General features: G+C 41.2%; 1 protein-coding gene and 1 pseudogene across 1 annotated transcript; both read left to right on the top strand.

The window, feature by feature from the left end:
* The first annotated feature begins 25,830 nt into the window (after positions 1-25,830).
* LOC101444592 (olfactory receptor 13A1-like) lies at positions 25,831-26,763 on the top strand. The gene has a single exon (XM_004479168.2). The coding sequence runs from the start codon at positions 25,831-25,833 to the stop codon at positions 26,761-26,763; it is 933 nt and encodes a 310-aa protein (XP_004479225.1).
* Positions 26,764-56,138: 29,375 nt separating this feature from the next.
* On the top strand, positions 56,139-59,084 carry LOC101445038 (zinc finger CCCH domain-containing protein 18 pseudogene; annotated as a pseudogene).
* The last annotated feature ends 13,005 nt before the right edge of the window (positions 59,085-72,089 follow it).

The raw sequence follows: 72,089 nt of genomic DNA, 5'->3' as shown, positions 1-72,089 counted from the left end.
TATGGCTAACACAAATAATTCCTTGATAGTAATAACACTGAATGTCAATGGATTAAACTCACCTATCAAAAGATTCACACTGGGACATTGGATAAGGAAATATGACCCATCCATATGCTGTCTACAAGAGACACATCTTAGACCCAGAGACGCATGGGGATTGAAAGTGAAAGGCTGGAAAACAATCATACAAGCTAACAATAACCAAAAAAAGGCAGGAGTAGCTATATTAATATCAGACAAAATAGACTTTAAATGTGAAACAATTGTGAGAGACAAAGAAGGATACTACATTTTAGTCCAAGGGAAAATCTGTCAAGAAGATCGAACAATCATAAATATCTATGCCCCTAACAAGGGTGCCTCTAAATACGTCAGGCAAACGCTGGAAAAACTAAGTGAAAGAATAGATACATCTACAATTATAGTGGGGGATTTTAATACACCACTATCAACTCTGGACAGAACATCTCAAAAGAGAATCACCAAAGAAATAAAACATCTGAATAGTATATTAGAGGAGCTCGATCTAATAGACATATATAGATCGCTACACCCAAACACAGCAGGATATACATTTTTCTCAAGCGCACATGGATCATTCTCCAAGATAGATCATATGCTAGGCCACAAAGAAAGGCTGAACGAATTCAGAAAGATTGAAATCATACAAAACATTATCTCTGACCACAGTGGAGTCAAGCTGGAGATTTGCAAGGGAAAGAAGCCCAGATTTCACACCACGATTTGGAAATTAAACAACACACTCTTAGAAAAACAGTGGGTCAAAGAGGAAATCTCAAAAGAAATCAATGACTACCTTGAAACAAATGATAATGATAACACAACATACCAAAATTTATGGGATGCAGCAAAAGCAGTACTGAGAGGGAAGTTTATAGCCATAAATTCATATATCAAAAAAGAAGAAAGAGCAAAAATTGAAGAACTAAATGCACATTTGAAGGAATTAGAAAAACAACAACAAAGTAACCCAACAGGAAGAAGAAGGAAGGAAATAACAAAGATAAGAGCAGAACTAAATGAAATAGAAAATAAGAAAGCACTTGAACAGATAAACAAGACCAAGAGCTGGTTTTTTGAGAAGATTAACAAAATTGACAAACCTTTAGCAACACTAACAAAGAAAAAAAGAGAGAAGATGCAAATACACAAAATAAGAAATGAGAAAGGTGATATCACCACTGACCCCACAGAAATAAAGACTATCATAAGAGGATATTTTGAAAAACTATATTCCAACAAAAATGACAATCTAGAGGAAATGGACAAATTCCTAGAAACACATAAACAGCCCATATTGACAAAAGAAGAAATTGATGATCTTAACAAACCAATCACAAGCAGAGAGATAGAATCAGTTATTAAAAATCTCCCAACTAAGAAGAGCCCAGGGCCAGATGGCTTCACAGGTGAATTCTACAAAACATTCCGGAAAGAACTGACACCAATCCTGCTGAAACTATTCCAAACCATCAAAACAGAAAGAACATTACCCAACTCCTTCTATGATGCCAACATTACCCTAGTACCAAAGCCAAACAAAGACATCACAAGAAAGGAAAATTACAGACCAATTTCTCTAATGAACCTAGACGCAAAAATACTTAACAAAATACTTGCTAATCGTATTCAACAACACATTAAATGAATTATACACCACGACCAAGTGGGATTCATCCCAGGTATGCAAGGATGGTTCAACATAAGAAAATCAATCAACGTAATACACCATATAAACAGATTGAAGGAAAAAAATCACCTGATTATATCTATTGATGCAGAAAAAGCATTTGACAAAATACAGCACCCTTTCTTGATAAAAACACTCCAAATGATTGGAATACAAGGAAATTTTTTGAACATGATAAAGAGTATATATGAAAAACCTATAGCCAATATTGTTTACAATGGAGAAATCCTAGACTCCTTCCCTCTAAACTCAGGAACAAGACAAGGATGCCCACTGTCGCCGCTCCTATTTAACATTGTCTTAGAAGTACTTGCTCGAGCACTGAGGCAAGAACCAGAAATAAAAGGCATTCAAATTGGAAAGGAAGAAGTCAAAATTTCATTATTTGCAGATGACATGATCCTATACATAGAAAACCCTGAGAGATCTACAACGAAGATTCTAGAACTCATAAATGAGTTTAGTAAAGTTGCAGGTTATAAGATCAATGCGCAAAAATCAGTAGCATTTCTGTACACCAATAATGAGCAAGATCAGGAGGAAATCAAGAAACAAATACCATTCACAATAGTAAATAAAAAAATCAAATACTTAGGAATAAATTTAACTAAAGAGGTAAAGAACTTATACACTGAGAACTATACAAGATTGTTCAAGGAAATCAAAGAAGACCTAAATAAATGGAAGACTATTCCTTGTTCATGGATAGGAAGACTGAACATTATTAAGATGTCTATCCTACCAAAATTGATCTACACATTCAATGCAATCCCAATAAAAATCAATGCAGCCTTCTTTAAGGAACTAGAAAAACTAACTATGAAATTTATTTGGAAAGGAAGGAGACCCCGAATAGCCAAAGACATACTGAAAAAGAAAAACGAAATTGGAGGAATCACACTATCTGACTTCAAAACATACTATAAAGCTACGGTGGTGAAAACAGCATGGTATTGGCATAAGGAGAGACATATAGACCAATGGAATCGAATTGAAAGCTCTGATATAGAACCTCACATATACAACCACATAATATTTGATAAAGCCACCAAACCCTCTCAACTGGGAGAGAGTGGCCTATTCAACAAATGGTGTCTGGAGAACTGGATAGCCATATGTAGAAGAATGAAAGAGGATTACCATCTCTCACCTTATACAAAGATCAACTCAAGATGGATCAAAGACCTAAATATAAGAGCCAAGACCATAAAAACCTTAGAAAGCAGTGTAGGGAAACATCTACAGGACCTTGTAATAGGTAATGGACTTATGAATATCTCACCAAAAGCACGAGCAGCAAAAGAACTAATAGATAAATGGGACTTCCTCAAAATTAAAGCCTTCTGCACCTCAAAGGAGTTTGTCAAGAAAGTAAAAAGGGAGCCCACACAGTGGGAGAAAATATTTGGCAATCATATATCTGATAAGAAACTTATAACTTGCATATATAAAGAACTCCTATATCTTGAAAATAAAAAGATAAACAACCCATTTAAAAAATGGGAAAAAGACTTAAACAGACACTTCTCCGAAGAAGAAATACAAATGGCAAAAAAGCACATGAAAAAATGTTCCAAATCTCTAGCTATCAGGGAAATGCAAATCAAAACCACAATGAGATACCATCTTACACCCATAAGATTGGCAGCTATGAAAAAAACAGAAGAATACAAGTGCTGGAGAGGATGTGAAGGAAGGGGAACACTCATCCACTGCTGGTGGGAATGCAGAAGGATCCAACCATTCTGGAGAACAGTATGGCGGTTTCTCAAAAAACTAACCATAGATTTGCCATATGACCCAGCAATTCCACTGCTGGGAATATACCCAGCAGAACTGAAAACAAGAACACAAACCAATATATGTACACCAATGTTCATAGCAGCATTGTTCACTATTGCCAAAAGTTGGAATCAACCCAAATGCCCATCAACAGATGAGTGGATCAATAAAATGTGGTATATACACACAATGGAATACTACTCGGCTGTAAGAACAAACACACTACAAACACATGTGTTAACATGGATGAATCTTGAGAACCTTATGTTGAGTGAAGCAACCCAGACATTGAAGGACAAATACTACATGACCTCAATGATATGAAATAAACAAGCTGCCCTAGATAGGAAGAGACTGAACGATAGGCTTGCAGGAAATCGGAGGGTGGAGGAAGGATATGAGCCGATGTCTGCAGGGGTGGAATTTAAGACGAGATGGTGGTAATTATGAACACATAGAAGAGATAAAAGGGGGGCAAGGGGTTGCCTTTGGTTGGGGCTTTGTGGGTTTGAGGGTGGCTGGGGAGGGACGGATGGGTAACGTTGCCCAAAAGTGGGGGGAGGGAGGGGTAGCATACGAACCAGGAGAGGGTCAGGTGTTGGTGGAGAGTAAAATGCCGAGAAAATCATATCAAAATATAATAAAGAGGGTTACCTGTTTAGAATGCTCGGAGGGGAGGGTCTGATGCAGGACGGGCTCCTGGGGAATGTCTAAATGCTCATTCTGCCAGAGTGGGTGACATCATGGGGTAGAAACCCAAGTAGTGAGAGTGGGGGTGGACCCACATCCTGGGGAGGACTAATGCCATCCAATAGAGGGAACTGTATCCCTCGAGAGAAAGGGTGGCTCCCAGGGCATTGGGGCAGTTGAGCAAGTTAGGCCCTGAACACTATTCCATCTATCTCTGGAAGTGGCTCCTCAGGAAACGGAGGTTGGCTATCACTGAGGGCACCAAGGTGGAAGGGAAAATGGACGTTAAATGTGTGGAACCAAAGTAAATGGGGGGAAGAGAGGAGTTTCTTGAGAGTACACAAAGATGGATATAAAACATGTAATATTACACCATAACATATAGGAGATGACAGACTGATAATGTAAACCATAATGTAAAACATAGGATAACTAAAAATGTAAAGAACTGTGTATCCTAAAGTATGCACCATAATGTAAGCACAGATGTCACCTTGTTAGAAAGCTAATGTCTCAGACTCTGTACATCACTTTAAGTAAATAGGATATGAATAGGGCGTAAGAGTATCACTGTGGAAGGGAAAAGGTTTTCTGGTGGATGTGTGGGAGTGCTGTATATTATATATATACATTGCTGTGGTCTAGGACTCCTGTGAAGAAAAGCTGAATAATTAGGGGGGGGGGGGGAAAAAAAGAAAAAAATAGGATGTGGAATTTTTTCAAGTCAACATTCTTTATCTAAGTTCTTTATCTAACTTTATCCAAGTTCTTTATCTATCCTTTAAACTCATCGCTATATGCCATTCCCTAGTAAGGGACCATGACATTATATTGGGCTTCAAATTTCGGGGAGTTCTGGATCACAGAGTGTTTCAACAATGGCAATGGAGGGATACTGGTATGGGATACCAATGACAGGTGATATATGACTGACAGGGAGCTGTACAGAACATATGTCCAGGGTGCATGGTAATGTTTGGATATACTCATAGTGGCAACAATTAAAAACCACAGTAGGGGGGGTACTGGGTTCCTGGCCAGTGGTGTTCTGTCGTGGTCCCTAGGGGAGCAGCAACAGTCTCCCAGGTACAGTGGTGGGGACCGGGAGGGAGTGAGGGTTCAACAGTGAGCCCCAGATGCTAATGACTATGCTTGTGAGCTGATAAACCCAAAATAAGAACAAGGCCTAGAACAACTTTGTGCCTGGGAATTTCCTTCTGTCAGCCTTCATGTTACTCAAATGTGGCCAGTCTCGAAGCCAAACTCAGCATGTAAATGCAATGCCTTCCCCCCAGCGCGGGACATGACACCCGGGGATGAGCCTCCCTGGCAACGAGGGACCACTATCAACTACCAACTGATGATGCAACTGGAAAATGACCTTATACGGAAGGTTCAATGCGGATCAGCAGAATATCCATGTCTACATAAAATACCATGACTTTAAAATGCTGTTTGACCTAAAGTAAGGGGGAAATGGAAAGGAGAAATGAGTTTATATGGCTACGAGTTTCTAAAAAAGAGTCTGGAGGCTGGCAGAAGGTTTGCCCTCATGCACAACTGAGCAGAGTCAGAGAGACAGATAAAGCAGATACAACCCCCAGATATTGGTTCCTTTGAGGGCTAAAGAGACCCATGGGAGTTATGGTCATGGCCGATGGGGTTAACTACCAGGGCAGATGGCCCCTCTTTGGAAATGGTGTTTATGTGTGATGAATCTGGACTCAGATGGGATCTCCCTTCATAAGACTTTCATGCTAATGTGCTGGAGGTGCAGTTAATGTTGGGGTTTAAGATATATTTAGGGGATTTGAATCTCTGGACTGACAATGTGATAGCCAGGCCCTGAGCCTCAACAGACTCCAGCACCTACAATCTGATTTATTGGACTCACCACACTCAGCTAAGATGGAGTTGAAGAAGGACAACCACCACACCATGGAGCCTAGAGTGCTTACAACTGAAAGTGGGAGGATTGCTTCCAGCATCCATGTGGAATCTGAGCCTCCTCTTGACATAGAGGTGCAATGGACACAACCAATCCAGTGTCCACATAGAAGAGGTGGCATTGGATTGGGAAAAGTGGACATAATGGACAAAGGGTATGGGGAAAGGCAGGAAGAGATGAGAGGTGGAGGCGTCTTCGGGACATGGAGCTGCCCTGGATGGTGCTTCAGAGGTAATCACCGGACATTGTAAATCCTCACAGGGCCCACTTGATGGAATAGAGGAGAGTATGGGCCATGATGTGAACCAATGTATATGAGGTGCAGAGGTGCCCAAAGATGTACTTACCAAATCCAATGGATGTGTCATGATGATGGGAACGAGTGTTGTTGGGGGGGGGAGAGGGGGGGTGGGGGGGTGGGGTTGAATGGGACCTCACATATATATTTTTAATGTAATATTATTACAAAGTCAATAAAAAATAAAAAAATTAAAAAAAAAAAGAAAACTGGATGAGCACAAAGAAGAATTTGAAAGCATACATAGAAAAATAGCAGGTCTTATGGGAATGAAAGACACAATAAATGAAATTTTAAAAAAAACATTGGAATCATATAATAGCAAATTTGAGGAGGCAGAAGAAAGGGTTGGCGATCTTGAAGAAATGACCTCTGAAAGAGAACATACAAAAGAACAGATGAAGAAAGGAATGGAAAAAATTGAACAAGGTCTCAGGGAACTAAATGACAGCAAAAGGCATGAAAACATATGTGTCATGTGTGTCCCAGAAGGAGAAGAGAAGGGAAAAGGGACAGAAAGGATATTTTAAAAAATAATGGTAGAAAAATTTCCAACCTTATTGAAGGACATAGATATCCATGCCCAAAAAGCACAAAGTACTCCCATTTGAAAAAATTCAAATAGACCAACTCTGAGACACATACTCATCAGAATGTCAAATGCCAAAGATGAAGAGAGAATTCTGAGAAGAACAAGAGAAAAGGAAATCATAACATTTAAGGGATACCCAATAAGATTAAGTGCTGATTTCATAGCAGAAATCATGGAGGCAAGAAGACAGTGGTTTGATAAATTTAAGATACTTACAAGAGACAAACTTCCAGTGAAGAATGTCATATCCAACAAGACTGTCTTTCAAAAATGAGGGTGAGATTAGAGTATTCACAGATGAACAGAAACTGAATTTCTAAGCAAGAGACCAGATAATCAGGAAATAGTAAGGGGTGTGCTAGAGTCTAAAAAGAAAAGACAGGAGAGAGAGGCCTGGAAGAGAGTCTAGAAATGAAGATTTATCAATAAAAGTAACTAAAAATGCCAAAAGAGTTGTGAAAATAAAATATGACAGGTAAAATTCAAATAGGAATAAACTTAACCAACAATGTAAGGCATTTGTATTCAGAAAAACTGCAACTCAATGTTAAAGAAATAAAAAACATCCTAAATAACTGGAAGAACATTCCATGTTTAAGGATTGGAAAACTAAATATCATTAAGATATCACTGCTACTCAAATTGATATACATTTCAATGAAGTCCCATTAAAAAAAAAACTGGAAACATGATCATCAAATTTATTTGGAAGAATAAGGGGTCCTCAATAACCAGAAACATCATAAAAAGGAAAAGTGAACTCTTTTCTCCAGACTTTAAATCATATTACCTAGCTATAGTGATAAAAACAGCATGGTACTGGCATACAGACACATAGACTAATGGAACCAAATTTATGGTTCAGAAAGTGACCCTCACATGTATGGTCAAGTGAATTTTTACTAGCCTGTCAAACCCACACAGCTCAGGCAGCATTCAACAAATGGTGCTGAAAGAACTGGACATTCATAGCCAAAAGAAGGAAAAAAGACCCCTCATACCTTATCCAAAAATTAACTCAAAATGGATTTAAAAAATGAAAAATAAAAGAACCATAAAGCTCCTAGAAGAAATTGTAGGAAAATATCTTCAAGACCTGGTGGTAGGTGGTAGATTCTTAAAGGAGATAAGAGGAGGACTGAGTGGACTACTGATGTTTAATGTATGTAGAAGTTTTAATTAACTTTACTGTAAAAGTGTGGAAATGTATAGAGTGAGTGGTAACACATAGTGAGTTACAGCTAGTTTATAAATGATGAAAATGTGGCTGAAAATGGTAGTTCTAGGGATGAAAATGCCAATTGACAGAAATGCTAGAGAATAATCTAGGAACTGAATAGCACAGTAAACTAAGGGGTGGGTGAGAATTGTGATGGTACAAATGTTCTTTGTGAGCTAGAATAAATGTACATCACTATTGCAGGGTGTTGGGAATGTGGAGAAGCACGGGAAAAATACAAATGGAGTGACCTACAGACTGTGGTTAGTAGTAATAATATAATATTATTGCATCTATGTGAAAGACGTAGTGTGTTCATAATGAGGAAGTTTGGAAAATGTGAGTCAAATGTACCACTATGAACTTGGTAAAAACCAGATATTATCTGTAGCAAATATTCCACCACAGTGTGGTATGTTGATGGAGGGGTGTTGTTTGGGAATTCTGCACATGCGGATGATTGTTTTATGAGTTTATAACTTCTGTCATAAAAAATTTATTTTAAAAATAATAATAGGGTGGGTTGGGGAAAAAACGCACCAAATGGAAGATAAGGACTATGATTGTAGCAATATTTTGACAGTGTTCTTTCATAGTTTATAACAAATGTCTGATGACAATGCAAGGTGTTGGTGGAGGGTTGATGTATGGGACCCTTGTATGAGGTTATGCATTTTTGCTTTGTAAGTTCACAACTTTTACCGTACACTTAATTGTTTATGTATGTTCATATATAAATGATATAAAGATAATAATATTAGGGTTAGTTGGGGAAAATACTTTGTTTAGTAGTAATATTTTGACAATGCTCTTAATCATTAGTTAAAAGGTTTAAAAACAATGCAAATTATTGGTGGTAGGGAGTTATGAGAGTCCTGTAGGATGTTATATATATTTGTTTTGTAAGTTCACAACTATTATTACACACTTATTGTTTATGTATGTTTATGTAAGAGTGATATACTTCAATAAATTAATTTTTAAAAAAATCATGCCAGGGCCTCATTAACAGGGCACAGATTTTCTCCCAAGGGTGAAGTGAATAGAGCCCTAAAAGCAGTTTTTGCCCATCCAATTTCCAGACAACCTAACAAAAGAAGTAAGATGTATGCTCCTCACTAAGTCAGCTGTAGTAAGTCAGGGGTTTTACCCCCACTTAATATCATGGAAATGGGGATGGGAATCCTTTCCTGGCAGCTGGGATATTTACTAATTCACAGTTTGTTGTTTCAGATTCTTCTCTATGTTCCAAACCCTCCTGGAGGTTATGAAGCATTGTCCTGGTCTGCTGTCACCCAAAGCAGCTCCCTAGATTATTTCTTGTCTCTTTCTCTATTGTTTTTGTGGATATCTGCACCTTGTTGGCCTAATCTGACACCATCTTTCCACACTATTCCTTCTTTGTTAGTTTTACTGGGGATCCTTGAATGTGGCAAGTAAATTCTTGCTACCTTCAAACCTTCTCTTTATATTTCAATTTTGACAATTTCACTGTAATGTTTCTTGGCATAGATTTTTTAGAATCTATTTTGCCTGGAGTTTTTGGAACTTCTGGACATGCACATTCATGTACTTCACCAGATTTGGGAATTTTATCTGTTTTTTAAAATTGAAATGCTTTATTGGCCCCTTTTGCTCCATCTTGTCCTTTTGGGACCAAATGATGTCCATGTTAGTACATGTCATAGTGTGCCGCAGATTCCTCAGGCTTTGTTTATAGTTTTTCATGTTTTCTTTCTTCTCACACTAATTTCAATTACCTTGTCTTCCAGATGGTTGATTCTTTCTTCTGCTTGTTCAAATCTGCTTTTGAGTCCATCTAATGAATGTTTCACTTCAATAATGTACTTTGCAACACCCAAACTTCTGTGTGGTTCTTTTTTTGTAATGTATTTTTATTTTATCCAAAGAATGTTTTCCTAATTTCCTTTAGTTCATTTTATATGGATTCCTTTAGCTCATTGAACATATTTGGGATAGTTGATTCAAAGTCTTTAATAGTTCCAAATTGTGCATTCCCTCAAGCATGCATGGCCTAGCAAATTCATTTTTCTGGAGAGAGGTTGGAAAAATGTAAGCCCTCCTGGTGGTACTATCCAATGATCTTAGGTAAGTGATCAAAAACAGTGAAAGTTGATTAGATCAGATCTCCCCAGAGTTTAGAGGAGTATGTCTTTGTTTCCTCCCTGGCACTGGCAAACTGTATCAGGAATCTGGAATATAGTCTCCACTGCTGCCTATCACCTGGCTGGTGGATGGCTGTCTGTGCAATGGATAAAATTCATCAGTATTTTTTGCAACTTACTAGCTTCTCCATCCAGTTCATCACTGGATGCTTCCTTATGTTTCAATAGAACCCAGAATTACAAAATAGTTGATACAGATGGTTCCTTCCAGTTCAATAATCATTTAGTAGATTGACTGATCAATGGAGCTTCCTTCTCCAGCATCATCCCTCAGTTGTCTCTCTATCAGGAAGCAGACTTGGCCCAATGGATAGGGCATCCACCTACTACATGGGGAGTCCATGGTTCAAACCCCAGGCCTCCTTGACCTGTGTGGAGCTGGCTCATGCACAGTACTGATGTGTGCAAGGAGGGCTGTGTCACACAGGGCTGTCTCCTGCATAGGGGAGTCCCACACACAAGGAGTGCACCCCATAAGGAGAGCCACGAAGTGTGAAAGAAAGTGCAGCCTGCCCAAGAATGGCACTGCACACACAGAGAGCTGACACAACAAGATGACTCAACAAAAAAGAAACCCAGATTCCCGGTGCCACTGATAAGGATAGAAGCGGTCGCAGAAGAACACACAGTGAATGGACACAGAGAGCAGACAAGTCGGGGGGAGTGGAGAGAAATAAATTTTTAAAAATTGTCTCTCTATCAATTTTTGGCAGTGGGTTATAGATACCTTCACTGATTATTTTCAATTGTCTATATCTCCCTTTATATTATTGGGTTTCATAGGAGTGGAACCCCATGGTTACAGTTGTGGTTCTATAGTCAGAACCTTGTATGAGTACTGACAGTAACACTTCCCAGTGGGTGAGGATTTGGGCAAATGTATGGCTTCCCTTCCCCTAAATTTCTTAATCAATTAAACAAAGATAAGTGAAATGAAATGTGTGCAGTCCTGGCTTATTGCTGGATCATAGAAAATAGCTGAGAAAGATGGTTGTGATTAGGTCCTATTTTGGAAATTTGAGGCTTCCATCTGACTGGAATGAAAGTGTCTGCCTTCACCACTATCCATTTAGGGTCAGCAGACTGCTTGGCACATCACAGGGACAGCACAAGTGTTTGTTCAATGAAGACAGCTTCTTAGGCTCTGATTAAAGTAACTTAAAAAATGTCAAGCAAATTGGAAATGAACACATTAGCTGTTTTATGCCCATTTGAATCCTTATTTCTCCTTAGAGTACCAAAACAGAGGTGAAATAAAAAGCATCAAACCTGTTCAATACTTTCTGGATTTCAGATGTACTGTCTTCCACATCACTAATTCTTTCCTCTGCCTCTTCAAATCTGCTGTTATTTGCTGACAGTGTATGTTTGCTTTCTTGGGTTTTGCCATTCATCACCATCATACCCATTATCTTTTTGTGTATGTTTACAATTTCTTCTGTATGTTATCCAAATGTTTTCTTAATATCCTTAATCTCATCCTTCACTTCATTAAATTGGTCCATGATATTTGTTTGGAGAGCTTTGATTAGTTGTTTGATGTTCTGCTTCACTTCCTGTTTTTTAGTTTGTTCACTGGGTTGGGCCATGTCTTCCTGATTATTGGGATGGTTTGTAATTTTTTGTTGCTGTCTGGTCATCATTTTATCTTGATGGGTTTGTTCAGTTGATTATTTTTGCTGTCTAATCTCAGGGTTTATGTAGGTGCATTTTTTTGTGTGCGTTAAGTCTTCTTTATGACATTTTATTCTACTTATTCTATTTCCTTTTTGTTGTCTAAGTTTCCTTGAAGGAAAATATTAAGACCAGTGAAAGCAAAAGAGGTAAGAAAAGAAAAACTATAATAGTAGTATTGACAGTAAATGTTAACAGAAGAACCATGTGAGACCTAAGGAAATGAATATTAAACTCATGTAAGCTGTGTAGACTTCTAGCAATAAAAAAGTGGAATACCAATAATGAAATGGTAAATAGAATATGAAGAATAATATAGTATGAATTAAAAGGTCAGTGTGATCAGGAGAGAGGGAAAGAGAAAAGAAAGGACAATAGCATAAAGAGTGAATAAAAGATAGAAAACAGAATAGAGGTGTTAAAAATAAAAAGTCAGAAAAATTAGGGGCAAAAAAAGAGAGGTGGAATGTAAGAGAAACAACAGAAGATAGAAGATAGAACGATGTAAAGGAAAGGGGATATCCTTGGTAGCCAAAATCAGTACACACAGAAAAGAGAAAATCAAGGATGAGGAAGCACAGCAAACAAAAACTCTGCCTGCAACACCTAATAGAAAAAAAGAAAAATAAAGGTGGCTGTGGGGAATAAAGAGGAAAGAAAGACAAGAAAATGAACAAACAAAGACCATACAAGGCCTCAAGCAAGGAGTCCTCTTTGCAACTGAATAAACTGCTTAGCAGTCTGTCTTCCCCTTTCCTCCCTTCCTCACTTCCCTCTCTCCCAGGGCAGCAGGAAAGCCATGTAAGAGATCCTGACTGAGATTCAAATGGGACCCTAGTGAACCAACTCACCACAGAAAATAATGACTCTTAGTCTTTTTGAGAGCTAGCATCACATCTTGCCAGGAACTCTAAATACACTATTGGACTCCTACCAAGCACATCCTACTGTCCCCTGCCCTTAGGTGTGTTGCATAGGATTAGTTAATTTCCCGACGCCACCTTCTCCCAGACCAAGTTTCCCTATTGCAGGGCACTTATGTAAATCAGGCTCTCTCAGCAAATTCACCTCTCCTCTCTTCCTAACCTGTCCCCATGCCAGCTGGCGTGCTCCTCCAAGTTCAAAAAAAGGGAGGAACAGACAATTGAACCTGCACCCCTTGAGTCTCTCTGCACCCCTCACCAGAACACTCCCACTCTTGGAGTTTGTCAGAGACAAGCAGGCTAAGGGAATGCTGGGGTTTGGGGAATGCTGGGTTCAGGGAACACAGGCTCAGAGAATATGGGTTATGGGGAATGTGGGGTTTGGGGATCACAGGGTTTGGGGAATGTGGGTTCAGGGATCATGGGTTTGGGGTACAAGGGGCTCAGGAATCACCATGTGACTGGCAGAGTTCAGGGAATGCTGTGGCTAACAGCCCTAGGGGAAAGGTTTAGCCTTCCCACAGCTTTTAGCTCAAGTGCCAAAAACCCACAGTTTCACATTGAGCAAGCACTCTTTTGTCACACTCTCTCCAGACTGATATCCAGAAACCTCCTGCTTTGTGGGTTTCCAAAACAGCTCACTTGGGAAGGATTCTGTCACCACTCAGCCAGCTTTTTACATGAGAGATGATGAGGGTGCACTCACACAGACACCATCTTGCCCCGCCTTGTAATAGGAAATGGCTTCATGAACTCAACACCCAAAGCATGAGCAGCAAAAGAACAAATAGATAAATGGGACTTTCTCAAAATTAAATAATTTTGAACCTAAAAGGAGTTTGCCAAGAAAGTGAAAAGACAGCCTACCCAATGGGAGAAAATATTTGGCAACCATATATCTGACAGGAGACTAATATCCTGCACATATAAAGAAAACCTCTATCTTGAAAATAAATAGAAAAGCAACACATTTTAAAAATGGACAAGAGATTAGAGCAGATGCTTTTTCAAAGAAGAAATACAAATGTCTAAAAAGCACATGAAAAGATGCTCAAAATCACCAGCTATTAGGGAAATGCAAATCAAAAATACAACGAGGTACCACCTTACTCTCATTAGACTGGTGACTATTATAAAAACAGAAGACTACAAGTGTTGGAGAGGATATTGGGGAATGGGAACCCTCATCAACTGCTGGTGGGAATGCAGAAGGATCCAGCAATTCTGGAGGATAGTTTGGTGGTTCCTCAAAAACTAGCTATAGATTTGTCATATGACCCAGCAATTCCACTGGTGAGTATATACCCAGAAGAACTGAAAAAAAAAAAAAAAAAAAAGGACACAAATTGATATATGCACAAAAATGTTCATAGTGGCATTATTTCACTATTGCCAAAATTTGGAATTAACCCAAATGCCCATCAACAGATGAATGGATAAACAAAATGTGGTATATACATACAATGGAATACTACTCAGGTGTAAGAAGGAATATAATACTAACACATGGGGTAACACAGATGAATCTTGAGGACCTTATGTTGAATGAAGCAAGCCAGACATTAAAGGACTAATACTACATGACCTCTCTGATATGAAATAAGCAAATCAGGTTGTCTCAGAGAGCTAGAGACTGGATGACAGGCTTACAGGAAATTGGGGAGGGGGAGAGGGTTGTGAGCTGACGTCTACATGAGAAAAATCTATGATAAAGTGGAGATAAGTAGTTGTGTAAGGAAGGGATGACACTGGCAAAGGGATACTATTGGATGGGGATTTGCAGGCTTGAGAGGGGCTAGGGCTGGGAGGATGGACCAGATGGCCCAAGGGATTGCGGGAATGTTGGGGTAGCAGATGACATAGGAGATTGTTGGGTATGTGGTTGAAACTATAATGTTGAGAAAACTTTAGAACATATAATAAGGAAGGGTTATTTGTTTAAGGTGTTTGGTGGGGGCACAGGGACAGGCTTCTAGGGAATGTGTGAATGCTCTTCTTGTCATAGTGTGTTATATCATTGGGTTGATACTCATACAATGAGTGGAAAGGTGTACCCCCATCCTGGGGTGTCCTGATGATCTCAAACACAGGGAAAGGTGTCTCTTGAGAGCATTGGTAATTCCCAATGGGGGAGGACAGTCTAGTGACTCAAGCCCTCAGCATTGTTGCAAGTATCTGTGAATCTGGTCCTTCAAGCAATGAAGCTTGGTTGTCACTGTGGGTCCTGAGGGGAGAGGGAGAGAGGAATAGAATAGATAGTAGGGGTAACTTAGAGGCAATGGAAGTGTTCCAGAAGATCATACAATAATGGATATTGGACTTGTTAAATTTCACCAAAAATTTATAAAAGTATATAGTCTAAAATGTAGAACATAATGTAAACCATAATGCAACTAAAAATTTAGAAAAGTGTACAGTGTAAAGTATGAACCATGTTCATGGCAGATGGAGTTCACTGCCATGTCGGCTGGCCCTTCTTTGGAGCTGTTGTTTCTGCATGATGGAGCTGGACTCAGATGTGATCTCTTTTCACAAGCCTTTCATGCTACTTTACTGGAATTGTAGTTGGTGCTGGGGTTTAAGATATATCTAGGGGATTTGGATTTGAATCTCTGGACTGACAATATTATAGCCAGGCCCTGAGCCTCAACAGACTTCAGCTCCTACACTTTGATTTATTGAACTTACCCCGCTCAGCTAACATGGAGTTGAAGAATGTCAACCACCACACCATGGAGCCTAGAGTGCCTACAACTGAAAGCAGGAGGATTGCATCCAGTATCCATGTGGAATCTAAGCCCCCTCTTGACATAGATGTGGAATGGACACAACCAACCCAAGGTCCACAGGAAGGAGGAATACAGTAAGGATTAGAGTGGACTTACTGATATTCTATTCATGAACTATTATGGATAGTAATCCAGAAAATGTGGCATTGGTGTGGAAAAAGTGGCCATGGTGGCTGCTGGGTGAGGGGAATGGGAGGAAGAGATGAGATGTGGAGGGACTTTTGGGACTTGGAGTTGTCCTGAGTGGTGCTGCAGGGACAATTTCTGGACATTGTATGTCCTCCCATGGCCCACTGGATGGAACGTGGGAGAGTGTGGGCTATGGTATGGACCACAGGCCATGGAGTGCAGTGATGCCCAGAGATGTACTCACCAGATGCAATGGATGTGTCACGATGATGGGAGAGAGTGTTACTGTGGGGGGAGTGGTGGGGTGGGGGCAGTGGGGGTGAATGGGGACCTCATATTTTTTGAATGTAATATTTTTAAAAAAATGAATAAATAAAATAAAATAAAATAAGAAGTATAAACCATAATGTAAACCAAAATGGAGCCATGGTTGGTAGCTATGTTTCAATTTCTGTACATCAGCAGTAGCAAATATAACATGAACATATAAAAAGATCATTGCTGGGGAAGGAGGAAAAGCATTTGATGTTGGGTATATTGTATATATGACATTACTGTGATCTAAAACTTTTTTGAAGAGAAAATTAAAAATTAAAAAAAAGAAAGGATGTAGATATTTAGGAAGGAAGGAAAGTGATTGCCTTGCCACTGTTCATACAGGGCAACACCTATTACAGTGATGAAAGGCAAATGTCAAAAATAATGTTTATGATATTCTTCATTTTTTAATACCCCAATTTATTTTTAATTTTAGTTTTTCTAAATTGGTATGTATTCTATTTCTAATCATTAAAACTATCATTAATATTTCATGATCTTACTAATTGAATTTGGCAATATATTAAGCTTCATTTTTGAAGTTTTGTACCACAGAGGGGTTCCACCCTGACAGGGGAGGAACATTGGTGTGGGGTGTTATTGATGGGGGACACTTGGTTGGGAGAGAGTTCTCTAGGGCATGTAAATAGGGTATATAAAATGTTTGAATATTCATTGGGTATTTTCATAGTAGGTAGATTTAAAAGGGACAATTGAGGGAGTGCTGAGTTCCTAGCCAGGGGAGCTCTATCATATTCTCCAATGGAACAGCAACAATCCCCCAAGTGCAAGAACAAAGACCAGTGAAGAGGATGGTCCACAGATGAGCCTTGATACTGATAACCATATTTATAAGCCTGTGTGCCTGAAATTTGAACTAGGCCTAGAGTTCCTAAGAACCTCCATGTTGCTCAAATGTGGCCACTCTCTAAGCCAAACTCAGCATGTAAATTCATTACCTTCCCCTCAGCAGGGGACATGACTCCCAGGGATGAGCCTTCCTGGCACTGAGGGATTATTACCATCACCAGCTGGTGATGTCACTAGAAAAAGATCTGGGACAAAAGGAGGAAATGGTAAAGACAAATGAGTTTTTATGCCTAGGAGACTTCAAAATGAGTCAGGAGGTCATCAGAGGTTTTGCGCTTATGCACATCTCAGCAGGATCCCAGAGACAGCCAAAGTAGATACAATTCCAAGTACTGGTGCTCCTGAGGGCTATCAAGACACACAGGTCCTACAGTCATGGCAGATGGCTCTGGAGTTTAGTGCCTTGCCAGTGAGCCCTACTTTTGAATTTGTGCTTCTGAGTGTGATGAACTTAGACTCATATATGACCTTCTACATATACCTCTTCTGTCACTTTTGTTGAACCTGTTGTTGGCGCTGGCATTGGTGTATGCCCAGGTGACATGAATTTTTGGACTGTCCATGTGCCAGCTGTGCCTAGAACATCCATAGTGTTGCAACACATACTCCCAGGTTCATTGGACTTACCTAGGTAAACTAACAGAGAGGTGAAGATGGTCAACCACCACACCAGGGAACCAAGAGTGCCTACAATTGCAAGCAGGAGACTTGTACTCATCAGCAATGCAGGATCTAAGTCTCCTCTTAATTTAGAGGTGGAGTGGCCATCACCATTGCAGGTTCCATAGGATGGAGGAATAAAATACTGATTAGAGTTGACTTACTGGTATTCTACTATAGAACTATTGTGACTCTAGCAATGGAATAGACTGTATCATTGATGTGGAGACAGTGGCCATGGTTGTTGCTGAGGATAGGGAGAGGGAAGAAGAGACATGATGTGGGGGCATTTTTGAGACTTGGAGTTGTCCTAAATGATATTGCAGGGACAGATGTAGGACAGTATATATTCTGCCATAACTCATTGAATGTACTGGGGGAGAGTGTAAACTACAATGTAAACTATAATCCTTGCAGTGTAGCAGTGCTCTGAAATGTATTCACCAAATGCAATGAATGTGCCACAATGATGAAAGAATTTGTTGGTGTATGAGGAGTGGGGTTGGATGGAGTGTGGGATATATGGGAACCTCATATTTTTTTAATGTAACATTTCTTGTGATCTACATATCTTTTTAAAAAGACAAAAAATAAAAATAAAAGAAAGGCAATAGAGTAATTTAAAATTTTAAATTTTTTTTTTAATTTTTTTATTTTTTATTGACTTTGTAATAATATTACATTAAAAATATATATGTGAGGTCCCATTCAACCCCACCCCCCCACCCCCCCTCTCCCCCCCCCCAACAACACTCGTTCCCATCATCATGACACATCCATTGGATTTGGTAAGTACATCTTTGGGCACCTCTGCATCTCATATACATTGGTTCACATCATGGCCCATACTCTCCTCTATTCCATCATGTAGGCCCTGTGAGGATTTACAATGTCCGGTGATTACCTCTGAAGCACCATCCAGGGCAGCTCCATGTCCCGAAGACGCCTCCACCTCTCATCTCTTCCTGCCTTTCCCCATACCCTTTGTCCATTATGTCCACTTTTCCCAATCCAATGCCACCTCTTCTATGTGGACACTGGATTGGTTGTGTCCATTGCACCTTTATGTCAAGAGGAGGCTCAGATTCCACCTGGATGCTGGATGCAATCCTCCCATTTTCAGTTGTAATCACTCTAGGCTCCATGGTGTGGTGGTTGTCCTTCTTCACCTCCATCTTAGCTGAGTGTGGTAAGTCCAATAAATCAGATTGTAGGTGCTGGAGTCTGTTGAGGCTCAGGATCTGGCTATCACATTGTCAGTCCAGAGATTCAAATCCCCTAAATATATCTTAAACCCCAACATTAACTGCACCTCCAGCACATTAGCATGAAAGTCTTATGAAGGGAGATCCCATCTGAGTCCAGATTCATCACACATAAACACCATTTCCAAAGAGGGGCCATCTGCCCTGGTAGTTAACCCCATCGGCCATGACCATAACTCCCATGGGTCTCTTTAGCCCTCAAAGGAACCAATATCTGGGGGTTGTATCTGCTTTATCTGTCTCTCTGACTCTGCTCAGTTGTGCATGAGGGCAAACCTTCTGCCAGCCTCCAGACTCTTTTTTAGAAACTCGTAGCCATATAAACTCATTTCTCCTTTCCATTTCCCCCTTACTTTAGGTCAAACAGCATTTTAAAGTCATGGTATTTTATGTAGACATGGATATTCTGCTGATCCGCATTGAACCTTCCGTATAAGGTCATTTTCCAGTTGCATCATCAGTTGGTAGTTGATAGTGGTCCCTCATTGCCAGGGAGGCTCATCCCCGGGTGTCATGTCCCACGCTGGGGGGAAGGCATTGCATTTACATGCTGAGTTTGGCTTCGAGACTGGCCACAAAATTTTAAATTTTTAACATTATTTTAATTTTTAGATTATTAAAACAATAAATTAATTTAATTACAAAAAATACTATGTGGCCAAGGGTTAATCTTTATAGGTTAAGAGTGGGGGTAGGGGAGATACACAGGTGTTCTTGATGGGGGTCAAAGGATCCAGGACATGAGGGATAGGGAGTAGCTGGCTCTGGGGAAGTAGATCTTGGAGTTCAGAATAAAGCTCACCTACAAATTTGAGTTTGGGTCAAGTTTCCTGATGGGTGAAGTCTTCTTAATCTCCTGGCACCAGGTTAGTAGTGTTGGCCATGTTTCCAGTGCATTCTCAGGATCCAACCTCCATGTGTTGAACCATGATATCAGAGGTGGGTTCTGCCACCTACACATATCAAAGCCTTGCCATGTGGTTGGGCAAAGAGATGATGTACACATATGCAGCTCTATGGTTGGGTTGTGTATTAGTCAACAAAAGGGGTGCTGATGCAAAATACCAGAAATCTGTTGGCCTTTTTAAAGACTATTTATTTGGGGTAGAAGCTTAGTTTCCAGGCTATATGGTGTAAGTTACTTCCCTCACCAAAGTTTTTTGCCACATGTTGGAGCAAGATGGCTGCTGACATCTGCCATGATTCATATTCCCTGGGTTCCTCTCTTCCTAGGGTTTGTTATCTCCACAAGTTCAGCTGTAGACTAGCCTAGAGGCTCTCTAGGCTTTGTTTCTCCACAAGGCCCGCTGTAGACTTTGAGGTAAATGGGTCTGTCTCTCTTTCTGGGACTTCAGCTGTGTCTAAGGACCTGTCTCTATTACTCTGTGTTCTTCTCCTGTGTGTTCACTTCCTGGCTCCAGCTCAAAACTTCAGCATCAAAATTCCAACTTCAAAATCTCCAATTCTCTCCTTTGTCATGTCTTTTCTCTGTGAGTCCCACCCAGTGTGGGAACCTAACACCCTACTGATTGGCCCAATCAAAGCCCTAACCATAATTTAATCATGCCCAAGTACAGACGAATTTACAAACATAGTCCAATATCTATTTTTGAAATTATATCAAACTGCTACAGGTGGTCAGGCTAAAACCTGATGGAATGTTGAATGTGAAGTTCAGCATAGATCCAGGAAAATAGTGAAAGATGAGCAACTATATTTTTCTTTAATCTATTGTATACCCAATGTGCCTGGAGGAAAAGCAAAATCTGGCCTTTGTGGAGGACCCCTTTTGTCCCAGAGGGTGACACCTGAGTTTTGGGGCTGCCTCTTGAAGGTCTATCCAGACCTCAGGGCTCCAGCCCAGTTGGTGTGAATCCTCAGGGACATGGGGACAGGCAGCTCTCACTGTGATCCTCCCTCCCAGCCCCACTTTTCATCTCCTCTTTCCCAGACCCCCATTACCTCTTTCAAAGCCTCATCTATCCTTTCTGAAATGGTATCATATGAGCAGACACCTGTAAGATCTTCTGAGGCAGAAATATGAACTGAGACCAGGACTGAGGCAGGAAGCACACACTGCCTCCAAGGCCCTCCCTCGGGGCACCTGCTTATGCCATATGGAGCAGAGTCATACAAAAACTGGGTTGTCCTGGGAGATCTTTTTGTGTCCTGTGCAATCCTACTCATCAGCTGGCCATCTTGGAGTACTATTGCCCCCATGTGGTGTAAGATTTAAGGCAACACCTGCCCCTGCTTTCCTGTACCCCCAAATCCCCTGACCTCACTTCTCCCTCCCAATTTTGGGCTGCACTTCACCCTTGGTTCAGCCTCTACCATTCTCAAAGATGAGAACATATACATGACCTCCTAGTCTTTTGAACCTGCCTTATAAATAGTCCTTCCCAGGGAAATATTCCAGTCAGTCCCTGTCATCAAGTAGATCATCTCCTTCCTAGACCAAGGTCCCCTTTTCTGGTCTTCTCTCCACAGGCTGAGCACTGGATTTCCCACTGTTTGTGCACTCTGCATACTGTTATCAGGCAAAGGAACCTCAAGCTTAGCCTCATTTTGAGGGCTGGACCTGCTACTTGCAAACCTGAACCACCTGGAGAAGAGAACACTGTACTGTAGAGAGGCTCTTCCTGGTCATGGGACAAATACATGCATGTACTAGGAGCTCAGAATATTTTATTGACCAATTCCTATGGATAATGAGGCTTATAGTGCATAAATGATTGTTGCATGTTGGGAATCTTAGGATAACTTTGAAATCAGTATTCCAGGGACCCTGATCACTGCTTATTTTCATAAATCAACATCATCTTCTTAAAAAGTAGCTGTTCAGTCAGGAAATAGAGATGTAGCTGAAGATTATCTCTAATCTAAATAAATTGAACAAAATGACCAAATTCCTGAGTCATTGAGATTCCATTGCATTACCTTTCATATGAAATATATAACTGTCAGAGGTCAAAATATTCATTGATTGATAGAGTCAAAGGACACTAGAATATTTTGAAAAATATAAGGTACCCATTGTTTCTTTTTTACAAAGAACCACATTAAATTAATAATTGCCTACTTGCTTCTTTTATAATGACACATTTTTATCTTATTTTCTAATGTTGGTTATTATGATAAATTGCTAGGTTTTCATTTTCTATATTCTTGTCACATGTCCACATACTGGATACATTGTAAGGAGATCACCAACAGATATCCACTTAATCAGTTATGAAAATTTTGGTCACTCAGGGAAGCAGCTGGCTACGGCAAGCTCACTGCACTGCCACCTAGACAGGTAGCAGTGCACGTGGTTCCACATTTTTCTCCTCTGAACTCCCTGAGGAGCTCCCTGGCCCAGAGCTTGGAGCTTGGACCAACTATGTTGAGAGGTCTGGGGCTGAGCCTGCTTTGTATATGCTGGCCCTCACCTCTTCTTTGACTTTTTATGCTGCATCTGATGCTGTCAACATGTCATCATCAGTATGTGATGAGAAGGGCACTTTAACTCTGTTGTCTTCCTCCAAACCAATAGCTTCATACTGTTCACAAGAATAAATTCCCAAAGGAGGCCCATCTACAAAGTCCCTGACCAGTCCTCCTCAAATTGTCAAGGTCATCTTATAAGGACATTTGGAGAAACCCTCATCACTAAGCACCACCCAAGGAGACGTGACAACTAAATGCCACGTGGTGTCCATGATGGATATTGAAAGAGAAATGGGGCATTTGAGAAAACTGAGGAAATCTCTATAAACTCAGTTCTTTAGTTAAAAATAACGTATCATCTTATTATTTCATTGTGACAAATGTTCCATACTAATGCAGCATAACTACAGGGTACTGTGCATGTGGTATATAGGAGCAGTCCATACTACCTTCCCATATTTCTGTAAGTCTACAACTACTGAAAGGAATGAATTTATTTTTGCTTGATTGGCTGTGCACAGGCCCTTGTCTGGGTTAGCAGAGCAAGAATGATCCATTCACAGGGTCTGGTCTGAGAGACCCTGTCAGCTCCCATATAAAGCTCAGGCCAATATGCCAAGAGGCTTGCCCTGAGCAGTTGGGCCTGGGAGCCCCTCCCCATGGCCTCAGGTCCCTGGCCTGCCCCTGTGCCTTCCTCAGGTCCCAACTGAGCTTCAGCATGGAGACTGCACACACCTGGCTGGAGGTAATTGCTCCCTGAGGGCTACTCCTTCTCTTTGGCCCCTCCTTGCTCCCCAGTGACCTCAGTGTGCACACTGTGCAGATGGTCTTGATTGATTTAAATGACAGCAGCAAACAAAGGAGGCAACAAGAGGTAGGAATTAGGCCTTTTAACCCCAGGGTTCTATCTCCCCTTTAATCAGGGTAAGAATATTGTTTATCTTTCATGAAAATGTGAATGTCTTCAATTTAGATAAGCAATTTGAGGCCCATGCTTTACAACCCTACCTTTTGGGTTATCTTTCCTTACTTTACTTTGAATGTTTCTGAAAAATATAGCTGTGGTTTGTTCCTGGCCAGTTTTACTGTGGAAAGTAAGTCCCTGAAATTTCTTTACTCCTGTCTTTACTCTTTCAGTTTGAAATGCTGAAGTGTCCCAAGACTGTCCCTCCAAGCTCCTTGGCCTGCAGACCCTGGTCCCATCCCTACAGCTGATTGGTAAGAGGGGAAAAAAGCACCTGTGTTTTTGATGCAAGAATAGGTCAAGTTCTTTAAAATAAAACCCTGTGGACATTGTAGGTCCCCCCAGGGCCCACTGGGTGGAACGTGGGAGAGTGTGGGCTATGATGTGGACCATTGACTATGGGGTGCAGTGATGCTCAGAGATGTACTTACCAGGTGCAATGGATGTGTCATGATGATGGGAGAGAGTGTTGCTGTGGGGGGAGTGGGGGGTGGGGGCGGTGGGATTGAATGGGACCTCAAATTTTTTGAATGTAATATTTAAAGAAAACAAAAACAAAAAACCCCATGGCTATACAAGCTGGAGTGACTGACTCAACTCCCTGTGAATCTATGTAAGGAGGCACTGAATGTGTGGATGGACAGATTGCATTCTGGATTTTAATGGTAGACTCAGGAAAGCAAGGGCCCAAGGAGGGCTATGTTCAGCTGTGTCTGTTTCCAAGCATTGTGAAGAGTGTGTGTGGGGTGGTCACTGCAATGCTCCAGTGGTGACCCTTGGATGTGAGAACCATGGGATTGAAGAAACCCCAACTCCATCCTGCTGGACCATTAGCACTCCAGTTCTGCAGAGACACAGCTTGGGCTCAGGTCAGTAGGCTGTGCACTCATTGGCCTTTGTAAGGGTGGGGACAAAGAGGTTGAGGGGAGTGAACAGGCCACAGTCAGTACTGTCACAAAACCCCCAACTTGCCTGTATCTGCACTCCACCCACTGGGTGTGAAGTTCATGGCCAGGGACCTATTTCTGCAAATCTTTAGCATCTCTGTTCATAGGACACTAGGGAGTGACTAGCCCCCTACTTAAGACAGCTCCTTGTTCTCAGAAAGTCTTTACCTATAGGGAAATTCCAGGGCAGGTTCTCAGACCCTCTCTCTTTTCTGGGGTGTGCCATAGATCAGCAGGTCCTTGGACCCAGTGTGGAGAGCTCAAGGAAGACAGACGTGATGTGTCCCATCCTGCCCCAGCTTCCTGGTTCAGGGATGGGATGCTGGAGAGGTGCGTGAGGTTGGGGGATCTCAAAGACCTGTGAATTGGGTGAATGCATTGGCAGCAGGTCATGGGAAACACTTAATTTGGGTTTCTTCCTTTCTTTGCTTGTACCCCTTCTCCTGGCACAGGCAGACACTTAAGGAAGGAAATTATCACTGAGCCCAAGGGAACCTGGATGGCCTTAGAGCCAGGAGTTGGGTTTCTGCTGGTGACAGGAGTCTAACTGCTCAGAAGCAGCCCTGGAAGCTTACAATCCTGACCCCACACACTCTGAAAACAGCCCTGAATTGTACAAGGGAGGGTTAGGCAGTTCAGGTTTTGACTGAAGGCCTGGCTGCCAGGTGAATCACAGCTGTGCCCTGACAGTACCCCTTCACCTGCTCTGATGCAGGTCAGGGTGGCTGACCTGCAAGACCCAAACTGCTGTGGTGCCCCAGACCATTTCCCATGCTGCACCATGAGCTGCTAATCCTCTTAGAGTATGCAAACCCTCTAAGTCAATCCATCATTCTGTCTAACTCACCCCCTCTGCAGATGAGACTTCCATCCTGTGTTTGAGGCAGTCTTCTCCAGGAAGCCTCACCTTATCCTAAGCTGGATTGATTTTTCCTCTTTGGGAATCCTGAAGCCTGGAGCACCCCAGTCAGTCTGGTTGGGTGTGTGTGCTTTTTATGTCACACTCACAGATGAGCACAATACCCTGTGCTTCATGATCCATTTCCCAGTAGCTTTCACATGACAGGATAATATAGGAAATAGTCACAATTTAAGTGAAAATAGGCTACGCTTTCTGTGATAATTCTTTGACCATGCAAGCCCAGCCATAAACAGGAAGGAGAAGCTGTCATGGAGAGGGTGTCTGTGTGGCTGAGATGGTTAGAGGAAGGGCTCCAGAGGGGAGAGTTAATCTTCTGATTGTCTTACTTACTGCAGGGACATACTTTAACATCTGAGCAGTGTTTGCTTCTAGGCTAAAGGCACCACCACAAACATAGTCTTAGCTGAACTGGCATGCAGAGAGGACACCTCTCCTACCTGGAACTTGTGCTCCCCTCCGCCAGGCACTGTTTGCTTCCCAGGAGCTCTGGGAGAGGTTGACCCACCCAATGGCAACAAACAACCACACAGTTGTGGAGGAGTTTTTCCTGCAGGGTTTCTCAGAAGACCTCCAGTTCCAGGGTATTTTCTTTGCTCTCTTCCTCCTCCTTTACCTGATGGCTCTTGTAGGGAACATCCTCATCCTCATGGCCATCTGCCTAAATCCAGCCCTCCACACACCAATGTACTTCTTTCTCACCAACTTGGCCATTGTAGACATCATTGGCACATCCACTGTTCTCCCCAAGTTGTTGGAGAACCTGGTGGACAAAGGTTGCATCATCTCCTATGGGGGCTGCATGACCCAGCTCTTTTTCCTGTCATGGGTACTTGGGGCTGAGCTGCTGCTGCTCACAGTCATGGCCTATGACCGCTTTGTGGCCATCTGCCAGCCCCTGCAGTATCACACACTGATGAGCAAGCCCCTCTGTGCCCTGCTGGCAGGTAGTGTGTGGGTGTTTGGTGGGATCAACAGTTCTGTGCACACTGGCCTGATGGCACAGCTAACTTTCTGTGGCTCAAATCTGATCCATCACTTCTTGTGCGAAGTCCCGACACTGCTGCTACTTGCCTGTGGCCCTACGTACTTGAACAACATCATGATTGTCATCGCAGATGTTTACTTTGGGGTGGTCAATTTCTTCCTCACCATGGCTTCCTATGCCTTCATCATTGCCAGCATCCTGCGCATCCGCTCAGCTGAGGGCAAGCGCCGGGCCTTCTCCACATGCTCTTCCCACCTCCTGGTGGTCTGTATGTACTACTCCACTGTCATCTACACCTACATCCTCCCTGGTTTTGGGTCCTCTGTGAAAAATGGCAAAGTGGTTGCCATCCTGTACACGGCAGTCAGTCCCACTCTGAACCCCCTTATCTACACTCTGCGGAACAAGGATGTAAAGGCTGCCCTCAGGAAGGTGTTTCCTACATTTGGTAAATGAAAAGAAAAGGCCAATGTGAAGTTTGCTCAATGTTAATTTAAAAAAATGACTTTTTAAATCTGATACAAGTGGCAGGGGGAAGAACATAGTTCATGTAATAGATTCATAGACAATGTGCTCCCTTCATGGGAACTGGCTATCCTTCTATGGGGGAACTTTAACTAAATTATCCAAGGAGCTAACTGTGAGTATTCTCATAACTTTGAGGAGCAGTATGTGATGGAAAAAAGCAAGGAAGAGTAAGTGGCCAAGAGGAACAACAAAATACTCATCAAGATATGCCTGACACACACTCCATCCAATATCTGCTGACATTTTCATTCACCCTTCTGTACCAGGGAAAAAGGCTGTATTCTTGACCTGTGGATGTGGCTGTCCACTTCTTCTTTCAGGGTGGAAATCTCAGGTTCTTGAGTGAAGCTCATTGAGTCCACTGCTTAGTATATTCTGACACAGAGTTTCTCTATATCCTGCTTCAGTAACCTCACCAGGACCCTGATTCTCTGACCCACATCCCTTGGTGTGATATTGGTGAAGAGACAAGAGAGACTGCTCCTCACTATGTCTGTGAGGTTTTGAGGTTTTGAGACTGTGAAGTCGAGAAGAGATGGCATCAGGCTGTCTTCCATTTTAGTGACATGCAGAAAAGAGGTGATTTTGTTGTTGCTGTTCATTCTTCCCTTTTACAAAAGGGCACCATCATTCTTTAACTGAGAATATTTACCTTGTTGGAAAGAGTTGTTTTTGATCCTTAGTTTGGACAAAAGATTATTCAAAAAAATTTTTAAACAAATCAATTTTATTGATACATATTAACAAATCATACAACTCATACAAATTGTACAATCAACGGTATTTGCTATAATCACAGAGTTGTATGCTCATCACTTCAATCGTTATTAGAGGATTTTCATTATTGCAATAATAATAATAAAGAAAAAACAGACAAACAAATAAGAAAATTTCTCACCTCTCAATCTCTGTTTCCCTGGCTGTGCATAACTTCTATTTCTGGCTATTCTTGCACAATTATGTTGTATGTATTTGTTTATTACATAGTTTCATTGAGATATATTCATATAACATATGATCTATCCAAATTTCAACATTATTTTTTATGGGTTCAGTTCCTTCTCAATCTCATGAGTATTAATATTGTTATTAATTATGATTATTAGCCTTATCCTCAGCTTGTAGCCTCTGAATATTTGTGTCCTTCTCCCTTCAGCCTTGATTCTCTTCTATTATACTGCTATTTACATTACTGCTAACATCTGCATTTATAATTAATTCTTGCCAGTGACACCCAGATTTATACCACAGTCTGAACTCATCTCCAGATCCTAGACCAAATGTTATAACTGCCTAGTTACTATAACACTTAATTCTCCAGGACCTCATTCAACAGTCTAAATGCACAATCTTCACCTCCATCAACCATCTAGTTTTAAGAATCACAATTACTGAAAAATTATTGATCTTCTTTCCTAGCTTCTCTAGTCATAGCATCCTCAAATTATAATGAGTTAATCTGAATACCTCTTACATCTGATGTTTCTCCCATTTCTAACACTTACTACATGATGCCAGGCTGACTCAGCACATTTCATATTATTTTCTACATTTATTTTTTTCTTTATTTTTAAAGGAGTTTTGATTACATATGAATTGAAATATAAAATACCTGTGCCTTCTTTTCCATAGCAAAATATTTTTAATTTCATTGATATTGTTGATATTTGTATTCCTGCTAATATCTGTATTTATCATTAATACTTGCCAGTGATCATTGCATGTATCATTAATTTGTTCCTTTTATTTTTATTATTATGCCATTGTCTGTATATAGTACATTTTATTTATCCTTTCATCTTTTAATGGCTGTTTGTGTTATCTTTAATTTTAGCTATTAGGAACATAATGTGAATAAATACATCTCTAAAACTACCATCAGATGAAGGATGTCATTGGTCCACCTAGGTTAGAAGTGTATGTTTAAATGAACCCTTAGGTCCTACCAGAAGATAGTCAATCACCTGCAGTGACTTCAGCTTTCCAGGTGGCTGGATACAGAGGGTGCTGCATTCAGGCCTTTTGGCAAAAGCTGCTGTGGGGTTGGGTTGTGTGTTTAAAACCTGATAGAGAGCTACAAAGTTCAGAACAGACCCAGGAAAGGTGAGTGAGAAATGGGCAACTTCATTTTTCTATAATTCTTTGTAGACCCCATGTGATTGGTGGCAATTATATAACCTGGCCCATTTGGAGGTCATTTTTAGCAGGACCTGGGATGAGGCATTGAGAGGTATAGGTCTATCTTGTCCTAGGACTTTGACCCAGTTATTTGTACCCTAATGTCAATGGGTAGGCCAGGCAGCTCTCACTGTGACCTTCCTTTTCAATTCCCCCAGTTCCTCCTTACCAGACATTCCCATCTCCTCCTTCCAAGCCCTGTGCACGCTTTCTGGGGGTGGAATCATATGGGGAGATCTCTGCAATTACTTTTGAGGCAGAGACAAAGATCTGAAACCAGAGCCCAGGCTGGGAGTGTCTTTCACTTCCAAGGCCCTCCCTCCAGGCACCTGCAAGAGGAACAGATAGAAGCCTCAGGGAGACAGACTGGTTTCTCTCATGAATTGCCACTTTTTTTTTTTGGTCACAGTTTATGTATTAACAGTGAAGCATAAGATAAACTATGGACTATAGTTAATAGTACAGTTATAAAAATATGATTTTATCAATTGTAACAAATGTACAATGCCAATACAAGGTTTTAATAATAGGGTAGTATATGGAAACACTGTATTTTTTTTATTGACTTTGTAATAATATTACATTAAAAATATATATATATGAGGTCCCATTCAACCCCACCACCCCCACCCCACCTCTCCCCCCCCAGCAACACTCATTCCCATCATCATGACACATCCATTGCATTTGGTAAGTACATCTTTGGGCACCTCTGCACCTCATGGTCAATGGTCCACATCATGGCCCATACTCTCCCCCATTCCATCCAGTGGGCCCTGTGAGGATTTACAATGTCCGGTGATTGCCCCTGAAGCACTATCCAGAGCAGCTCCATGTCCCAAAGACGCCTCCACCTCTCATCTCTTCCTGCCTTTCCCCATACCCATCAGCCACCATGTCCACTTTTCCCAATCCAATGCCACCTTTTCTATGTGGACATTGGATTGGTTGTGTCCATTGCACCTCTATGTCAAGAGGAGGCTCAGATTCCACATGGATGCTGGAAGCAATCCTCCCACTTTCAGTTGTAAGCACTCTAGGCTCCATGGTGTGGTGGTTGTCCTTCTTCAACTCCATCTTAGCTGAGTGTGGTAAGTCCAATAAATCAGATTGTAGGTGCTGGAGTCTGTTGAGGCTCAGGGCCTGGCTATCACATTGTCAGTCCAGAGATTCAAATCCCCTAAATATATCTTAAACCCCAACATTAACTGCAACTCCAGCACATTAGCATGAGAGTCTTATGAAGAGAGATCCCATCTGAGTCCAGATTCATCACACATAAACACCAGTTCCAAAGAGGGGCCATCTGACCTGGTAGTTAACCCCATCTGCCATGACCATAACTCCCATGGGTCTCTTTAGCCCTCAAAGGAACCAATACCTGGGGGTTGTATCTGCTTTATCTGTCTCTTAGACTCTGCTCAGTTGTGCATAAGGGCAATCCTTCTGACAGCCTCCAGACTCTTTTTTAGAGACTTGTAGCCATATAAACTCATTTCTCCTTTCCATTTCTCCCTTACATTAGGTCAAACAGCATTTTAAAGTCATGTTATTTTATGTAGACAGGGATATTCTGCTGATCTGCATTGAACCTTCCATACAAGGTCATTTTCCAGTTGCATCATCAGTTGGTAGTTGATAGTGATCCCTCGGTGCCAGGGAGGCTCATCCCTGGGTGTCATGTCCCACGCTGGGGGGAAGGCATTGCATTTACATGCTGAGTTTGGCTTCGAGACTGGCGACATTTGAGTAACATGAAGGCTGACAGGAGGAAATTCCCAGGCACAATGTTGCTCTAGGCCTTGTTCTTATTTTAGGCTTATCAGCTCACAAGCATAGTCATTAGCGTCAGGGGCTCACTGTTGAACCCTCACTCCCTCCCGGTCCCCGCCGCTGCACCTGGGAGACTGTCGCTGCTCCCCTAGGGACCACGACAGAGCACCACTGGCCAGGAACCCAGTACCCCCCCTGCTGTGGTTTTTAATTGTTGCCACTATGAGTATATCCAAACATTACCATGCACCCTGGACATATGTTCTGTACAGCTCCCTGTCAGCCATATATCACCTGTCAATGGTATCCTATACCAGTATTCCTCCATTGCCATTGTTGAACCACTCTGTGATCCAGAACTCCCTGAAATTTGAAGCCCAATATAATGTCAGGGTCCCTTACTAGGAAATGGCATATAGCGATGGGTTTAAAGGTTAGATAAAGAATACGTGTTGACTTGGAAAAAATTCTCCATCCTATCTTTTTCTTTTTTTTTTTTCCCCCTAATTATTGAACTTCTCTTCACAGGAGCCCTAGACCACAGCAATGCATATATATAATATACAGCACTCCCATACATCCACCACAAAACCTTTTCCCTTCCACAGCAATACTCTTACACCCTAATCACATCATATTTACTTAACGTGATGTACAGAGTCTGAGACAATAGCTTTCAAACAAGGTGACATCTGTGCTTACATTGTGGTGCATACTTTAGGATACACAGTTTTCTAAATTCTTAGTTATCCTATGTTTTACATTATGGTTTACATTATCAGTCTGTCATCTCCTATATGTTATGGTGTAATATTACATGTTTTATATCCATCCTTGTGTACTCTCACGAAACTCCTCTCTTACCCCCCATTTACCTTGGTTCCACACATTTAACGTCCATTTTCTCTTCCACCTTGGTGCCCACAGTGGCAGCCAACCTCCGTTTCCCGAGGAGCCACCTCCAGAGATAGATGGAATAGTGTTCAGGGCCTAACTTGCTCAACTGCCCCAATGCCCTGGGAGCCACCCTTTCTCTTGAGGGATACAGTTCCCTCTATTTGATGGCATTAGTCCTCCCCAGGATGTGGGTCCACCCCCACTCTCACTACTTGGGTTTCTACCCCATGGTGTCACCCACTCTGGCAGAATGAGCATTTAGACATTCCCCAGGAGCCCGTCCCGCATCAGACCATCCCCTCCGAGCATTCTAAACAGGTACCCCTCTTAATTATATTTTGATATGATTTTCTCAGCATTTTACTCTCCACCAACACCAGACACTCTCCTATGTTTGTATGCTACCCCTCCCTCCCAACACTTTTGGGCAATATTACCCATCCGTCCATCCCCAGCTACCCTCAAACCCGCAAAGCCCCAACCAAAGGCAACCCCTTGCCCCCATTTTATCTCTTCTTTGTGTTCATACTTACCACCATCTCGTCATAAATTCCACCCCTGCAGACATCGGCTCACATCCTTCCTCCACCCTCCGATTTCCTGTAAGCCTATCGTTCAGTCTCTTGCTATCTAGGGCAGCTTGGTTATTTCATATCATTAAGGTCATGTAGTATTTGTCCTTCAATGTCTGGGTTGCTTCACTCAACATAAGGTTCTCAAGATTCATCCATGTTATCACATGTGTTTGTAGTGTATTTGTTCTTACAGCCGAGTAGTAGTCCATTGTGTGTATATACCACATTTTATTGATCCACTCATCTGTTGATGGGCATTTGGGTTGATTCCAACTTTTGGCGAAAGTGAACAATGCTCCTATGAACATTGGTGTACATATATCGGTTTGCGTCCTTGTTTTCAGTTCTGCTGGGTATATACCCAGCAGTGGTATTGCTGGGTCATATGGCAAATCTATGGTTAGTTTTTTAAGAAACCGCCATACGGTCCTCCAGAATGGTTGGATCCTTCTGCATTCCCACCAGCAGTGGATGAGTGTTCCCCTTTCTTCACATCCTCTCCAGCACTTGTATTCTTCTGTTTTTTTCACAGCTGCCAATCTTATGGGTGTAAGATGGTATCTCATTGTGGTTTTGATTTGCATTTCCCTGATAGCTAGAGATTTGGAACATTTTTTCATGTGCTTTTTTGCCATTTGTATTTCTTCTTTGGAGAAGTGTCTGTTTAAGTCTTTTTCCCATTTTTTAAATGGGTTGTTTATCTTTTTATTTTCAAGATATAGGAGTTCTTTATATATGCAAGTTATAAGTTTCTTATCAGATATATGGTTGCCAAATATTTTCTCCCAGTGTGGGCTCCCTTTTTACTTTCTTGACAAACTCCTTTGAGGTGCAGATGGCTTTATTTTTTAGGAAGTCCCATTTATCTATTAGTTCTTCTGCTGCTCGTGCTTTTGGTGAGATATTCATAAATCCATTTCCTATTACAAGGTCCTGTAGATGTTTCCCTACACTGCTTTCTAAGGTTTTTATGGTCTTGGCTCTTATATTTAGGTCTTTGATCCATCTTGAGTTGATCTTTGTATAAGGTGTGAGATGGTAATCCTCTTTCATTCTTCTACATATGGCTATCCAGTTCTCCAGACACCATTTGTTGAATAGGCCACTCTCTCCCAGTTGAGAGGGTTTGGTGGCTTTATCGAATATTATGTGGCTATATATGTGAGGTTCTATATCAGAGCTTTCAATTCGATTCCATTGGTCTGTGTGTCTCTCCTTATGCCAATACCATGCTGTTTTCACCACCGTAGCTTTGTAGTATGTTTTGAAGTCAGGTAGTGTGATTCCTCCAATTTCGTTTTTCTTTTTCAGTATGTCTTTGGCTATTCGGGGCCCCTTTCCTTTCCAAATAAATTTCATAGTTAGTTTTCTAGTTCCTTAAAGAAGGCTGTGTTGATTTTTATTGGGATTGCATTGAATGTGTAGATCAGTTTTGGTAGGATAGACATCTTAATAATATTCCGTCTTCCTATCCATGAACAAGGAATAATCTTCCATTTATTTAGGTCTTCTTTGATTTCCTTGAGCAGTCTTGTATAGTTCTTGGTGTATACGTTCTTTACCTCTTTAGTTAAATTTATTTCTAAGTATTTGATTTTTAAATTTACTATTGTGAATGGTATTTGTTTCTTGATTTCCTCCTGATCTTGCTCATTATTGGTGTACAGAAATGCTACTGATTTTTGCGCATTGATCTTATAACCTGTGACTTTACTAAACTCATTTATGAGTTCTAGAAGCTTTGTTGTAGATTTCTCAGGGTTTTCTATGTATAGGATCATGTCATCTGCAAATAATGAAATTTTGACTTCTTCCTTTCCAATTTGAATGCTTTTTTATTTCTGGTTCTTGCCTCAGTGCTCGAGCCAGTACTTCTAGGACAATGTTAAATAGGAGCGGAGACAGTGGGCATCCTTGTCTTGTTCCTGAGTTTAGAGGGAAGGAGTCTAGGATTTCTCCATTGTAAACAATATTGGCTTTAGGTTTTTCACATATACTCTTTATCATGTTCAAAAAATTTCCTTGTATTCCAATCTTTTGGAGTGTTTTTATCAAGAAAGCGTGCTGTATTTTGTCAAATGCTTTTTCTGCATCTATAGATATAATTATGTGATTTTTTTCCTTCAATCTGTTTATATGGTGTATTACATTGATTGATTTTCTTATGTTGAACCATTCTTGCATACCTGGGATGAATCCCAGTTGGTCGTGGTGTATAATTCGTTTAATGTGTTGTTGAATACGATTAGCAAGTATTTTGTTAAGTATTTTTGTTTCTAGTTTCATTAGAGAAATTGGTCTGTAATTTTCCTTTCTTGTGATGTCTTTGTTTGGCTTTGGTACTAGGGTAATGTCGGCATTATAGAAGGAGTTGGGCAATGTTCTTTCTGTTTCAATTTTTTGGAATAGTTTCAGCAGGATTGGTGTCAGTTCTTTCTGGAATGTTTTGTAGAATTCACCTGTGAAGCCATCTGGCCCTGGGCTCTTCTTAGTTGGGAGATTTTTAATAACGGATTCTATCTCTCTGCTTGTGATAGGTTTGTTAAGATCATCAATTTCTTCTTTTGTCAATATGGGCTGCTTATGTGTTTCTAGGAATTTGTCCATTTCCTCTAAATTGTCATTTTTGTTGGAATATAGTTTTTCAAAGTATCCTCTTATGATAGTCTTTAATTCTGTCGGGTCGGTGGTGATATTGCCTTTCCCATTTCTTATTTTGTGTATTTGCATCTTCTCTCTTTTTTTCTTTGTTAGTCTCGCTAAAGGTTTGTCAATTTTGTTGATCTTCTCAAAAAACCAGCTCTTGGTCTTGTTTATCTTTTCAAGTGCTTTCTTATTTTCTATTTCATTTAGTTCTGCTCTTATCTTTGTTATTTCCTTCCTTCTTCTCCCTGTTGGGTTACTTTGTTGTTGTTTTTCTAATTCCTTCAAATGTGCAGTTAGTTCTTCAATTTTTGCTCTTTCTTCTTTTTTGATATATGAATTTATGGCTATAAATTTCCCTCTCAGTACTGCTTTTGCTGCATCCCATAAATTTTGGTATGTTGTGTTATCATTATCATTTGATTCAAGGTAGTCATTGATTTCTTTTGAGATTTCCTCCTTGACCCACTGTTTTTCTAAGAGTGTGCTGTTTAATTTCCAAATTGTGGTGTGAAATCTGTGCTTCTGTCCCTTGCAAATTTCCAGCTTGACTCCACTGTGGTCAGAGATATTGTTCTGTATGATTTCAATCTTTCTGAATTCATTCAGCCTTTCTTTGTGGCCTATCATATGGTCTATCTTGGAGAATGATCCATGTGCGCTTGAGAAAAATGTATATCCTGCTGTGTTTGGGTCTAGCAATCTATATATGTCTATTAGATCCAGCTCCTCTAATATACTGTTCAGATGTTTTGTTTCTTTTGTGATTCTCTTTTGAGATGTTCTGTCCAGAGTTGATAGTGGTGTATTAAAATCCCCCACTATAATTGTAGATGTGCGATGGTTTGCTCAGTCGGTAGAGGTGGGGTCTGGCTGCGGATGAGGGGTCGGTCCAGCTGTGGACGAGGGGTCGGTCCCGCTTGGGACGATGGGTCGGTCCCACTTGGGACGAGGGGTTGGTCTGGCAGCAGACGAGGGATCGGTCTCACAAGGGGTTGCGCGGTTCGGCTGACGGGGTCGCCCGGCGAAGCCGGCGACGAAGGGGTCACCCGGCGAAGCCGGCGACGAACTGGGGACAAGGGAGGCCAGGCCCTTGTCGGGGGCTCTCAGGACTGGAGGGCGCACGGCAGAAGAACTACCGCGGAGACAAGGTAAACATGCAAGTCCACTTTATTGAGGGAGAGGCAACAGTTTTATAGGGGCTGGGGAAGGCTGATTGGTCGAAGCCATGCCCTGTTCTGATTGGTTGCTGGCGAAAGGTCAGTGGGCGGTACCGGATGGGGGAGGGGTGGTGGTTAGGGATTGGCTGTCGCTGTTGCTGGGGGAAGGGGCAGGGTTTAGGGATTGGTGGCTGCTGTTGCTGGGGTGGAGGGCAGACTTGAGTTTCCCGCCCACGCCTGGCTGTTGCTGCTGTCGGGGGAAGGGAAAAGGGCAGGCTGGATTTTTCCGCCCACGCCTTGCTGTTGCTGCTGTCGTGGGAGGGGAAAAGGGCAGACTGGAATTTTCCGGCCTGCGCCTGCGCAGGGAGAAGGAAGACATCGTGTGGCGCCATCTGGGAGGAGGGGTGGCCGCGGAAGCATGGCTGCCGAGAAGGGGAGACCCGAGGGCACTCTGCGCCCATGCTGAGCTTCCTTCAGGGGTGGCGGTGAGTTCGACCAGCCACCCTATTATGGGGGCAGCGGCTTGGCCTGCCGCGGCCGCTCCCCCACCAGGCCAGCAAACCACACTTCAGCCTGAGGGGTGACTGCATTTCCCCCTTCTTTTCAAATAAGGACCAGGATGGCAGCAGCAACAAGTAGCTGAGGCCCAAGAGGCAGTAAGCAATGAGAGAAGCGGGGCTGAAGAGGGAGGTGAGTATGACGGGGATACAAATGTACAATTTGGGGGGCGGTATCTTGCCATTGCAAGCAAGGGTGGCCAATGTCCAATTCTCGTTGATCTCGGTGGCTATAAGGTCTATCTGTTGTTAAAAGTCCCGAATGACAGCGCATTGCAAGTAGTTGATCTCTCCTTGGCAGTGAAGACATTGTAGGAGAGGATTACTTCTACCTGCCAGAGGCTTACTGTCCAATTAAAAGGCTGATGGCTGGGGTTGGTGAGTGCAATGGGGAGTGTGAGGAAAAGGGTGACGGTTTTGGACAAGAGGAGGCTTGGTGAAGTCATTATGGGAGGAAGATAAGGAGTAAAGCATAAAAGAGGATAATAAACAGAAAGGCGATGGAGAGTAGAATTCGTTGGCCGAGGTTCCAATCTTCTGGGGCGGTAGCGGCTAGACAGATGGCGGAAAATATTATCAAGAAAGCAAAGGTTATGAGGAAGAAATAAAGTATTAAAGGCTGTGGGGGAAGTGAGAAGATCATTTAGAGGATAGGGTTGAGAATGGTATGTTTAAAACAGAAGCTTTGTGGTTTGTAGGAGACTACTTTATAAACGAAGGAGAATGAGGGCAGTAAATATAGTAACGATAGATAGGAAGATGACAGTGAGGAGGAGTCTTTGTTTAAGGTTCCAATCGTCCAGCACAACAGTGGCTAGGCCCATAGCGAGGGGTGTTGCTAAATAGACAATGGCTGCAAAGACAAAATCATCTTCTGTTTCCTTAAGAATAACTTTTCTTTAAAAACTTAGTAGCATGCAATATTAGAAACCGTTTCCTAAAAGCAAGTTGGTAGGGGAGCTTGGTTGCTGTTAATCTTTCCTGTTATAAAATTACCTTTTATTATTATTATCATCAATTCAGTTTTATATATATATATTTAAGAATGACCTTTTGGAATTAGCCATTTAATACCTTAATGTAAACTATTGAAGATAAATTTTATCTTTACAGAACACATTCCCTTACGTAAAGTTATCACAATACCTTTTACACTTGCCGCATGCAAATTAAGTTTCAAGAGTTTATGAAAAATTAGCCATCTTACTTTAGGACAAAATACGTCTTTTTGCAAAACTTATTACATTTCCGTTAGCATTTTTACAAACTTTTAACCTTTTTAATAGTCATATAAGTTTTACATTCTTCATATTATCCTGTGAAGAAAAATAAGTTATTCATTTTAATCTAGGCAAGAACAACTTTTTATGAAGACGTACAGTTAATTTTGTTAATTAAGACTTACAATTTTTTTAATTGTAGATATCTTATTAACATTTAAACTTATGTATTAATATAATAAACTTAAGTATTAATATAAGCGCTTATTTAATTTTTGGCCATTTGAATAGAGCTCTTTTAAAGATTTCTAGTAATTTATATTTACCATCCGGAGGTATCACAATATATGTTGACATTGAACGAACAGACAGACAAACACAGAACAATTACAACACATTAACAGAAATATATAATTTATTTACAGTTGACTCATAATTCTTACTTTCTTGGTATAGCTGCTTTTAAATCGTTTTTTATATAGCATATCATAGATTATACCCTTCAAGATTTCTTCTGGACTTCATGTTGCCTGTAATAAACCAGGAGGGAATCTTTTACCTTCCTGCTCCACAGCAAAAGTGACCCTATCTATAAGGCGAGTATAGGTGTCCGGGTCCCAAAGCTGACACGTGGTAAGCCACGGATTAAGGGGGAGAAGAAGGTCCCAATAAACTTGAAACTGTTTGAAAGAGATCTTACACCGGTGAGTGTCTAGGAGACCGGCGAGGGCCCGAACTTGTGGGGCTTGCTTAGCAGATAGGATGTTACCCATTGCTAATGGCCATTTGGAGCCGATAAGAAAAGGGGCCCTTACCTTGAGAGCGCGGCGATGGGAGCCGAGGTGCGCGGTGAGACGAGGGGTCGGAGCCGGTGGGGCTCCGACGGTGGTCGCGGGCCAAGAGAAGGCCCCGACGAGGGGAGGGCGGGACGACGAGCAGTGGAGCAAGGCAAAGGGGAGCAAGCGCAGAGGGGAGGAGGCAGAGGTGAAGGCAGGGGTGGAGGTGCTCAGGCACGCGCTCCTGAGAGTTTTATTGGCGCCTCTTAATCATAGCGGGTCGGTATAAGCCCCCGACATGGAAGGAGAAAGCCATCCAGCGATTCTCCCAGACCGCCGTGGATCATATGAGGTCACCAAGGTTCAGGAGCAGCAATGCAGAGCGAAAAGATAGGGGTGAGAAGAGAGGAGAGCGTAGGGCTATGGTAGGGTTACTTCAGACGTGCAAACGCGTGCTCCCGAGAAATCCAAGGCTCCTCTTAATCATAGCGGGTCGGTATAAGCCCCCGACATGGAAGGAGAAAGCCATCCAGCGATTCTCCCAGACCGCCGTTGATCGTATGAGGTAGCCAAGGCTCAGGTAGCAGCAATGTTGCATGAGAGAAGTCCCAAGGTGAGAAGAGAGGAGGGGTGGCCGCCAGGTTATGGAGTGAGGCTGTGGTGGGGTTGCCTTGCCCCACGTTGGGTGCCAGCTGCGGCGGCTTGCTCAGTTGGTGGCGGTGGGGGTGCTCTGCCCCACGTTGGGCGCCAACTGCGACGGTTTGCTCAGTCGGTAGAGGTGGGGTCTGGCTGCGGACGAGGGGTCGGTCCAGCTCTGGACGAGGGGTCGGTCCCGCTTGGGACGAAGGGTCGGTCCCACTTGGGACGAGGGGTCGGTCTGGCAGCAGACGAGGGATCGGTCTCACAAGTGGTTTGTGCGGTTCGGCTGACGGGGTCGCCCGGCGAAGCCGGCGACGAACTGGGGACAAGGGAGGCCAGGCCCTTGTCGGGGGCTCTCAGGACTGGAGGGCGCACGGCAGAAGAACTACTGCGGAGACAAGGTAAACACGCAAGTCCACTTTATTGAGGGAGAGGCAACAGTTTTATAGGGGCTGGGGAAGGCTGATTGGTCGAAGCCATGCCCTGCTCTGATTGGTTGCTGGCGAAAGGTCAGTGGGCGGTACCGGATGGGGGATGGGTGGTGGTTAGGGATTGGCTGTCGCTGTTGCTGGGGGAAGGGGCAGGGTTTAGGGATTGGTGGCTGCTGTTGCTGGGGTGGAGGGCAGACTTGAGTTTCCCGCCCACGCCTGGCTGTTGCTGCTGTCGGGGGAAGGGAAAAGGGCAGGCTGGATTTTTCCGCCCACGCCTGGCTGTTGCTGCTGTCGGGGGAGGGGAAAAGGGCAGACTGGAATTTTCCGCCCTGCGCAGGAGAAGGAAGACATCGTGTGGCGCCATCTGGGAGGAGGGGCGGCCGCGGAAGCATGGCTGCCGAGAAGGGGAGACCCGAGGGCACTCTGCGCCCATGCCGAGCTTCCTTCAGGGGTGGCGGTGAGTTCGACCAGCCACCCTATTATGGGGGCAGCGGCTTGGCCTGCCGCGGCCGCTTCCCCGCCAGGCCAGCAAACCACACTTCAGCCTGAGGGGTGACCGCATAGATGTATCTATTGTTTCACTTAGTTTTTCCAGCGTTTGCCTCACATATTTAGAGGCACCCTTGTTAGGAACATAAATATTTATGGTTGTTCAATCTTCTTGACAGATTTTCCCCTTCACTAAAATGTAGTATCCTTCTTTGTCTCTCACAATTGTTTCACATTTTAAGTCTATTTTGTCTGATATTAATATAGCTACTCCTGCCTTTTTTTGGTTATTGTTAGTATGATTGTTTTCTAGCCATTCGCTTTCAATCTCCATGTGTCTCTGGGTCTAAGATGTGTCTCTTGTAGACCGCATACGGATGGGTCATATTTCCTTATCCAATGTCCCAGTCTGAATCTTTTGATAGGTGAGTTTAATCCGTTGACATTCAGTGTTATTACTTTCAAGGAATTATTTGTGTTAGTCATATTTTGATTGGATTTGTGTTTGTCATATTTTGTTTGTATTTTTTTTTGTCTTTTTTGTTGTTGTTGTTGCTCTTATACTCTCCTCCAACTCTGCCTTTCCTGTTTTTTCCTTTCTTCCTGCAGAACTCCCTTTAGAATTTCTTGAAGGGGAGGTTTTGTGTTGGTATACTCTTTCAGTTTCTGTTTGTCTGCGAATATTTTGAACTCTCCATCATGTTTGAATGCTAGTTTAACTGGATAGAGTATTCTTGGTTGGAAATTTTTTTCCTTTAGTACCTTGACTGTATCATACCACTGCCTTCTTGCCTCCATGGTTTCAGATGAGAAATCAGCACTTAATCTAATTGAACTTCCCTTGTATGTGATGGTTTTCTTTTCTCTTGCTGCTTTTAGGATTTTCTCTTTTCTTGAGCATTGGATAATTTGACAAGTATATGTCTTGTGGTGGGCCTGTTGGGGTTTATGACTAGTGGAGTGCGCTGTGCTTCTTGGATATGTACATCTGTCTCTTTCAGTAGATTTGGGAAGTTTTCAGCCATTATTTCCTGTAACACTCCTTCTGACCCCTTTCCCTTCTCTTCACCTTCTGGAATGCCTATAATATGTATGTTTGAGCGTTTTGCATTGTCATTCAGGTCCCTAAGTCCTAACTGGATTTTTTCTATCTTCTTATTGACCCCTTCTAGTATCTGTTTGATTTCCAATGTACTGTCTTCCACATCACTAATTCTCTGCTCTATCTCTTCTAGTCTGCTGATATTTGCTGGAAGTGTATTTTTGATTTCTTGAACTGTGGTGTTCATTCCCATCATATCTGTTATGTTTTTGCGTATGTCTGCAATTTCCCCTCCAAGTGATGTCTTCATGTTGTTAACCTCTTTCATTACTCCGTCAAATTTGTCGGTGATAAATGTTCTGAGATCTTTCATTGCTTGTGCAAAGTTTTGCTCCCCTTCATGATTTTTGGTTTGTTGATTGGATTCAGCCATGTTTTCCTGATTACTGGTTTGGTTTGTAGACTTTTGTTGCTTTCTGGTCATCTCTTTATCTTGACGGATTTAATCAGTTCCTTAGCTTCTTTGTCTACTCTTGGGGGTTAATTAGCTGTTGTTTTTGCATAAGTGTTATATCTTCTCTTTGTCACTTTTTTCTTCTTATTCTAATTTCTTGTTGATGGTTAAGTTCACCTTTTTTGAAAGTATTAGTGTTGGGGAAAGGCAATTGTGTAAGCAAGGGAAAAGTGTAAGGTAGTATTAGTGATATATGTTAACAAAGCAAGAATATGAGATCTGGGAGGATGGAGGTTAGATTCATGTAAATTGTGTAGAGTTATAGCAGTAGGTAGAGTATCTATTGTGAGGTAGATGATTGAATATGGGAGGAATATGGTATTAGCTAAAAAGCTATTATTTTCGTGAGAGAGGGAAAGAGAAAAGAAAGGTAATAGTTTCAAGAGTGTATACCAGACAGAAAACAAAACAAATGTATTAGAAAAATTAAGACTTAGACCCTTCATGGATCAAAGAAAGGGAGGTGGGAGGTGGAATATAGGAGAGTCCATACATGGTGGCGGATATCAAGATGTCGGGGAAAGAGGATAGTGTAGGTAGCCTAAATCAATTCACACAGAAATGAGGCAGTGGAGGATGAGAAAACCCAGCAAATGTGAGGTGTTTCCTGCCATGCCTTTCCACCCAATCTATGTCCAGGCACTTCTGCCCTGCAAAAATCCTGAAAAAACCCCACCTTGGAGGACCTGCAGCCGCGCCCAGCCGTCTCTTCCCGGGACAGACCGCAAAGGCAAGTTCACTCAGCGACCATCTTGCCTCACACTCCTGAATTGCCACTCTTAACAAACACTGATAGTTAAGGCAGGAGATTCCCCCCCCCCCCCCAGTTCTTGGAGATAATAAAACTCCAGTGATCATTTAAACCCAAGGGCTAAGAATTCCACCAGGCAGCAATTTAGTTTACACTTGGATTCATGAGAGAAAGCAGGGTTACTAATACTAGGACAGGAGACAGGGATGTTCCAGTTTTTTTTTCTGGACTGTATGGTGGAAACTATCATGAAATAACCATAGGCAAACACACAGGGTGAGGTCAGGCTTGAAGCAACCATAAATGAAGGAAAGGTTAGTTTGGAATTTATACTTACAATAATAGTTTCAGGCTAAATTTACTCATTTATAATTTCAGTTATTATTTTTCCACTGTTTTACAATATGAATGCATTTATAAATGATTTTAACTCTTAGTTACAGTTTTTATTAATTTTTTAAACCTCTTAATTTTATAACACTTTTAAACACCTTTCATTCGACTTATAACATATTAAATGAACTTAACCATTATTTAATTTTTCTTTTAAGGTAAAGGAACAAATCTCTTGCAGTTAGTTTGAAATAAAAAGCTACTTTTCAGGATTTGATTTCTAGAACATTAGGTTCTTTTAAAAGAGTTAAGACCCTTTCTTCTTCAAACACTGAGGAAATGATGAGGTTAAAGCACAAGAAGCTATTTTGATAAAACAGATTTTCTTTGTATATTGGTTATTCAGGAAACTTTTACTAAAAGAGACTAATGACTTGAGAGACTTTGAGAAAGAACAACGTTTTTAACTTTGCATCAATATACTACTTGATACTAAACCCTTTAAAACTTTATAGACAGATCCATCAAATCTTACTCAATTTTAATCATAAAAATCTCTCTTCCACAAACCTTCTACACTTTCAGTATTCATTCAGGTTTTGTCCCACACTCTACTCTTTCTAATAATCAGTCATTTTATCTTAGGACAAAATCATCTCCTGTTTCCTCAACAATAAAAACACATTCCATATATCCCACATACTAAGTTACCAGGCAAACTTCTTACAACATATAATTGCCATCAACACTAAACAAGCTTGTTAAAATAATGAACTTTTCTTCACTTTAAATACTTAGTAGCATGTAATACCAGAAACATTAGAAGCAAGTTGGCAGGGGAGGCTGGCTACCAACAAGTTTTTCTGTTATAAAATTACTTTTTATTAGTAGTATTATCAATTCAGGTTTTGTTTAATGAAGACTTTTTGGAATTAGCCATTTAAATACCTTAATTTAAACAATGCTTATTAAACTTTTTATAATTATTTATAATTTTAAGACAAATTTTACCTTCACAGAACACATTCCCTTACTTAAAGTTACCACAATACTTTCTACAACTTGCCATATGCATTTGAGTTCCAAGAGTTTATGAAAATTAGCCATCCTATTTTAGGACAAAACACACTTTTTAGAAAAAATTTCTTAAATTTCAATCAGCATTCCCACAAACTTTTAACCTTCTTTAATATTCATTTAAGTTTTACATCCTTCATTTTATCCTGTGAAGAAAAATATTTATTTCAATTTAGGGAAGAACTATTTTTTAATGAAAAGACAGTAATTTTGTTAAGACTTACAATTTTTTTGTCATTGTAGAAATTCCAGTAACATTCAAAGTTAGGTACTAATATAAGTGCTTATTTAATATTTGGTCATTTGAATAGAGCTCTTTTAAAAAATCTTTATTAATTTATATCACCATCTGGAGGTATCAAAATACACACTGATGAACAAACAGACAAATATAAAACAATTACAACACATTAGCAGAAACATACAGTTTACAATTGACTCATAATTTTTCACAAATTACACAGAACAGAAATACAAAAAGACAATTAAGACAGATGAAGAGATAAACCAGACAACCTGAACTGTTGTCAAGAGTGACATCTCGCTCTGACTGGTGGGTGGAATCTATTTGCTGTGTCCAGCAGATCCACTACCCCACAATCCATAGACTCTGCAGAGGTTTTCCAGAAGACAGACTTAACTAGGAACGTCTTGTTTGCTGATCCTGGGCCCAGGAACTCCTGATGCTCTCCGGATAGAATTTAGGTGGAGACAAGTTCCAGGCCTGGGCAGTGTCCCGGGTGGAGGACTTCTGAGGCCTTCCTCTAGACTGGTGGTCCATCCCCAGAATGAACCCATCTCCCTGAGTCTGAGGAGATAACTCTGCTGGAGTGGGGGATCTCGTTGATCAATCTTGCTGGGGCCTCCAAATGTTATAGACCAGCGATATTGACCAGACTCAGACTTTGAATAAAGTTCCAATTCAGAGCTTTATTAGCCATGTGGTGACTGCCTCATCCAATGAAGAGGAGAGGGCAGCCCCGAGTCTCAGGGAAGGGGTGGTTTTATAGCTTTTTAGGAAGGGGGGCATTTACTAGTAAGCAAGCAAACAAGCAGGCACAGAAGCAGAACACTGCAGTTAGCTGAAGATAGCATATTTATTTTTTTATTTTTTAAAAGCCCTTTCTTGTGAGCAGTACCATGTTATTTATTGGCCCTTTTCTTGGGAGTGGCCCTAAGTTATTTATTGGCACTTTTCTTGGGAGCAGTCCTAAGTTATTTATTTATCTGAAGACACTTGCAATTCCTATTTCCTAATGTAGTTCTATTCCTATTTTTCCAATGTGGCCTTACCCTTACATGAGGAGGAAAAGTTTGTTAGTGTTTGCAACTGCTTTTATTTAAAGCATTGCATGTATGGTATGAGTATGGCAGCAATCATTAAAAGAATAAGGATAATAATTAACAAAGGGCAACTTGGCAAAGCTGGATGGGTTCCAGGAGAAATTATTTTCCTGTATTATGAGATTAATGGCTTTGTTGTTGTTGTTTTTTAATGCTCTCACTTCTTTGGAGAGGTTGATGACTAAGTACAGGGATGCGGCTGCAGTACCAACGAATGCTGTGATTCCTAAAAATATAAGCAAGGGGATTAATTGGCTTTTAAAAAATTATTTGTAGTGTTACATGTTTTGGGGTTTGCTTTTACAAAAGCCTGTTGAATTTTATTTAAGTTGGCTGTTGTGGCTGTTGCTTTTAAGGTGTAGATTAACTGAAACATTTCATAGTAAACTGGTGTAGGCATTACTTGATATTGATTGTGCAAATTTACACAGTACCAACACTTGGTTCTAATTATAGAGGTTTTGGATGATTTGCAAAATATGTGTGTAGGATGAGTGATAGCTTCCCTCGGGGCTAGTTACTGGCAGGTTCCTATAGTAGGAAGAACAAGATTAGTATTTAGTGGAGTTTTTTCTTCTTGAACAGGAACTGGAGATTCTCAACTGGCTCCATCTCATATTTTGCTTCATGCTCTGGTGTTGATCTCTGGTTCAGGACCTCATTTATTTGCTGGCTCTGATAAGTAGTAGGGTTTTGCTCTGGTATGATGGACCCAGGACTTGAGTCCTTGTAACTTAAGAGAAGAATGAGAGGTTAATAGTACTGTGTAAGGTCCCTCCCATTTGGGTTTAAGCTGATCTTCAGGATGTTTGCTTTTCCAAACTTTTAAAAGAACCTGATCCCTGATTGAGAAGGGGTGGAGAGGCTGGTCAGTGGGGTATTTTAGGCACATATTTGCATATGTGCATGGTGGTAAGGAGCTCTCCTAACTGCAAAGCCCACTTATGGAGGCTCCCTCTAAGGTCACTGGTGAATTGGTTTTTTTTCTTGGGTTGCTTACAAAGGGCCTTCCATACATAAGTTTAAAAGGACTTAATTCAAGTCCTCTTTTCGGGGCCACCCTAACCCAAAGGAGAGCTAGGTTAAGTGCTTCTGTCCATTTCAACTGTGTTTTTTGACAAGTTTTACTTAAGGCTTTCTTCAAAGTATAGGTCATTCTTTCCACCTGATGACTCATGTTTCCAGGCTGCATTAGTTTCCACTTAATTCCAAGACACTGATTGACACCCTGTACCACAACTGAAATAAAAGCAGGTCCATTATCTGACTGAATTGTTTGGGGTAGTCCAAACTTTGGGAGGATTTCTTGGTGGAGGAATTTAGTTACCGTGGAGTGCTGTTCTGTGCAGCAGGGAAAGGCTTCCATCACCCTGAAAAGGTGTCTACAAATACCAAAAGATACTTAAAATTTCCTGTGGTTTTTGGCATTACTGTGAAGTCTACTTGCCAATCTTCCATTGGGGCAAGTCCTTGATTTTGTGTCCCAAAAGAAGTCCACGATATTCCCTTTGGGTTATTTTTCTGACAGGAAAGACACTCATTAGAGACTTTTTGCAAAGCTTGAGCAAGGTGAGGTCCCACCACCAGTCAGTGAAGAAGGCTCAGTAGTGCTTGTTGTTCCAAATGTGTGATTTGGTGATAATAAGAGACTAGGGGATATACTAGGTTCTTAGGCAGAATAGAATTGTCCTTGGCTGTTTTTCAGCCACTTATCCCCTTTTTTCTGATTTTTCTGAATTTTTTGGAAATCCCCATTCTCTTGCACACTCAAGATCTGCAGGGGTATAGACTGGACAGAAAACTTCCTGTATATGTTAAGGAATCTGAGGTTTAATGAGTGCAGGTACTTGACTAGGAGGTTTTTGCTGCTGGTTCTGCTTGCCTGTTCATAGTGCTTACATAGGAGTCTTCCTTATGATGTCCCTGGCAGTGCATTACAGCTACTTCTGTGGGTAGTTTTATTGCTTTTAAAAGTTCAGTTATGAACAGATATTTCTTCAGTACTTGATGAGAGTAGAGAAGCTGGATTTAAGGTTGCACAAACTTTTAATTTAACTTCTGGGTTTCCTAGGAGTGCTGCTTGATATTTTCCAAGTCTCCCTTGGGTTAGCCAAAGATTTCTTTTTCCTTCAAGCAGTGTGAGTATTTGATGGGGGGGTTTGAATGGTAAGGGGCTATTCTAATGTAAATTTTTCAGCTTCCAGTAGTAAGACACAGGTTGCAGTAACAGCTCTTAAACATGCTGGCCACTTTTTTTGCAGTATTATTTAGTAATTTTGAGAAGTATGCTACCAGGCAATGTTCACCTCTCAATTTCTGGGTTAATATTCCAAGGGCTACAGCTTGTTTTTCATGGACAAATAAATTAAAAGGTTTTCTGAGATCTGGTAATTCCAGAGCAGGGGCACTCATTAGCTCTCTCTTCAGTTGGTGAAAGGCTTGCTTACATTCAGAGTACACTGGAGTGGCTCTGTGTCCCCACCAACCAAAGTTGTGTGCAGTTTTTGTTGGACCTCCTGTAATTTAGTGATTGATATTTGCTTTGGAGCACCTTTCCACAGCCCAGCAAGAATGCAGATTCCAATGAGGATCAGCTTCAGGGACTGCCTCATTTGGGGAGCTGTAAATAAGGTATTGAGGTGCCACCTGCTGCAATGCCTTGGCTTCTTGTTGCACTTTTTCAAGGACCATTAGTTTTTCCTTGGGGGTGAGGAGGATTTTTTAAGGGCTTGTATATTAGCCACATTTTGTGTGGCAAAAATGGAAACAAACAGGGTTGTTACTTTCTCAGGATTTATCAGCAGGAGTGTTATTTTTCCAATTAAATAAATCAGAGGTGGTGAAAGGAGTGTGGCCAGAAAGAAAGCCTCAGGGTCATCCTTGATCATCAATTATATTTGGAACTTGCTGGAGTGGGAACTGACCTACAGTCTCCTTTGGGTAGGGAGGGCTACCCTGGCCAAATACAGCTCCACTCTGAGTACGGGAGGGAGATTGGAGGAAAGGTCCTTGTGGGAGGGAAAGGGGGCCTGATATCTCTAAGGGAAGAGTGGGTTTTGGCAGTGGCCCTGGTGGGGGAGGAGGCAGGGGTGGTCTAGAATAATAAGGGGGTGAGGTACTTAAGACGAGGAGTTCATTAATGGGTTCTAGGAGAGGGAATCCCAGGACCTCAACTCTTTTGAAACCGGGGCTGAAGGGGGCCCATACAAAATTACCCTACAACTCCTGGTTTCCTTATCTTTCCACAGCTCCAAGAAAACTTGAACATATGGGATTTCTGTCCATTCCTCTTGCTGTTTACAAAATAAATTCAATTGCAGTATAGTATTAAAATTCAAAGACCCATTTTCTGGCCAAATTTGTCTGTCATCTAATCTACATCTAGGCCAAGCTTCGTTACAAAAATTAATTAATTTATTTTTTGTACCCAGATCCCCCAAATTTAGACCAATTTTTCAGGATGCAGCCTAGTGGGGAGCACTCAGGTATTGACGCCTCATTCCCCATGGTGGCAGAAAGTGAGAGAGAAAGAGAACAGCCAAAACTAAAGGCACAAAAGGCAGCAGGCTTCCCCTTAAAGGGAATGAGGGAGTGGGACTCAAATCCACGAAACCTCTCCCACTACCACCAAACCTTCACTACCTTAGCGAAGGTAAACCAAATGCTAACTCACAGCTAGCCAAAGCCAAACAGCAGGTTTCCCCTTTAAGGGAGTGAGGGAGTGGGACTCAAACCCACTAAGACCTCTCCCACTGTAACCAAACCTCCACTACCATGGTGAAGGTAGACCAAATCCTAACTTGCAGTTAGCTAAAAGAAAAAGAGTGATGAATAAAGGAACGAACTCACCTGCCAGGGGAAGGAGATGACCCGGTCCTCCATCCTAACCTCATGATCCTTGGTTCCTTTGGTAGCTGGAAAGGGGCTCTGCCCCGGAGAACCCCTGAGGGCTTGGGATATTCCCGAGTGGCCGCTGGAGTCAGGGATGCCTCAGAGCAGATGACCACCTCCATAGCTCACCCTGGAAGCATTCTCTGGTTACTATTTTTATTTATTTAGTCCCTTCATGGTCACTAATTTGTTAGGCCTCAAAGCAGGGCCTTTATGGATAGTCAGAGATGGCATGAAGAAAACTTCAACACGAGAGTTGGGCAAACTCACATTTATTACGTCTGCAGAGGTAAGGAGCCAAGGCCAGTCCAATGTGACTCAGACCTGACTCCCTGTGCTGCAGTTTCACTCTTGTTTAAATACCCTTTACTACTTAGCATTTGCTTTGATTATGCATTAGTTATTATGCATATGGATGAACACACATAGCTGGTTATATAATTGTATGATTAGTATGTTCAGAAAATCATGCTTACATATACAATTCATGATCAAGAAAGAGGCAGATAATTCCACCTCTGGGTGGGAATTTTACTATGTTAATTAAGCAAGTTGAAGTGAAGACAACAAGGGGCTGCTTCTGCACAGGTCTGGGCAACTGGTTGAAGCTGGTTTTCATACTTCATTGCTTCAACAGAATATTCTTGACCACCAAAAGTGGAATTTGGCCCAAAGAGAGGGTTGTAATTCATTACCTTCTGATTTACATACAATTCTTTGTATCCTAGCAACAGAGAAAGAAACAAGTTACTTTCAGGTATTTGGTCATCCTATATCCATCAGCTTCTCTTTCCTCTGAGTGCTTAATTTCTGGAGCTCCAGCTTATGTCTTTAGCATCAAACTCCAACATCAAAACTCCAATATCAGAAACCCTCAACTCTGTTCTTTTCCATGCCTTTTTTCTGTGAGTACCCACCTCCTGGTGGTTGGGGACTCAATGCTCTAATCATAACTCAATCATGCCGAGGTACAGATCAGATTACAAACATAATTCAATATTTCTTTTTGGAACACATCAATAATATTAAACTGCCACAATGGGGGACCACAGCCCTCGAAACTTCAGTAAATATTTTCTGTATTTAATTGAAATGAAAACATAAAGAGGAGGTTTAATATTTACCAATATAGTAAGTTAGCAGAGGCTGCTGGCTCTTTCCCACGAAATTAGTCCCTGAAATAAACTAAGGAATTCATGTAATCCAGGAACCTGGAGTATCACATTGAGGAAAAAACTCTGGAAGGATAGAAGGATATTTTGCCCTGGGGTTTTCATGTACATGCACTTTATCTTTTTCATGTACTTTTTCTTTTTTTTTTTCGTCATGAGTTTTAGTGGAAGCATAGAACATAGGTATCTTTGGCAGTTTAAGAGTACTTTTTGAATCCCAAAAGGAGAATGATTATGTTTATAAAATTACCTAATTCTCTTGTTGTGATGCCCATTGATTGCATTAAATTCAGTTGAGGGGACTTTGATTAAATTACCAGTTGAGTGCTTTAGTGCATTTCATTTGACTACATCAGTGAGGCATGACTCACGTTAAATCCCAGACCCCTTGCTGGGTATGACATAAATGGACTCACATGGACAGACAGACACAGGAAGAGAGAGCTCTGACATTTTTGACCCTCCATGTGACAGAAAGGAGAAAGTACAAACAGCTCAGGCCCCAGAGAGAGATGAGCCATTTGCCTAATAACTAACAGCTGAATTGGGGAAGAGCGCGAAGCAGCCAATACTGATATAGGGAAGCCTTAAGAAGCAAGCCCTATACAGCTTGCCGCTGAAATTGGGAAGAAATGAGAGCAACTGAGCCTTTACAGAGGAAGTCCAGAGGGGAAGAAGAAATCTGGGCAGAGATTGGCAGCAATCTTGCTTCACCACATGGCAACACAACAGGATCAACAGTAGCTGAATTTGATGAGAGAACAACTCTGATGGTGCCTCCATTTGGACTTCTTATGGCCTTGGAACTGTAATCTTTTACCCAAAATAAAGCCCCTTTTTAATAGCCAACAGATTTCTGGTAGTTAGCATTGGCAGCCCTTTGGCAAATGAAAATAGTATTTTATTCAGTTGTGAGAGCTCAGGTAAAGAAAAAGTGTTTTCAGGAGCTCTCAGGCATTGTCTTGTGAAGTCCATTGCCTGCCTCTTGTCCTAACATAAGGAATCAGAGAGAATGGCCCAGAACTCTGAAATGGGTGTACAGAGAGTTAAGGTAGAACAGGAGAAAAGCCTGGCTGGGTGAGTAATCATGGAAAACAAGTAGGAACTGATGTGTACAGGCGATCATGCCAACCTTTGCTTTTACAAGGCCCCAGGACCTGCAGATCCCACTGTCAACACAAAGCTGCCAATTCCTGGGCCTGGAGAGTGAAGCCCTTAAAGGAAAACTAAGAACCCACATGTTATGGACCATAGCATTTGGGATGCTACAGGTTTTCTGTCCAAGGCTATGGTCTCCCCTCTCAATTTTTCAACTTATCTTTGCCTGCCAGAGAGCAGGGTCTTCCTCTCACAACATCCCAATACATCTACATGGTAAGTAACAACACTGGAGTCAGGAATGAACATAATAGCCCAGATTCGAGGCAGCTGAGGAGCACAAGTACATGAAAGTGAATCACTGAGTGGACATCATATGACAAGGGAAGCAGATGTCTTAGAATGTATGAATCAAATTTACAAAATAATATTGTAAAATGAAAATTATGCCCTAACAAACATTAGGAAATACTAACAATGTGAAAAATGAAACATAAAACTGAAAAGAATAGTGTTGAAATATTTGGTAATAAAATGTATTATTGTTTACTTTTGTTCTTTTTACTTATTATAGAGCATCAAGTTTAATAATAAATTTTTTTGCACTATTTGCATTTTCATATCTGTATTAGTATTTTCTCTTTGTGTTTAAATCTATGTGTCTCTAACCCTATACTGCTATTCCCATGAGATGAAAAATGAATGGTAGTTGTGAAAGAATAATGAGAACATTTTATGAATTGTGTCACTTTTCCATTTTCCTTTTGAATGTGTATAATACAGATTCGAATCAGTACCATTAATTAAGCAACCTACTCTTTATTAGTTCATTCAGTAAGCTTTTCTTTTCTTTAAAATGTAAGCAAGTTATCAATGCAAAGAGAAAAATATTTTTAAAATATCTGTTTTGAGACACAGCAATATACTTTCTATATTCTACAGCCCCCTGTTTTTCCCTCCAGGTATTTATATGCTTCCAATTTCTTCATTGGCTACTTCTATTGTGTGCATATATCCATATTTATAAATGACACACATACTTTTTCTTTCACAGGTCCCAAACTGCTCTAACCATATACAAATTTTTCATCTATCCACATATTCCTCGCTTATTTGTTTTGTTTCAGTTACATTTTTGAGTTGCAATAAATGTTGCCATATAGTTGTATTTTTGAACTTGTCTGTATTTTCATAGAGTTTTTGTTCAGATTTATGGTGATCCTTACTTACTTCTCTTACTAATGAGTGGTAATATAGAGATCCACGAGAGAGTAGTATATGTAGTCTTTTAGTGTATGAACTTGGCTCTTGTGTGTTCTGTCTAGGCTGTGTTACAGAGGATGCCATGATATTAGTAAAATTAGGTCATAGGTCACAAAGCAAAATCCAAGACATTTCATAGTATGTGTCTCTTGAAATCTCCACTACCACCAAATTCACTCTTGAAGAACTATATACTTTAGGCCTTATTTTTTTTTTTAAGTTATTTCTTCATTCATGTATCACCTATTATTAAAACAGTGCTCAAATCAGAACACTTTCTTAAAAAGATATTAGAATTTAGCTGAAAGGAAAAACTCGAAGTAAAGTTTCAGAGGCCAAGAAAGTTAGTAAGAGACATCAGCAAGGTGATGAAATAGGCAGCTCCTATCCTCCTAAATATATATATATACATTATATATATTTATAAATATATTTATATATTTATGCAGAAAATATAAAAACCAACTTTTTAAGAACTGTGGATATCAGTCAAAAGTTTACAGCTACCAAGGGGATGATGAATCAACAATAAGACAAGATGAAAATGGTATGAAATTTCTGTAGCACTTTTGTAAACCCTTTCTTTTCCCACCCTGACTCTGTGGCAGTCTTGCAGAAAGGAAAGGCCACATTCCCAGAATGGGACCCTAGATCTGGGAATGCTAACAGCAGAGCACACTTGATTTAATTAAAATAGCACCCACATACTTTCAGATGTTCATTTCCTCTGTTTCACCTACTAAAGAACTCATACAGGTTGCAGAAGTGGCAGTCATTGCTTAAAAATGCTATAATAAAGTGATGAAATTGCTGTTAACTGTTGCAAAAGTTTTCAGTTGAGAAACAATGGAGGATTGTGGCCCTGGTAGGAAAAGATGGGGAGAGTTTCTTTCGGAAACTAGGACATTCTGAAACACCCATATACATGAGAGTATGTCGAAAGCCATGAAGCAAACTTAGGCAAGACGCAGGCTCTGATGAAAAACTGGGAAGTCCCTTAGCCTTCATCCTAGGTTGATCTGTAGGGTCAGTCCGAGCAAAGAGCTGTTTACAAGAGTGGGAGAGGGTTTTTATTATTATTCTTATTTGTTTGTTTTCTTGTTTTTGTTGTTCCCTATAGGTGTTTAAGAATGTATCTGCCAAAATATTATTTGTATAAATGTAAATTGAGCAGAGACATGAGTGACCATAGACTATGAGGAATACTTTTTTTCTCTCTCAAAAAATAGATTGGAGAAATCATTAAATAGACTAGTACAGAAGAAGAGTAAGAATAGGGTAGATACTCGAAGAAATAATGGACAAATTTTCCCAAATTCTATGAATGATATGTATATTCACATCTAATAAACTCAAAATACCTACAGGACAAATTCAAGTGATCCAGAGAGAGAAACATTATAATAAAAATAGAAATACTAATTGAAAGAAGTTGTTAATGTGGGGACGGTTGGGAAGTATGGAGAGTGAGGTATATGGGAATCCCTTGTATTTTTTTGGGTAACATTTAATGTAATTAAGTATCTTTTGAAAAAAATATATTTAAATATATATATAAATAGAAAAAGATAAATAGAATCTTCAAAGCAGTGAGAGAAATGACTCATCATATACAAGGATTCTTCCTTAAGATTTGTAATTAGAAATCAATAAGGACAGAAGGAAGGGGGCAACATATTTAAAGTGATGAAAGAAGAAACAAAATATTAAGCAAGAATTCTGTATTTTGCAAAACTGACTTTAAAAATAATGGCAGGGAAATTGAGACATTCAGAACTGAAAAAAATTGAGGGAGATCGTTACTATTGGAGCTCCCGTGAAAGAAATACTGACATGCAACTTTCAGTTTGAGATGAAAGTACGTCAAACTATAATTTGAATCAATGAATACATAAAGATCTCTGATAACCCCGGGCCTCCTTGACCTGTGTGGAGCTGGCCATGCACAGCGCTGATGCGCGCAAGGAGTGCCGGCCACGCAGGGGTGTCCCCCGCGTGGGGGAGCCCCACAAGCAAGGAGTGCGCCCTTGAGGAAAAGCCGCCCAGCGTGAAAAGAAAGAGCAGCCTGCCCAGGAATGGCGCCGCCCACACTTCCCGTGCAGCTGACGACAACAGAAGCGGACAAAGAAACAAGACGCAGCAAATAGACACCAAGAACAGACAACCAGGGGAGGGGGGGAAATTAAATAAATAAATAAATCTTAAAAAAAAAAAAAAGATCTCTGATAAAAGTAGACACATTAGTAAACATAAATGTTATACTAGCTTTGGTAAATAACTCTACCTTTTTATTTGGTAAATGTGCATAAACTCCAAATGCTTAAATGTAATTATAAAATGCTGGATTGGACACACAAGGAATAAAAAGGAAATGGTAATTTAATCAACAAAAGAGAGGGAAGTGAGTAATATGGGAGCATGAATTTCATTGGTCATTGAAGGTAAGTTAGTACCAATTCAAAGTAGATTGTAATAAATTTAGAATATTAAATGTAGTGCCCATAAATCTGAATGAAAATATTTAAAAAATTTCACAAAAGTAAAGGGAATGGGAATCAGTATGATTCACTACAAAGGATCAACTAAACAAAATATAAGGTAGTAATGAAGAAAATGAAGGACAAAAAGTTCAGGACATGCAAAAACAAATAGCAAAACATTAGAAGTAAGTTCCGCCTTCGCAGCAATTTTTTTTCTTTTTCCCCTTCTTTTTTTTTGTCTTTATTTTTTAAATATTGCATTCAAAAAATATGAGGTCCCCATATACCCCCAACCCCCTTCACTCCACTCCTTCCCCCATAGCAACAATCTCCTCCATCATCATGAGACATTCATTGCATTTGGTGAATACATCTCTGAGCACCGCTGCACCTCATGGTCAATGGTCCATGTCATAGCCCACACTCTCCCACGTTCCATCCAGTGGGCCATGGGAAGACATACACTGTCCAGTAACTGTCCCTGCAGCATCACCCAGGACAACTCCAAGTCCCGAAAACGCCTCCACATCTCATCTCCTCCTCCCATTCCTCACACCCAGCAGCCACCATGGCCACTTTCTCCACACCAATTCAGCAATTAAATTGAATGCAGAAGCATTACATTCTCCAATCAAAAGACAAAGATTGGCAGAATGAATCGAATATAGGATGCAAACACAAATTGGCTGAAAATGAAAGGATGGGGAAAATATTCCATGCAAATAGGAATCAAAAGGTAGATGAGGGGTGGGGCTGAAGGAGGGCGGGTGGGAGGAGCAAGTGAGGGAAAACTACCGGCCCATAGGTCTGTGGTCGTGACCTGATGACGCTGCACAAAAAGCCCCGCCCCCAGGGGTCGTGGAGCCTATTTATTCCGCGCTTTTGGTGCCCAAAGCCAGAGCCTGTGAGGAGCTGAAAGACCTGGGGACGCCTTCGTGCAGCCCTGACCCCAGTGCATCTTAGGCCCCTCTTGCCTTGGGGCTGAGAATTTTGAACACCCATGGATGTGACCGATTGCCCTGTACAGGATCTTCACTCACCAGAGTGGGGGAAAGAGGAGCAGCAGTGTCCCTCTGAAGACAACATTCTGAGGGAAAGCAGGTCTGATCAGGATTTGCACGGAGTTGCAGGGAGCAGTTCCAACTTGGAGACGGAGGGAAATACAGCCAGGGGACTGGGCTTCGACGAGGAGGACCAGGCCAGTCTGCCCAAATCTCAGGATCAGGACTCCGATGCTAAGGAGCTGGGCAGGGGCACAGCTAGCTCCTGCTGTGAGAACGACGGGGAGGACTGTACAACTGATCCTGGAGATGAGACCTCCACCGTCACCGTGTATGTGCATGAGTCAGATTTCCATGAGGTGGTTCCTGAGGAGCCAATTTCTATTGTCCAAAATGTAGAAGACCAGAAGGATGGAGGTGAGGACATCATAGACAAAGGAGAAGAAGCTCCAGGGGAGGAAGAAAAACCAGGTTTTAAAAATGTAGAAGAGAAAGAACCTCTGGAGTCTGCCAAGGAGAAGAAACAAAAAGAGGGCGATGATGGAGAGATTGACCACGAGATTGATGATGACGACTTGGAAGAAGGCGAAGTGAGAGAGCCCAGTGATAGGAAGGTGAGGCCTCCTCCCATCAGCCAGTACTTCATGAAAGAGGCTGAGCCACCATTGTCCACTCTTCTTGCACCAATATCAAATTCCATACCATTCAGAGGCCAGGTTAAAGGGAACTGTACCTGGGGGATGAATTGTAGGTTCTTACACCCTGGAGTGAATGACAAGGGGAACTACTCCCTGATCTCCAAAGGTGACCTTTTCCTGCCTAACACTGCCCGGCCTCTTGGACCTCACTCACTGCTTCCAGCCAGTCCTTGGGGTGGGCGGAGAGTTGATGAAATTTTGCCTCCACCCCCTCCAAAGTGCCCAGCAGAGAGTGCCTGGGAACGAGGACTCCGGCAGGCAAAGGAGGTATTAAAAAAGGCAACCCTTCGGAAGGAGCGGGAGCCTGATTTTGAAGAGAAAAGATTGACGGCGGCCGTTGGTGAAGACGAAGGGGAGTTTAATCGGAATGAGCAGCTCACAAGAGATGTCAGAAATACAGAGCTTGAGTTCCACACAGTTCCTTATTATGACTATGACGCAGAATGGTGCTGGCGTGGAGGGCAGTATGAGAATTTCAGGGTGCTGGATACAGAAACAGAGCCCTATCCTCATGACCGGCATCGGGAAAAGCAGAGAGAAAGAGAAAGAGAGAACAAACAGCGAGAGCTGGAACAGAGAAGAGAGCGATGGCAAAGGGAGCGGGAGCACTGGCGAGAGCTCGATGAGGTCCGGCAGCGGAGGAAAGAGCAGTGGGAGAGGGAGCGCGCCAAGTGGGACGACAGGTACTGGCAGCACAGAGACTCGGACAGAGGGAAAGAACAGGCGAAGGAAAAGGAGAAGCCCAAGTCCAGGTCCCCGCAGCTGCCGAGCAGTCAAGCTGAGCCGCTCAAGAAGGCCGCCGCTGTGCGCCCCCAGGTGAAGCGAGCCGAGGAATGGACGGACCCCTGGCGTCGATCCAAGTCTCCCAGGAAGCGCGGTGTGTCGGTGTCCCCTCGTCGGGCACGGAGAAGTGGAAGGACATCGGTCCGGTCGTCCTCGACTTCTGGGTCCTCCAGGTCGTCCTCGGGCTCATCGTCCTGCTCTGGCTCTGGGTGGTCCAGGTCTCCTTCCCGACAATCATCTTACAGCTCCAGCTCCTGCTCCAGCTGCTCCTCCAGGCACAGCTCGTCCCAGGGCTCATCGTCCTGCTCTGGCTCTGGGTCGTCCAGGTCTCCTTCCCGACAATCATCTTACAGCTCCTGCTCCTGCTCCAGCTGCTCCTCCAGGCCCAGCTCGTCCCCGGGCAGTCGATCCAGGTCCAGATCCTTCTTGTCGTCCACGTCGCGGTCGCCAACGCCCTCCCCACGCAGACCTCTTGTGGAACCTAATGGAGAGTTGGCCCCGCTTCCCGGGAAAGCAAGAGGGAAGGTGGTGAAGAAGCCGGTTTCGCCTCCAGCCCCAGCACTTTCCACCAACACCCCTGCTCCTGTGCCCAGGCCCGCCCAGCCCGGACAGACGCCAGGAGGCCGCAGGAAGCAGCAGCCAGCCAGGAGCCCTCCCAGGAAGCGGCTGCATAGGGGCAGCGGCAGGGGCAGAAGCAGCGGCAGGAGCGAGAGCGGCTCCGGGTCCAGATCCAGGTCCACCAGCGCGAGCAGCGTCTCCTCGGGACCCAGCACCAGGCACAGCGTGGCCTCAGAAGACAGGTACAGGGACCTGGGCAGCCCTCCGTCCTTGGCCACCTCACGGTCCCCCACCACAGCCCAGGCCAAGAAGGAGAAAGGAAAATCTAAAAAAACCCTTGGTGTTAAAGAGGATAAGCGGAAAAGGGATACCTCCACTCAAGCCCCCAAGTCCAGGAATCCCCAAGCAGGCAGCAGATCCCCCCAGCTGCCCTTGGCTCAGCAAGAGGCGCCTCCAGGGCAGGCCGCACAGGGCGCGCTAACTGCACACAGGGAAATCAAATTGATTCTGCTAAACAAGGTGACTGAAAAAGGCACCGAGCGACTCAAACTGTCGGACGAGGACAAGCAGAGTCCTCCTCCGGCCAAGCGGCCGCACACAGCCCCAGCCCGCAGTCCTCAGGCCCGGAAGTCCGGTGGGAGACTCGGCTCTCCCAAACTAGAGCAGCGGAGAGGCCAGAGCACCAGAGGGTCTTTGGCTCAGCCAGACAGGAAGTCCCAGGGATCTTCCCAGGCCAAGAGCTCCAGCAAAGTCACGATTGTACCCGGCAAGGCCGCAGAAGGCCGCGCCGCCTCTGCCGCCTGTGCCAAGCCGGGAAAGGCCCGCAGGCCGTCGAGGCGGGAGGCGCTCCTGAAGCAGCTGCAGGCGGTGGAGGACGCCATCGCGCGGAAGCTCCCCAAAGCGTAGCGGCGCCGCGCGCTCGGCTTTCCACACCGCTTCGGATCTGGATTCTCCGAGTTTTCATAAATAGGGTAAACGCAGCCATTTTGGATTTCGCAGTCAAAGTCTTATGTTGGCTCTTATTCTTTTTAAAAATTAAAAAAGGGGGAAAAAAAAGCTTTTCAGATGGAAACGCACACACACAATGGGGTTGATGCTGGACTCCAGCCACTGCTCACAGACTGAAGCGGAGTCCCACATATAGGTAGTCGCGGGCATCAAAACCAAGGAAGGCAGCACTGTATTTCTGTAAACAACGTCGGCCCTGTTGGATGCTTTGTCTGCCCCCTTTCTTTTGCAGCCCATCCCCTTCTGCTGGTCAGGTGTGTTCCTGTGAGCCTCGAAGTGGCCGGTGTCTCCTCACCAGCTGACAAGTAAACCGCACTGAGAGCAGACACAGGAGCAGACATCTGCACACGGATGCGCATAGCGGTGTTATTCACTTTTGCCAACAGTTGGAAAAAACCCAGGTGTCCATCTACTGACAAGTGGATAAACAAATTGTGGAGTATACACGGGATTGAATATTATGCAGTGGTAAGAAGAAATGAAGTCGTGGAGTATATGACAAAATGGACGAAACTTTATGCTGAATGAAGCAAGCCAAACACAAAAGGACAAATGCCATATGATTGCAATATTTTGAACTAAATGTATTGTGCAAACTCATGGAGTTAATAAAATAGGAGGATAGAGAATGGAAAGCTTATGGTTAATCTGTGAAGAGTTGTTAAAAACGTTGTTTGTAAATCTTTGGAGATGAATAGAAATGGTGAAACACATCAAGGTATTTGTACCTAGCAGAGCTATTATATGACAGTTGTTGAAAGTCTAAGGTCATGTATATTACTGGGAGGAAAGCTAAAAACTGTAACATGGGACTTAAAAATAGTAAAGCCTCATGCAAAACACTAATATGGGTGATATTGCATATATGACTTTTTCTCAAAATATAAATACAAATACACTAGAGAGAAGGAAAAAGAATAGCAGCTATGTATGTATGGCAGTGGAAGTATGGAGAGATTGAGAGTTGATGAATTTTGTTTGTTTATGGTTTATTATTATTATTGGAATAATGAAAGTGCTCTAAGAATAACTGAAGTGATGAATGCACAAATATGTGATTACAATGAATACTGTTGTTTGTACACTTTGGATGGATTTATGCTTTATTAATATGGATCAATAAAATTGATTTGTTTTAAAAAAAGAGGTGGAATATTGCAGTAAGTCCTGTACATTTCTCCTTCTGGGTGGTGGCTATGATTACCCATCCCCCAGTTGCTTGTCACTCAGCAGAAAGGACTGCACCCTGGGCTCATGGTGCTGCTTGCTGGTAGTAGGCTGGGCTATGATCTCCTCCTGCAACTCCATGGGGTGAGTGTTCTGATCTTACTGCTTTTGATCAGCTGCTTCTGATATCTTCATATTTGTCTCTGCATATGGAATTGTTTCTACCCCATTTACGGTGAAGCAGCAGAGGAGTTGTTAAGGAGCAGTGCATATTTTTAACTTTTATCTTTCTGTTCCCTGTTTGGGAGCACTGTCATCTGAAAATGTCACCAGACCTCAAATAAAACCTTATAATGAAAATAGGAATGCCAGAGGGGTCAAATTAGATTTCGAGACTTATACTATCATAATACTCAGAATTCCAGTCAACAGCATAAAAATTACAAAACACAGGGATAATGAGATAGTATGAAAAATAATTTTCCATAAATCATCTATGATGAAGGTCTTATACTGGAATTACTAGTTAGGTATTTTACTTTTATTTTTTAAAATTTAGTTCTCTTCCCTTTCCCCTCTCCCCCCAGTTGTCTGCTCTCTGTGTCCATTTGCTGTGTGTTCTTCTGTGACCACTTCTATCCTTATCAGCAGCATCGGGAATCTGTGTTTCTTTTTTTTGTGGCGTCACCTTGTGTCAGCTCTCCGTGTATGCAGCACCATTCTTGGGGGGCTGCACTTTCTTTCATGCTGGGCGGCTCTCCTTATGGGGTGCACTCCTTGTGCGTGGGGCTCCCCTATGTGAGGGACACCCCTGCATGGCAGGGCACTCCTTGCATGCATCAGCACTGCACATGGGCCAGCTCCACACGGGTCAAGGAGGCCCTAGGTTTGAACCGCGGACCTCCCATGTGTTAGGTGGATGCCCTATCCATTGGGCCAAGTCTGCTTCCTGACTAGTCAGATATTTTAATCAGTTTTCTTGAATATGCTCAATGAACTAAATGAAATTAGAATATTTTTAGATATTTTTGTTTAGATTTATGGCCACTACATCCAATATTCAAAATTTACTACAATCTATTTTGAATTGATACTAAATTAACTTCAATAACCAATGAAATTTATGCCCCCATATTATTCACCTTCCTTTTTTTTTTCTGATTAAATCACCTTTCATCTTTATTAATTGTGTGTCCAATCCAGAGTCTTATATTTATGCATTTGGAGTTTATGCATATTTATGAAATAAAATGTAGAATAATTTATTAAAAGTATAATATTTATATTTAGTAATGTGTCTACTTTTGGGAGAGATTTTTATGTGTTCATAGTTTTGAGATATTGTTTAATATACTTTCATTTCTTACTGAAAGGCTTATGTCTGTATTTCTTTTGGGCAGCTCTAAGGTAATGATCTCCCTCAATTTTGTTCAGTTTTGAATGTCTCAATTTCCTCATTTTTTTAAAGATAGTTATACAAAATATGGAATTCTTTCTTGATATTTTTTTCTTCTTTCGTTGCTTTAAATATGTTGTCCCCTTCCTTTTGGCCTCTATGATTTCTAATCAGAATACTATTTAATCTTAATGAAGAACCTTTGTATTTGATGAGTCATTTCTCTCACTGCTTTGGAGATTCTATTTGTCTGTTTCTATTTCTATTTCTATAATCTCTCTCTGGATCACTTGGATTTGTCCTCTAGGTGTTTTCAGCTCATTACATGTGGATATACATATCATTCATAGAATTTGGGAAGTTTTTGGCTATTACTTATTCAAGTTTACTATCTACCCTATTCTTCTTCTGTACTAGTCCGTTTAATTATTTCTTAAGACTCCTTCTTTGAAAAAAAAGGTATTCCTCAAAGTCTGTGGTCACTCATGTCTGTTCAATTTACTTGTATACAGATAATATTTTGGCAGATACATTCTTGAACACCTGTAGGGAACAAAACAAAAACAAGATAACAAACAAAAAAACCCCTCTCAGTCTTGCAGATGACTCTTTGCTATAGCTATTCTTCAGTGTTTATTCAAACTTGGACTGACCCTGCAGATCAACCTTTAGAGTCTGCATCTTGCCTGAGTTTGCTTCATGGCTTTCTACATACTCTCATCTATATGGGTGTTCCAGAATGTCCTAATTTCCAAAAGAAACTCTCCCCATCTTTTCCTCTCAGAGCCATAGGTCTCTATTTTGTATTGGTATTAGTCATCCAAAAGGGTGTGATGCAAAATACCAGAAATTGGTTGGTTTTTATAAAGGGTATTTATTTGGGGTAGGAGCTTACAGATACCAGGCCATAAAGCATAAGTTACTTCCTTCACCACAGTCTATTTTCACGTATGTTGGAGCAAGATGGCTGCTGGAATCTGCAAAGGTTCAGGTTTCCTGGGTTCCTTTGGGCTCAGCTCCTCTGTTTTCCCATGAGGTCAGCTGTACAGTAGTAGGCTCTCTAAGGATTTGCCTCTCTCCCAAGGCCAGCTGTAGACTATCAGGTGAACACTCTGTGACTCTGTCTCTCTCCCTGGGGCTCTAGTTTAAGACTTTAGCATCAAACTCCAACATCATAACTCCAACATTGAAAGTCCTCAGATCTATCCTTTGTCATGCCTTTTATCTGTGAGCCTCATCCACCAAGGCATGGGGACTCAATGCCCTAATGGCATGATCAGATCAAAGCCCTAATCATAACTTGATCATGCCCAGGTACAGACCAGATTACAAACATAATCCAGTATCTATTCTTGGAATTCATAACTATGTCAAACTGGTACAATACATCAACTGAAAACTTTTGCAACAGTTAACACCAATTTGGTCATTTTATTATAGCATTTTTTAGCAATGCCTACCAATTCTCAAACCTGTGTGAGTTCTTTGGTACTTGAAACAGAGAAACAAGCATCTGAAAGTAAGCATATGCTATTTTGTAAATCAAATGTGCTCAGCTACCTCCAAAGCCAATTTACCAGTTTGTTATTACTGATAAATTCCAAAATGAAATACTGGATTATGTTTGTGAACTGGTGTTTTCCTCTGGGAATATTAGATTATATTAAAGTCAGAGGTTTACTTGATTAAATAATAATTCTTTGATTGGGCCACATCAATAGGACATTACATCCTTGGCCCCCTGGTGGGTGGGGACTTACAGAGAAGACAACATGGAAGAAAAGTTAGTTGGAGTCCTGGGCTGGAGCCCCGGGAAGTAAGCACACAGAAGAACTAGGTTGTGAAGAAAGAGAGGCAAGCTCCAGGGAAGAGAGGAAATGGGGAGGCCTGAACCCTTGCAGATATTGGCAGCCACCTTGCCCCAACACATGGCAATAGACTTTGATGAGGGAAGTAACTTATGCTTTATGGCCTGTTAACTGTAAGCGTCTACCTCAAATAAATTCTCTTTATAAAGCCAACAGATTTCTCATATTTTGCATCAGCACCCCTTTGACTGGCTAATACACCCAGGATATAGGGTCCCATACTGGGAAAATGGCCTTTCCTTTTTTCAAAATTTCCACAGATTCAGGGAGGGAAAGAGCAAGAGTTTGCAAAAGTGCTTCAGAGTTTTCCTACCATTTTCATTTGGTCTTATTCTTGATTCATTATCCCCTTGGTAGCTGTAAACTTTTGACAGATATGCAGAGTTCTTAAAAAGTTGTTTCTTATATTTTCTACATATATATACATGTACATACATATACACATTTATTTATATGTATATATGCAGAAGGAAGGGAGCTGCCTATTCCATCGCCTTGCTGATGTCTCTTACTATCTTTCTTGGCCCCTGAAATTATACTTAAGTTCTTCTTCGAAGATATAAATTCTTATATCTTTTTAAGCAGAATCTCTCTGATTTGAGCACTGTTTTGGTAATAGGTTATACATGAAGAATTAACTTTATAAAAAGAAAAGCCTAAAATTGATGGTTCTTAAAGAGTGAGTTTGATGGCAGTAGGGATTTCAAGAGACCCATACTATGAAATGCCTTGGATTTTGCTTGGTGACCTATGACCTAGTTTTACTGATATCAGGGCATACTCTGTAACATCACCCAAACAGAGTACATAAGAGTGAATTTCATAAACTGACAGGTTATATATACAACTCTCCTGTGGATCTCTGTATTACTACTCTTCAGTAAGAGAAGGTAAGTAAGGATCACCATAAATCTGAGCAATATCTCTGTAAACATAGAGACTAGCTCAAAGATACAACAATATTTCAACATTTACTGCAACTCAAAAATGTCACTCAAACAAAATAATTATACTAGGAATATGTGGGCAGAGGAAAAATGTATACATGTATGGAGGGGTTTGGGACTAATAAAACACAGACAAAGCATGTGTGTCATTTATAAATATGGATATATGTACACAATAGAACCAGCCAATGAATTTGGAAGCATATAAATACCAGGAAGTAAAAACAGGGAGCTGTAGAATATAGAAAATATATTGCTGTTTCTAAAAACAAATATTGTAAAAATATTTTTCTCTTTGCATGGATAACTTGCTTGCAATTTTACAAAAATGAAGAGCACACTGAATGAAATAATAGAGTGGGTTGTTTGACTTATGATACTGATTTGATTTATACAGAAAGGAAAGTGCCACAATACTTAAAATTTTCTCATTTTTCTTTCAGAAGTACTGTTCATTTTTTATATGATGGGAGTAGAAGCATAGAGTTAGAGACATAGGTTTTAACACATACACAAAGCAAATATTCATACAGACAGAAAAATTCAAAGAATGCAAAAATTAATTCATTATTAAACTTGGTGCTTTTTAATAAGTAAAAAGAACAAAAGTAAACAGTAATATATTTTATTACCTTATATTCCAACACTGTTCTTTTCAGTTATGTGTTTCATTTTCACTTTGTTAATATTTTTTAATGTTAGTTAAGGCATAATTGTCATTTTATAATGTTATTTTGTAAATTTGATCCATCCATTCTAAGACATCTGCTTCCCTTGACATATGATGTCCACTCAGTGATTCACTTTAATGTTGTTGTGCTTCTCAGCTGCCTCAAATCTCTGCCTGTGTTCATTCCCAGTCCAGTGTTATCACTTACCCTGTGGATGTACTGGGATATCTTGAGAGGAAGACCTTGCTCTGTGTCAAGGCAAAGATAAGTTGAAAAAATGAAGAGGGGTGGCCATAGCCTTTGTCCTCTCTTAAATTAACTTGCATTGTTTTTTTTTTTTTTTTTTGCTGAAATTTTCTTGAACATATGTAGGAAATGAAATTAGTAAAACAAAAAAGCAAAGCAAAATAAAAGAAGTAGGGCTTGGTTTTTATTAGGACAGGAGTCCACCAAGTCCAGCCAGTCAAAATAAATCAATTTCCTTCTCAGAAAAAATAAAATAAAATAAAATAAGTAACAACTCCTCTTCCCATCTAACAGACTGGCTTTCTTGGGGCTATATTTCAATCCTTATTGAGTCTTGGACTTAGCTTAGACACCATCCTCATGTTAACATCTTCCTGGGAATTTTCAGATCATGCATCTTGCTTGGGTTTGCTTCTTGGATTTCTATATGCTCTGGTATAAATGATGTTCCAGAATGTCCTGTTTTTCAATAGAAACTTTCCCAATCTTTTTCTCCCATGATCATTGTCTATTTTATGGCTCATCTGCAATCTTTTGCATGAGTTATCAGAAGTTTAATCATTTCCTTATAGCATTTGAGCAATGACTGCCACTTTTCATTGATTTAGGAGATTTGTGTGAACATCATTGATTAGTTGTCCTAAATCCTGTTTCTTGTTAGGATATTTGGATTGTTACTTTGGCTGGGCTGTATCTTCCAGTTTCTTAGTATTTTTCTGCTGATGTCTAGACCTCTGAACATGTTGGTGAATTCCCTCTGATAGTTAATTTCTCTATCTTGCTTAGTGGTATTTTTCACAGCTTTCTTTGATTTTTGTTTTAACTTTATTCTGAGTCCTTAAAATTGCACAACTTACATTATCAGAATCAGGACAGTGAGTCACTAAAGGGGCACAGATTTTCTCCCAGGGTTCCAGTATAAGAGAGATCTAAGCATAAAGGAGTTTTTCCCCTTGCAATTTCCAGCTGGTCAGCAGGTGTCACTTATCTGAGAACCTTTCCACAGAGGTGTCTTTTTCAACCCTGGTTAACCCATGCTTCTGGTCTAGCCAGAGCCGAGATTCAAAGTGGGCTGTATTGGCCACATTCACTCCAGAGAAACCACTCTTCTCTCCCCTGCATCCCCCCCACGCCCCCTTTCCAGGGAGGAAGTGTCTGTTCCCCTCTCTTTCAGTTGCAATGAGCCACAGGTTATATCCAGGTTACACATCATGAGAGTGGGACCTTGGTATCATTCCCTGCTGCCATGGGGGTTTAATAACTCACAGTTGTCAGTTCAGGTTCTTTGTCTCTCTGTCCCTCACTCTCCTGGTGATTGCATAGCACTGTTCTGGTCTGTTGATTCCCAAGCAGGTCCTTCAGACAGCTTTATCACCCTTTCTCTGTTGTTTTTGTGAGAGTTGAGCCCTGCCAGTCTACTTCCACACTATCTTCCCAGAAGTCTCCCAATGAAGATTTTATATATACAAATCTTTCATTCACCTTTGCATTACCATTCATCTGTATGAGAAGGTAACCAAGGATCACCACAAATTTGAGCAGTACCTTTCAAAATATAAAGAGAATTTAAAAAATACAATATGCCAACATTTATTGCAACTAAAAAATGCAACTTATACCAAATTGTCATGTTAGGAAAATGTGGGCAGATGAGCAGTTTGAACATTTATGGAGGGGGTTGGGACCAAGGAAAGATAGAAAAGCACATGTGTCAATTTGAAGTATGGAGATATGCACATGATAGAACCAATTAATGAGTTGTAAGTGCATAATTCTTGGGAAAAAATTTGGAGATGGATTATATTGGCAGAATATTGCTGTTTCTCAAAACAAATATTATATACTTACAATACAAACATATTTATTCTTTACTCAGATGACTATTTCACCATTTAACATAGTGAAAATCATGCAGAATGAAATAAAATTTCTGTTGCTGTGTTTAGTGATATTGATTTGTATCTGTAACATTTCACATATACAGAAAGCAAAATGAAAAGAGGCTCAATTTACAAATTTTCATTTTTCTTCCACAACTTCCATTTATTTTTCATCTGATAGGAGTAAAAATATAGAGCTAAAGATACCTGTAGATGCAAACACAGAAAGAAAGTACATATACATATATATAAGAAAATTTACAGAGAACAAAATATAGAAGTAATAATTTATTATTGTCCTTAATGCACTATAATAATACAATATTAAATAATAACACATTTTCCTAACTAATATTTGACATTATTCTTTTTAATTACTTATTTCATTTTTTACATGGTTTATATTTTCTAATGTTTGCTAAGGGAAATCATCACTGTAATTATTTTACAATTTTGATCCATATATTCTAAGTTGCCTGCTTCCCATGACATATGCTGTCCACTCATTGATTCCCTTTAAGGTTGTTGTGCTGCTCAGCTGCCTCATATCAGGCCCTTCTGATCATTCTTCTTTTTTTTAAGATTTATTTAATTTATTTTTTTCTCCCCACCCCCCACCTCATTGTCTGCTCTCTGTGTCCATTTGCTGTATGTTCTTTCCGTATTTGCTTGTGCTCTCATTAGGCAACTCTAGGAACTGACCCTGGGACCTTCTGGAGTGGCAGAGAGGCAATCTTTCTCTTGCTCTCCTTCAGCTCCCTGTTCTGCTATGTCTTCTCATTGTCTCTCCTCTGTGTCTCTTATTGTGTCATCTTGCTGCACCAGCTCTCTGCATCGACTGGCCTCCTGTGCTGGGTGGCATTCCCACACAGGGTGATACTCCTGTGCAGGGAAGCACTCCTGTGGGGGCCTGCACTCTGTGGGGGTCACCTTGCCACATGGGCCAGCTTGCCTTCACCAGGAGGTCCTGGGCATCAAACCCTGGACCCTCCATATGGTAGATAGGAGTCCAGCTGCTTGAGCCACATCCGTTTCCCACTTCTGCTCATTCTTGATCCCAGAATTATCACTTACATAGATGTATTCTATGCAAGATACTGCTCCAAGCACAGAAGACATAGCCTTTTGACAGAGGATGTGCAGCACAACATCTGTAGTTGCTGATGTGTAGAACCTTAGGATCCAAGAAACTCTTCATGAGAAGATTTCACTCTCATGTACCAGGAATTGGAAGCTTTGTGATTACAGTGGAATGTACTGGTCCAAGAGACTTTGAGAAGAGAGTGTGGGGCATGATCACCTGGGCACATCAATCTCTATCAGTTTTTAAAAAATTAGTCACACACAGAGATTTTCTGCTGCTCTGCCTTTACCTTCCTGGACATCAGAGTCCTGGGTCATAGCCACTGATACTTGAAATGTTGAGACTAAAGGTAGGTGGTATTCTTAACAAAACAATGCCTGAGGCGATCCCATCAAATAAATGCGAACACCTTACCTTATCCTATCCTCTCACAGCTGACTTAGTCACTCTGTATTCTAGGCTGCTACTATCCCATGACACAAAACATCTAAAAATATACTGAATGGACTGGGAGAGGGTGTAAACTACAACATAAACTATAATCCATGCTGTGTAGCAATGTTCCAAAATGTACTCATCAAATGCAATGAATGTACCACACTAATGAAAGAAGTTGTCTATGTGGGAGGAATGGGGGGTGTGCAGAGTGGGGTTTATGGGAACCTCTTATATTTTTTAATGTAACATTTTGTGTGATCTATGTATTTTTAAAAAAAAGACAGGAAAAAAGAAAAAAGAACATAAAAGAAATAAAAATAAATACACACATATAAACACATGAACATGCAATCCTCAGGGAAAAATATCTTTCCCTCCTACAAGAGATTTGTCATGAATGTGGGTCTCTGGGTTCCTGGATAACATGTATTTCTTTGCAGTTTATTTCAAGAAACTATTTCATGGGAAAGAGTCAGCAGCCTCTGCTATTTTCTGTCTTGGCAGGTATTGAACTTCCTCAGAGTGTTTTCAATTCAATTTAACACAGAAAATATATTCTACAGTTATGAAAAGTGCAGATGTGTGATTCCTGAGCCCAGCCTCCACGGAACACTATGGAAGCACTGCAACATTTTCCTCACACCATATCTCTGTCTTCAGGCCATCCTTAATACCAAGCAGATATCTAAAGCCCATTTGAGTTCCCAGCACTGTTTGGGTGCTTCCCTGTCTCAAATAACTTCCAGATCCAGTATGAAAGGAACACATAGAAACCTTTGAAACTCAACTTGTTTTCAAGGTCATTGTTTTATCTTCTCCTCCATCTACAGTTTTATTTCTACTGACCCTTAGCACTTCTCTGTACTCCATGCACCTCCATTAAGCCCCTTTTATATCCTGGAACTCTGGCCTGTACTATTGTCCCTTCCTTCCTTCACCCTTTTGATTTCAACCCAGCCTTCATTCATACCCACATCACAGGAGCTGCCCTGTACTTGATCTGATCTTGAACACTTTTAGCCACAGATTATACTTAGGAATCATGGGCACCTCCACAACTAAATGCTGAAATAATGGGATGTTTCTGGGTCATAACTCACAGAAGATTAGGTAATAATCATCTGGTTCCACCTAGGCCTTAGTCAGGGGCACAAATCACTGACTCGGAGACTTTCCCATTACTTTAGGTATGAACATGACATGTTTCCTCTTCCTGTCCTTTGACCCAAAATCAATGATGGGAAGTATTTCCGCAAAATGTTATGATACTCATATAAAAATATATGTACAACTGTGTTCATAGAATATGATAAATGGCCCAAACTGGAAAAACCTAGATTTCCATCAATAGGAGAATAGATAAATAATCTGTGGTGATTTCTACAATTAAATACAACTAAGTAATAAAAGCAATGAATTATTTATATGTAATACTCCTTGTTCCTGAGGGAAAGTAGACCTAAATGAGACCCTATGAATTCATTAATATTAAGTGATAGAACTGACAAATATTTTTCATGGTAGAAAAAATTCAGAACAGTGGCTGTCCTTGTAAGGGTAGAGTTGGTGATTCACTGGGAAGGGGCATGAGGGAGCTGTGTGGAGTGAAGGATAATGGTCTCTAACCTGTGTGGAGTGAAGGATAATGGGTTACATTATGTGTATATGTTTGTTAAAAGGCTTCACTTAAAATATATACATTTCACAAATGAGCATTTTAAATCAATTGAATAAACTGATAATACAGAGCTCCAATAATATTCATTCTGAATTATTATACTAATATTTATTAATGTCTGCATCTTTCTTTGCAATGGACAAATGAGATAGATTGATGGATGCAGTAAAACAATTTCATTCAGATGTTAAAGCTATATAGTCAATGTTGTGGAGATAAAGATTTAAGTGTACAATTATTTCATATTTCCATAATTCAATATTTTTCATAAATAATGAACAAAATTTTTATGGGGATTTTCCTAATTTAACGTTTTGTGGAAGTAACTATGGAAAAGGATGATGTTTCAGGGTAGCTGGATCTGTTAGCATTCCAAGACAAATGGAGATAGAAGCCACTTAAAGGCATAATCAGTACAGTAATGAACTGTACCTAGGAAATTTGGAGACTTATGTACTGAAAGAAAATCTCCTGCCCTCAGTGTTTACTTCCCACAGTTGCCTGCACAAGTGAAAGTCTTCCTTACTCATATCAGTGGGATCCACAGAGCATAAGGAGCACAAATATGAGCATATGAACATTGCTCTCTAGTGTGTCTGGTTAGGCTAAATAGGATGAAAAATAATGAATGAAAATGCAAGACAACAAAGACATTTGTTTTGGGTCATAGAATTGTAATTTCATTACCACAGATGCAGGTAGCAACCCATAACCCATATTTTGTCCCATCCTGGCATTTCCAGGCTAGGATTTGTGTGTGTGTGTGTTTGTGTGTGTGTTTGTTGTTTTGGTTGATACCGGGGATTGAACCCAGGCCTCCTGCATGGGAAACAGGTACTCAACCACTGAACTACTCAAAAGAGGCAAGATTTTTTAAGGAAAGATTAGAAAGTTGTTTGTGGTTGGTAGACATTTGGGGTATTCCATATGTCCTCCAGGTTAATAGTTTACTAAGTATTTTATCTTGTGGTTTGTTTATGGTTTCCAAATGTTTTTTGGACTTTGTTATCATCATTAATTGAGGAGGGTATACTTTGGCGGCTTGTGATAACTGGCTGAAACCTGCCTAAGAGTAACCGCTCAATAACCTCCTGACTCTATTTTAAACCTATTAGCCATAGTAAACTATTTAATTTTAATTTATTTTATTTTGTTTGTTTTAATACCACCATGAATATACCATTAGTGTGGAATCACCTATTTATTCATCTGCTATGCTAAAGAATAAAATTCATTAATTGAGACTGTGTGTTGAGCATGCCTTTCTCTCTCTTATCTCTAACATATGTACAACTTCTGATGATGATTATTAGGGTATATAATTTAGTACCAAGTGTTTACCCATGTTTTCCTCTCTTTGACTTTTTCCACATGCAGTAACTAAATCTCAGGTTTGAGCTTCCTCAAGTTTTCATCCAGTCTCTGCCCACCTGATATCTCCATTGTCAGAGGACTTTGGATGACTTCTCTCTTTTTAAATATTAGAAAGTTAGTCTGAGAAATATAGGGCTTCTGCCCTGTCTGAGAC

The sequence above is a fragment of the Dasypus novemcinctus genome, chromosome 14 (assembly GCF_030445035.2).
Source record: "Dasypus novemcinctus isolate mDasNov1 chromosome 14, mDasNov1.1.hap2, whole genome shotgun sequence".
In the NCBI taxonomy this organism is placed as follows: domain Eukaryota; kingdom Metazoa; phylum Chordata; class Mammalia; order Cingulata; family Dasypodidae; genus Dasypus; species Dasypus novemcinctus.
The sequence above is the reverse complement of the archived record's forward strand: the minus strand, read 5'-3'. Positions and strand labels throughout refer to the sequence as shown.

Excerpts from the sequence above, each read along its gene's own strand:
- LOC101444592 (XM_004479168.2), top strand. The coding sequence starts at position 25,831 with ATGGCAACAAACAACCACACAGTTGTGGAGGAGTTTTTCCTGCAGGGT.